General features: G+C 42.6%; 2 protein-coding genes across 6 annotated transcripts; both read left to right on the top strand.

Annotated features, from left to right (window-relative positions):
• The first annotated feature begins 2,770 nt into the window (after nt 1-2,770).
• On the top strand, nt 2,771-27,775 carry prdm10 (PR domain containing 10). Of its 4 annotated transcripts, none has more exons than XM_078245888.1 (23): nt 2,771-2,814; nt 3,986-4,130; nt 5,011-5,172; nt 6,319-6,378; nt 6,494-6,598; nt 7,365-7,542; nt 10,196-10,437; nt 11,766-11,966; nt 13,063-13,135; nt 14,243-14,360; nt 14,449-14,566; nt 16,170-16,427; nt 18,155-18,499; nt 19,536-19,691; nt 19,795-19,974; nt 20,055-20,165; nt 21,588-21,788; nt 21,935-22,078; nt 22,623-22,793; nt 23,797-23,934; nt 24,739-24,931; nt 25,642-25,739; nt 27,280-27,775. In XM_078245888.1, exons 2-23 carry the CDS (start codon nt 4,059-4,061, stop codon nt 27,466-27,468), a joined length of 3,513 nt encoding a protein of 1,170 aa, XP_078102014.1. In that variant the 5' UTR covers nt 2,771-2,814; nt 3,986-4,058; the 3' UTR covers nt 27,469-27,775. The 4 variants fall into 4 exon arrangements, with proteins under 4 accessions (XP_078102014.1, XP_078102017.1, XP_078102016.1 ...); XM_078245891.1 differs by lacking the exon at nt 2,771-2,814 and adding an exon at nt 2,819-2,845; XM_078245890.1 differs by lacking the exon at nt 2,771-2,814 and adding an exon at nt 2,994-3,083.
• Nucleotides 27,776-30,925: 3,150 nt separating this feature from the next.
• LOC144515237 (uncharacterized) lies at nt 30,926-40,111 on the top strand. 2 transcript variants are annotated; one of them, XM_078245893.1, is made up of 9 exons: nt 30,930-31,182; nt 33,131-33,407; nt 33,499-33,563; nt 34,333-34,471; nt 35,682-35,800; nt 36,226-36,406; nt 37,804-37,887; nt 37,963-38,058; nt 39,695-40,111. In XM_078245893.1, exons 1-9 carry the CDS (start codon nt 31,034-31,036, stop codon nt 40,022-40,024), a joined length of 1,440 nt encoding a protein of 479 aa, XP_078102019.1. In that variant the 5' UTR covers nt 30,930-31,033; the 3' UTR covers nt 40,025-40,111. The 2 variants fall into 2 exon arrangements, with proteins under 2 accessions (XP_078102020.1, XP_078102019.1); XM_078245894.1 differs by lacking the exon at nt 37,804-37,887 and having other exon boundaries at nt 30,926-31,182.
• The last annotated feature ends 31,978 nt before the right edge of the window (nt 40,112-72,089 follow it).

Below are 72,089 nucleotides of genomic sequence, written 5' to 3' on the forward strand. Positions count from 1 at the left end.
AGTAGCCAGATCCAGAGAGCAGAGTGACCCAGTGGTGTGGTAACAGCAACTATAACAGAGCAGAGCAGAACGTGTCTAGTGTGGGATGTAGAGTCAAATATCATATCAAATAATGTTACATGTAAGCTGTAGTTAGGCTACTACCAGTGGTGGAATGTAACTAAGTGCATTTACTCCAGTACTGTACTTAAGTACAAATGTTGAGGTACTTGTATTTTACTTGAGTCTTTTCTTTTCATGCCACTTTCTACTTGTACTCCGCTACATTTCTGAGAGAAATATTGTACTTTTTACTCCACTACATTCATCTGACAGCTTTAGTTACTAGTTACTTTACACATTAGGATTTCTGCACACAAAACACATCACATCTGATGTTTTATTATAAATGAAACCAGCCAACAATATAACTGCCTACAAGTCCAGCTGAAATGATTAGAACATTAAACACACAACTGTTTGGATCCCTTACACTTTCTAAAATGGGAGGATTTTTCTGCATTGAGTACTTTTACTTTGAATACTTGAAGTAGATTTTCCTGATGATACTTACAGACTTTTACTTAAATAACATTTTCAATGCAGGACTTCTACTTGTAACAGAGTATTTTAACAGTGTGGTATTAGTACTTTTACTGTAGTAAAGGATCTGAATACGTCTTCCACCATTGGCTACTACATACTTTGCGGCAAAGAAAGTAACAAGGCTACATGTAATCAAGTAGCGTACTTAAGTACAAGGTACTTGTACTTTACATAAATATTTCCATTTGATGCTACTAATTCGGGAGCAAATATTCATGTGTAATTAATAATATACCTTTTAGGACTCTTACATTTATCTGACAGCTGTATTTAGTTTGCAGAGTAAGATTTTACAAACAAAAGATACAATCAGCTTATATAATAAGAAACATAGTTATAAAGTAAACTAGGACTCAACTAATGAATACTGATTGTTTTGATTGCTTGATTGATCTATACAATAAAAAGTCAGTGAAAGAGAGTCCAAGGTGGCAAAAAAAATACAAAATTATATATATATATATATATATTCTGGACATTATACATTATGAGGAGAAAGATGAATAAAGACTGAGCAAATGATCCAAATAGAGGGAAGATTGTCTTTGTTTTGAAGATAATGTGATGGCCAAATATTTCATTTTCGTTCTTCAATTGGTTGTGATTGGGAAATCTCACACACACACACACACACACACACACACACACACACACACACACACACACACACACACACACACACACACACACACACACACACCTTCAGCCTTCAGTGATTTGATTATGTTGTCTCCAACTCATTTCTTTCTTCATGAATTGTCAGTTATTTCTCTCTGATGGCTTATTAAAAAAAGCATCATGGAAATTTGATCTTTGCTTCAGGCAGGGCACTCAGAGTGGTTATTAATGTTGGAAAACATCACCCAGTAGATGTGTTTCAACAAGCTGAATTTGCACATGTTACTGTAAGTCTGATCTCGGGACGTGTCAGTTTGATCCCAAGATCCCTCAGTTAAAAAGCCTCTGGAAAAAAACAGAGCAGAGAACTAGTTCTCCATTTTAGCTCCCCCAGGTAACAGAGGTCCAGTGAGAATATAGGCCAAACTCTATTTATGGAAGTGTTACTTTGCCTTTTTTTTGGCTATAGGAAACATTTACTTCATTACTTAACATTTACTTTATTCATTTAATGGTATCCAACACCACTTTTCACTCAATTTATCCTAAACAAACATAATGTAATGAGTGCAGTATACTAGTGCAATGCTGTCCACAACATTCATTGTATTGGTGTATTATAGAAACTTCCCTTAGTCATGTAGTTACGAGCACTTTACCGGAAGTCAATTTATACTATTGTGTCTAACTTGACGCCAGTAAAATGTAGCTAATTCTAGTTACTCACTGTAAATTGTAATCTCCAACTATGACCAATAGAGACTAAAATAAAACGACAATTTCCCTCATTTCTTGAGTTTGGTCTCATTTAATTTTTGTTATTTCACTGTATTTTGAAAATCCGGTTGGTGTTTTGAAAATACCAACCGGAAATGAAAGTATGCTATCATGGTACCAGCATAATTATTTGTCCTTATTGCGACGTCTGGATAAAAAATAAATAAATACATAATCAGTATTAAGATACACGATTACTTTTGTCTGGTTGCGTCAGTTTGGCAACTGTATTTTAAAAGTATTCATCGAAAGTATACTGTCATGTCTGCATTGACGCTAACTTGATAAATGTAATGGTGCAGTTCCTCTTAGTGGCCACCAGAGGGTAGTAAACACAGGTGATTTAGATTTCGGTTAACCGTCGTCTCCTGTCATCTCCACCTTTTTGTTTTTACAGAAAAAATGAGTTTAAGATATAGAAAGAAACATGTTTGAAGCATAAGTAACGTGAGCCTAAGATAGCAATGCTACCTTAAGTAGAATAATAAACTATAATTATAAAATAACAGTAGATCAAATACAATTATTGAACAACAGCTTACATTTCAATTGGGCGACTTGGGTGTTTCATTTTTCTGATTGGCTCCACTAAAATTGATCATTAAGTTATGATGACCACGATTAATAAACACGTTAGCGCTAACCTCTTCAATATATTATTATTAAATCCCGACGACTATATAGGCTTTTTGTTGAAGATAATGTTTTAAATTAACCTAAATTGTTTTTTCTCCAGAGTAAATAAACACCAATCAGAAGCCACGCTCCTGCGTGTTGCTAGGCAGATTATGTTAATATATGCAATGCAGCCGTCTCTGCAGCTACCATTCTGAGGTAAGAACAACTTGTACGCTTTCCACTAAATGTAAGAAAACTAGGATTTGCCTCACGACTACTTATGTAGCTCGACTGCTCGGTAGTCTTTCTGTTAATATACATTAAATGTGCGGGGTGTTTTGGCGCATTTGTACCGGTAGAAAATATATGTTTTTTCTTTGGGTCTCTTCGGATATGGTTGTTGTTGTTAGTCCCACCCAAAATGGAGCCCGTTCTTCCTTGTTAACAGACCCGAAGGGCTGGGCTCAACTAGAATGGGGGGACGGGTGGGTCTATCTAAATAATTCGGGCTTTTATCGGTTTAAAACCACTAGTGTAAAAAATCTTAGAATGCGGTCCGCTTCCTGCTGCCTGACAAGTTATGTTTAGCTCCAAGGTCGGCCTTACATTGGGACTATATGGCCGTAATGCTAATGTTGCGGTGCAGTAAATGCCCGGGTTTCTATAGCGCTGTTTTTTGTGGTATGGTCCAGTTGGGACTGAGAACCTGCGGGGTTAAAATAGGGGGGATTGAATTTATTATTGATTATACCAACTAGATTTCTGAATGAGTTTACAGAGTCGCGATTTTTCACGGTGGCTTTTGTACCGACATGCGGTTGTATTTAGACGCCGTTTCCCGGGCGGCCTCGTGAGCAAACGTTAACCGCGTTTTCCCTTGTACCCCCGCTGAGAGTCTGGTCCTGTGTGACAGCTCTGAACACGAAGAGACACGCTGCTTTATTTTGGCGTGCATGTTCTGCCAGCCGATTTTAGCTGTGTCCTGAGACCCAAAAATCTGTGTTGCAGATTGCACGTGGGGTTGAATTCAGTGCACCGTTGCTCAGAGATGGCTGCTGCAGTGCCTCAGTGTTGCAGTCAAACAGCTGTTCAGCGTCGAGTGCATAGTATGACTTTGATAAAGCTGTAACAGTAGAGGCTCCATCATCCATTCATGTGATTAATTCAAAACCATATGCATATTTCTACAGTAACCCCACATTTTCTTTTAAATCTCATAATGTTGCGCCAGGATTTCTGAGATGATACATCACCTGGCAGTCTTAAATGCATATTAAAACTCAGACATCCTTATTTTACTTTGTATCAACTGTTATCACCATGGTGCATTGTCATTATTTTTTTTTTAAAATCACCCCCGATCCTCTTGTCTGTGTTTGTATTACAGGCGTCCCTGGCTGCCTCAACAAGAGCAAAGTGATAGGTGACGTGGTTGGCAACAGACCTGGCACTGTGCTGCCATGGAGACCAAACAGGAACCATCCGCTGTGTGGAGTCAGACATCTAACAATGATTCAGGCAACAGCACACAGGTCTGAACTGTCCATGAAGTGCTATATTTAGAGTCATGAGCAATAGAGAAGGATGCAGTACATTTGCATACATCAGAGGACATTTTAAACATCTCAAAATGTGTCTTTCGAACACACTCGCCGGATACTCTCTTCTGTAAACTGACTGTAGTTGCTGCTAAACCTCAACAATTCACTATCTACTTTTATAGTTATAGCTAACAGAATATAGTGGGATTCATATTATGCTTTTTGGCTTTTTCCCTTTCCTTTACTGTGTCATATATCATTTTGTGCACGTTATAGGTTTACAAAGTGAAAAAGCCCAAAGGGACTTACCATCTCCAACAGAAACCACTGTTCACAAACTGCTCCAAACAGCTCTGTTGTAGTCCAGCCTTTACTTCAGGGACGAACGTGCGTCATTTTGTAACACACGTTATAATGCTCGCCTAGCTGCTAGCATGGCACGCCCTCATACTCTTCTGACTCCGCTTCTGACTGGCTAGCAGTACTTACTGAGCATGTGCGACTCCCAACAAAGATGGTACAGAAGTGAGATGCCTCACTCTGTAGCTAAAACAGAGAGCTCAACACACAGGGTGAAAAGAGGAGCTGCAGCAATGTGCAGTACAACAAAAATATAGTGTTTTCTGAAAATTAAATCACATAAACCTATTCCGGTACAACCTCTAAATACAATTATGAACCTGAAAATGAGCATGATATGAGCTCTTTAAAAGGACTTGAGGAGGACAAAAATGCATATCCGTAAAAATCATTTCACTCACACATACTATGTTAATGTAGGATTCATGGGGGGGGGAGTCCCAGTCAGAGAATGTGATGATGATGCTGCAGGTGGCTCAAAGCATGTTTGTCTTGTGAACATTTATTGCAGGTGCATTTTGAAGGCGGCACAGTGGCCCAGATAGTGTACAGTGGCGATCAGGCGGAGCGAGGACAGCAGCAGGTGGTTTATACAGCAGACGGGAACTCCTATACCTCTGTAGAGTCTGCAGAGCACACACTGGTTTACATCCATCCTGCAGACGGCACTCAGGTAAGAACGGATCTTATTTAGAGCGGTGATATTTTTAGCTGATATTTTAAGAACTTCCATGATACAAGAACAACGTACATTGATGGGACGAACCATAGTGTTGTGTAGGGCTGCAACTAACGATTATTTTAATAATCGATTAATCTTTTGATTATTTTTTTTCGATGAATCGGATAAAAAAACAAATTTACATCAACTCAATACATACTTACATATATACTTGTTGTTTTAGTTAATAGCTGTGTAAAGGTAAGTAACCCAAAGAGCAGATACAGACAACACACACAAAATGCGAGTGAATAAAAACGTGTCTTTAGTCTTGCAAATTATACCACCCCTGCTTTACTACTGTTACTAACGAGCTAACGCTAGCTTGTCATGCTAGTCAAGCTGGATAACGAGTAAATACCACACCAGCACCAGAAGAGGGACGTTACGTTCCTCACTTCAAAACGGAACAAAAGTATGATTCTGTAGTGACTTTACCCTGCTGTTGAACTCCCTTCCTCCGCGTCAAGGACTCCAACATGTTTACGTTTTAGGAGGTGCTGAATCATCACCGTGGTGCGCCTGTGCCGCTTTTGCTTATCTTGCAATTAACACGTTTTCGATTTATGTAGTGTGAAATGCTCCCACACCTTGGATGACTTAGGTCGAACTGATTTCTCTGCCTCCGCCGTGTGTTTCAGAACAACGTTAGGGGTCTCTCCGGTCTCTCTCCGTATTTCCTCTACCCCCGCTCTGCTCTTTTTTTCTTTTCTTTCACTCCGCGCCGCTCCACACGGCACTCAACTCAATTGCTTTTATCTCCGCGACTGAGTGGAGTGGCGTGGCGTGTCGCGCGACACAACGAATCGATAATGAAATTCGTTGCCAACTTTTTTTAATAATCAAATTTTATCGATTCGTTGTTGCAGCCCTAGTGTTGTGTTGACCCTGGCTTTTATGGTACGGTCATCTTGGCCCCGTTTGTAATATTTGATTAAAACCATTTTGAAGAGTTTAAAACCCTTTTCAAGAGTTTAATATATTTTCACTTTCTTTCTTCAAATGTCCAAAGTACACGTGAATTAGAATGTACAATTCATAGCATGCACTTGGCCCTGCAAGGTTTGCTCACAGCTCTGTGTTAAACGTTTCTTTCAGACTGTATTTGCTGATCAGCCACAAGTGGCTTACATTCAGCAGGATGGTACAACGCAACAGGTACGTTTACCACGTAGGCTACTGTCATGTCATTACATACAGTAGCTGTGTACCACCTGTTTTTTTTATTTTTTTTTATTTTTTTTACCTTAAAGCAATGTAATCTCATTCGTAGGTCACAGTTTTGCTGCCCAGTGGACAGAACATGAATGCTGCCAATCTGCATGTTCTCAGTAATGTAGCAGAGGCTCCACAGGCCATCCTGGAGACAGTTTCCCAGGTGAGGACACTTTGTTTGTGTTGTTTACCTTACCAAACAAGTGAATAGCGTTTGTCTGTTCTCATTTTCAACACACAGTCATAGCAAACACATTGTTTCGTTATTCTCTTAGGTAAGTGGACTCTGTGCAGTTCATATGTAATTTACACTGAGGTATTTGTAGTGCAGATGCAGTATAACGGCATGTAGGGTTGCAACGGTATGAGCTTGTCACCGTACGATAACCGTACTCAGAATATACGGAAGTCCGTTTTACACAACTACTATCATTAGTATCAGTTACAATGACCCTTAAAGGAATGAAAAGAAAATGTTTTTTAGTTGAACAAACACTTTATTATAATTGAAACTTGAAACCATTTTTATAAAAATTGAAGTATGTGTAAAAAGTCTCCCTTTTGAAAATAAAGTAAATTTTTCAAAATACGGTAGATAAGCAAATGTAAACTGCACGATAACCGTCAATTTTCATATCATGCCGTGAAACTGGTATATTGCCGCAACCCTCATGGCATGTGATCTATGATGCACAACAATAATCTTCAGAAATATCACAGGTGTGCATTCTGAGATTTAGATTTTATTATTAGTCGCTCAGAAACAAAGAGTTGCACACATCTGGTTGTGCAAAACTATCCAAGGATACATTTATTTCCCCTTCACATACATTTTCCTTGCATTGTTACATGTGAACAAGCCTGAAGATGAGAACTTCAAGATAAACAGAACACTCTTAAACCTGTGCAATGATCAAACACACACACAGGAGCAGCTGTCTGTGTCCAATTCGCTCCCCTCCTCCATGGCTGACATGGCGGACCCCCCCAGCAGTCCCCTCGGGGCCACAGACTCCACAGACGATTCTGACGAAGATGAGGATGAAGACTCTGAGATGGATGACTGGGAACCTCGTCAGCCTCAGTCCTTCAACCCTCACAGCCTCTGTGAGTAGGGATGCTAATTTAGACTGATAGCTGACCCTTGTTAACGATCAACCAAACTGTTAACAATACAAACTTTATTCTTAATTTGTCACATACACACAGAGTACAATGTGATTGTGAAATTAAATTACTGCATTTTAACCCATCCTAAGTATTAGGATGAATATAATTGCTCGTTGCAATGTCTTCAACACATGCAGCCACTTTCCTGGAACCGCTTGCGCGACCGACGCAAGTCCACAGCGACCTGCGGCGTGTATGTCTGAGCCCGTCTCCACCGCATTCACCTGCTAGTTTGCCAGCTGTGTCTCTGCCTGTCGTACTCTGTGTAGGACGGCAGTTTTAACCCGCCTGTCCTAACCCTATCGATATAGTGGCATGTGTTGCGTAGCTCTCTGCTGTGAGCACCATCCAGCACAGAGCTACGAGCAAAAAAAAAAAAGAGAGCTTAAAACACAACTTGCTAGTGCATAGTTATCACTAGCATGTTTATTATAGTAGGGAAGTTTGGGGTCCCCTGCTGGAGCTGCTACCCCCGAAACCCGACCGGATAAGCGGATGAAGATGGATGGATGGATGGATGTTTATTATCAGTTAAGAAATATATTATATAGCTTAGTTTTCTTTTACAGTGCATTTTACAATTTTAATAATATTGTTTTAAACTGTTAACGAGTCTATATCCACGACATTCTACTTCCGGGATTGCTCCGGTGCCGCCGGAATTTCCGCCGCATGTCCTTCTTTTCAGCCGGATGTCCGTCACCTTCCTCTTTCTTTGTGTTGGCGTTCTAAACTGCAGTGGATTTATGAGGACTATGGTTAACTGCTCCTCAGATCTCTGCAGGGTAAATCCAGACAGCTAGCTAGACTATCCGTCCAATCTGAGTTTTCTGTTGCGCGACTAAAACAACTTTTGAACGTACACACGTTCCACCAAAACAAGTTCCTTCCTGAGGCTTAGCGCCGCCCAAAATGATTGATTGTTTTAAAGACATGCCAATAAACAGAGCACGTTTTTCTCCCATCCTGGAATGCTGTGTGGACTAGCCAGACCCTCCTCCGTTAATTATTGACATCCCTTTCTGTGAGTGACGTCGTCCACAGTGGTAACACTGCCGCCTGGTCTGTCCCGAGTCACTCATGTAGAGCAGACAGCAGAGGATCTTGAGTCTTGACTGTGAAATGATGGTCTATTTGATACACTCAGCTCACTGACTTGGCATAGACCTGCCAGTAGTTTTTTTGTTGTTGCTGCATTTCTAAATACATACAGTGGGGAGAACAAGTATTTGATACGCTGCCGATTTTGCAGGTTTTCCTACTTACAAAGCATGTAGAGGTCTGTAATTTTTATCATAGGTACACTTCCACTGTGAGAGATGGAATCTAAAACAAAAATCCAGACAATCACATTGTATGATTTTTAAATAATTAATTTGCATTTTATTGCATGACATAACTATTTGATCACCTACCAACCAGTAAGAATTCCGGCTCTCACAAACCTGTTAGTTTTTCTTTAAGAAGCTCTCCTGTTCTCCACTCATTACCTATATTAACTGCACCTTGTTACCTGTATAAAAGACACCTGTCCACACACTCAATCAAACAGACTCCAACCTCTCCACAATGGCCAAGACCAGAGAGCTGTGCAAGGACATCAGGGGTAAAATTGTAGACCTGCACAAGGATGGGATGGGCTACAGGACAATAGGCAAGCAGCTTGGTGAGAAGGCAACAACTGTTAGCGCAATTATTAGAAAATGGAAGAAGTTCAAGATGACGGTCAATCTCCCTCGGTCTGGGGCTCCATGCAAGATCTCACCTCGTGGGGCATCAATGATCATGAGGAAGGTGAGGGATCAGCCCAGAACTACACGGCAGGACCTGGTCAATGACCTGAAGAGAGCTGGGACCACAGTCTCAAAGAAACCCATTAGTAACACACTACGCCATCATGGTCAAGCCAGCGCATATCCAGGCCCGTCTGAAGTTAGCTAATGACCATCTGGATGATCCAGAGGAGGAATGGGAGAAGGTCACGTGGTCTGATGAGACACAAATAGAGCTTTTGCAGACCTGAACCCAATAGAAAATCTTTGGAGGGAGCTGGAATGTCCAGCCCAGCGACCACCCCGAAACCTGAAGGATCTGGAGAAGGTCTGTATGGAGGAGTGAGCCAAAATCCCTGCTGCAGTGTGTGCAAAACTGGTCAAGAACTACAGGAAACGTATGATCTCTGTAATTGCAAACAAAGGTTTCTATACCAAATATTAAGTTCTGCTTTTCTGATGTCATGCAATAAAATGCAAATTAATTACTTAAAAATCATACATTGTGATTTTCTGGATTTTTGTTTGTAAGTGGGAAAACCTGCAAAATCTGCAGTGTATCAAATACTTGTTCTCCCAATTGTACATGTTTTTCTTGATAAGCAATTTGTGTTCTAATTTGTTTTCAATTCAAGTCACAAATCTGCCAAATTAAAAATTCATGCAGAACAGGGGAAATGATTGTAGCTCATTAAAACCACAGATGTCATGTCCTGTGGCTGTGGACACTGTTTGAGTTGAACAACAAATGAACAATTAGACCTCATTTATTTTATATCTAGTATCTTTGGTGGTGATTTGTCTCTTATTGATCTTAGGGTGTGAGGAGTGTAATATTGCCAACCCGTCTGTGTGTCTGAAGCACGGCCCTCTGCACCCCATCCCCAACCGGCCCGTCATGTCCAAGGCCCGGGCCAGTCTGCCTCTGGTCCTCTACATCGATCGCTTCCTGGGCGGGGTGTTCTCCAAGAGACGCATCCCAAAGCGCACACAGTTTGGTCCTGTGGAGGGACCCCTGGTTCCTCAGAGTGAACTGCAGGACCACTACATTCATCTCAAAGTAAATTGGCCATTTGATTGCTATTGGGTTAGGGTTATGTGTTACGCTGCACTGAGTGGAATGTAACTAAGTACATATACTCAAGTACTGTACTTAAGTACAAATGTTGAGGTACTTGAGTCTTTTCTTTCATGCCACTTTCTACTTCGCTACATTTCAGAGAGAAATATTGTACTTTTTACTCCACTACATTCATCTGACAGCTTTAGTTACTTTACACATTAAGATTTCTGCACACACAACACATGTAGTTTATAAAATCTGATGTTTTATTATAAATGAAACTAGCCAACAATATAACGGCCTACAAGTCCAGCTGAGATGATTAGACCATTAAACACACAACTGTTTGAATCCTTTCCACTTTCTAAACTGGGAGGATTTTTCCTCTAGTACCTTTACCGTGAATACTTGAAGTACATTTTCCTGATGATACTTTCAAACTTTTGCTTCAGTAACATTTTTAATGCAGGACTTTTACTTGTAACAGAGTATTTTTACAGTGTGGTATTAGTACTTTTACTGAAGTAAAGGATCTGAATACCACTGAGTAAAATGTTCATGTAAAAACAAACACCCATCTTCTCTATTAAGAGAAGCCCTGCTTGTTAAATGTGACATTCTGATACTGGGTAGGGATACCTCTTGGCTGCAGGAAGTGACACAACTTCCAAAACTGTCTTTGTCTCCCTTCTCATTAAGTAATCACAGAGTTGTGAAATAATTGCAAAAGCAGCAGTTGCAGCAAAAACTGTTCTGTCCTGTTAGTAGAGTCCTGAGGAGTGTCCCGGGACAGTCAGACACTGTCCTGTACACTGTCCTGTGACTCCCAGACACTGTCCTGTGACTCCCGTGACTGTCCCGGCACAGTCAGACACTGTCCTGTACACTGTCCTGTGACTCCCAGACACTGTCCTGTGACTCCCGTGACTGTCCCGGCACAGTCAGACACTGTCCTGTACACTGTCCTGTGACTCCCAGACACTGTCCTATAACTCCCGTGGCTGTACCGGCACAGTCAGACACTGTCCTGTGACTCCCATGACTGACACTCCTCAGGACACTACTAACAGGACAGGACAGTTTTTGCTGCCACTGCTTCTCATCATTGCTTTACAAACAGCCAGATGCAAAGAGGGCAACATTTGTAATTCTAGTGTCCTAACAAAGAAACAAAAAAAGGAGTTTATAGTTTTAGCTAAGTTGTATAGTAAAGTGTTGGGTGAAGGGAGAACTAAGGGAAGCGTTTTTGCGTGGACAAGCATGTGCAGTCTAAGGTTGCACTCTCCCAGTCTGATCTCTAACCAGATGTCTGCTGGTTGTCTTAGCTGTGCATGCTGGATGCAGAGAAAGATGGAGAGAAGTCTGATGACACATGGCTGGACCTTTCCGACGAGGACAGCTGTAACTGGATGATGTTTGTGCGACCGGCTCAGAACCACCTGGAGCAGAACCTGGTGGCCTACCAGTACGGCTCGGAGATATTTTACACGTCCATCAAGAACATCCAACCCAAACAAGAGCTCAAGGTCTGCGTTGGTCATTTCTCCTGCTTCATATGTAGTACTAAACACTTCCCCCCTGTGTGAACAAAGTAATGAAACAAAGTTTGAACTCCTGTATTGTACCTGCACAGCAGACAGGCAAAGTAAGCGACTAGCTGGTGAGGAAGCTCAGTTCAGTCAAACTCAAATATCTTACTCAATATTACAGAAACTTCCTGTCTTAAGTCTTAAGTTGACATAGGAAGAGTCTAAGATAGGATTATACCCAATCTGGTATTACAGAAGCAAATCTTAAACTTTAGGAATCCTACCTGTTGTTTTTCTCATTGAAACATACATTGAAACTATGGATGCTTATTTAGATTTAGATTTCTGTCCGACTCTCGTTAACCGATCATTAACTGGTGTCCAACAAGCGGCTAACAGAGTCCGGGAACCTCTGTTAGCAGCATGTTGGTCCCAGGCTCGGACACACTTTCTGCATTTTGGTCTGCGGACAGCTGTGGACTTGTATGGGTCGCGCAGCCATGATGTTGTATGCATGCATTGTCGCGGACACATGCAGCCATTTTTCGACCGGTGCATGTCCGTGTGCGTTTTGGACAGATGCGTATGAAAACGTACTTGCCCACACCATATTATGTTAAATAAGGATAACTTAAGCTGTAATATAATGTTAAGAAACATTAATTGTGTACAAGGGATTTATTGACCTTATTGCAGTCGGTTGTGAGAGCCACAAACTTAGCAGAAAAAAAGAGTTTGGACAGCTCGACGGTTGTCCTAAAGTTAGTAGAGTTTAGTTAAGATTTTGGGAAGTTAGGATGCTTGTGTAATACACTTTTCCTATCTTAATTAAGGATGGCAACATTGACGTGTTCATCTGTAATGGCTTTTTTTTTTCTTCCTAAATCATGGCCTAACCCTAATTACCATGGTTACCAAAAACAGTTAAGATAAGATCTTTCTGTAAGACGGCCCAGATATTCTTCTCAGGAGGTGGCGGAGATGAGCCACAGCTGAAAAGGGAAAGTGAATCAGTCCCAGTAAATAAAGGACATCTGAGTAGGCTGTAGTAAGTGGTGTATTTTATTTTTATTTTTTATATTTCCCTCTGCAGGTGTGGTATGCGGCATCATATGCAGAGTTTGTCAATCAGAAGATCCACGATGTTACAGAAGAAGAGAAAAAAGGTTAGTCCTGTACTTGTCACGCGTTTTTTAGGCTACAACATTTTTTGTCACATCAAACGGCAAACATGTCCTCACTATCCACTAGCTGCCTGTCCCCTGAACACACTGTAAAAAGACACGGTCTCTGTAGACAGCCCAGGCTCCCCAAACGGCAACAAGAACAAACTGCACCAACCTGCACCACCAAACATAACAAACAGCGTTCCAGCCAATAACCAACAAGAAGGATTTTGGGGTGAGGGTTGGGGGGGTTAGAACATGGAAGGGAGGGGACGGGATCCAGGGGGTAAGCCTCTCTCCACAACGGGTACCTCCTATGGCGCCATTTTGATGCTACATAGCCCTCACCCGCCATTAACATTCCATTGACTACCATTCATTTTGACGTCACTTTGACAGCGAATAACTTTACATCTGAAGCGTTTAAAGACTTTGTCCATTGTTTATTTCTAAAGAAACACGACAATGTATAAAAGGCTCCATTGCCTTGTATCTCACGTTATGGCTCTGTAGCAGACGTTTTTGTAAAAATAGGCTAACTATTGTGTCATAACCACGGGACTTACTGTCGCATAGTAGAGGAATTACCGTATAGTACAGGAGAAGCTCTCAGGCAGTTTAGACTTATATTAGCTGTTCAAGTTTAATTACTAATGTTAACTAGCATTTTAGTTAGCAATAATTAGCCTGTGCCTATGTTATCTCCTTACATATACCTACGCTCTCCGTCTCTGCAAGATTGGGAATGATTCAGATTTCTCTTGGCACAGCTACCAGAAGACTTACCACTTTCAGACAGTTTGCTCACGTCACATCTACGTCATCTCTGTGGAAATCTATGGGATCGCTTGGTCCATTTATTTAACAGTCTATGGACGGGATGAGGAGGGAGGGAGGAGCGGGCTAGCCTCGTTTTGTTTGACAATACTTCGAACGTCAACAAGAAGTGACATCACCCAACATCGCTTAGAGCACCTTTAATATCAACACATGTCTCAGCCCTGCTGTGATGTGACATGTCCCATTACGAATCCCAACAGTAGTAGGTCCTCATCCTCACTTTCTATTGTTCCTTCTTAAAAGCTTTTCTGATTGTGATTCCCTCAGTGCTCCGGGAGCAGGAGAAGAACTGGCCTTGTTATGAGTGTAACCGCCGCTTTGTGAGCTCTGAACAACTGCAGCAACATCTCAACATGCACGACGACAAAGTAAACTCTGTTACCAGGTAAAAAAAACTTACCTTATTTTACATTTTCTCTTTCCTTTTTCTTATCACATTAAAGTCCAAATGACCCGTCCACCGTGTCTTTCAGATCCAGAGGCCGGGGCCGAGGCAGAGGCAGGAGGAGATTTGGGACAGGAAGAAGACCAGGGCGGCCCCCTAAATTTATACGCTTGGATGCACCTGTAGACGCTGGTGGGGACAAGACAGTAAGGGACACATTAATTTATGCTTCTGCGTTAAATCAACGCCGTGGCTACGTACGCAGGTACGTGGAGACACCGACCCTATGGCGTAGCCTGCAGGCTAAAATTTGTAACTTCACGTTCGCGGCGACGCACGTCACTCAGCCGTGGCTTGGTAGCGTTGCATTTCCCCCAAATCATTACCTGGCTCTCCTTCTCCATAAACAACATGAAATCAAGGAGAGGGTTAACTTTTCCTGCTACAGATTCCCCACCTTGGTCAGAAAGCACAGGGGAGACACTTTGTTTCTCTCGCTAAGACTTTAGAGTCGCTACTCACTCCGAAGCTAATCACCATCTCTCTCTAACTCGCTCTACCAAACACTCCCCACACACACACACAGGCCGGCCCTGCTATTCTCTTAAAGAGATCGTTGCACACACCAACGCACAAGTATAAACATCCGGCCACTTACGTAGGCTACGGAGAAAGCTCTCCGCACAACCATAAATCAAGCTTAATATGTGCTGTGTTGTTTAATCCACTGGTTCCCAACCTTTTTGGTCTGAGGCCAGGTCATGTTAATATGAAAATATAGCCTGATGTCGTCATACTCAGATTCTAGTCAGAATATGAGTCTGGTACTGCTCCACTGGGCTGTGATTATGGGGCGTGTTTGAACTGAACCAGCAAAGAAAATGCCTCTGCACTCAATTGGATAGACCTCCAACCAATCAGAGCAATGGAGACAGATGTCACAGAAGCTGCAAGTCAAAGGCAGGCTTCGTCAGAGCAAAGGCTAGAGGCGGCAGTTTCCGTGTCGTGCGGACGGGTGTGGCAACGTGTATACATACGTGTAACAGACGCGATGGCGGAATCTACACATCTCAATTCTCCAGCGGCAGCCATCTTTGTTGTAAACAAATTCAACCCAAATGCTCTTTGGTGACGTGGTTGATTACGTTACTGTTGATCATCTGTCCGTCATCGTATAAATCCCGCCCTGACAATTTGATTGGTCCGAACAGCTCTGGTTCGAGCATAGTTGCAGGACTGACTGTGCCGGGACAGTCATGGGAGTCACAGGACAGTGTCTGGGAGTCACAGGACAGTGTCTGACTGTTCCGGGACAGTCATGGGAGTCACAGAACAGTGTACAGGACAGTGTCTGACTGTCCCGGGACACTCCTCAGGACACTACTAACAGGACAGAACAGTTTTTGCTGCAACTGCTGCTTTTGCAATTATTTCACAACTCTGTGATTACTTTATTTCTAACAATACTAAAATGAGAAGGGAGACAAAGACAGTTTTGGAAGTTTTATCACTTCCTGCAGCAAGATTTATCCCTACCCAGTATCAGAATGTCACATTTAACAAGTCCAGAGCGAACTTCGGCTAAGTTCGGCTGGCATCCAGGCTAATGTGGATATATTCTTCCAATCAAATCATAATTTCTATTTTTTTGTGATTTTTAGTTGAGCTAAGATCTTTCTGTGTACCCTCTGGCCACTGCAGAAGTATCCCCTGGGGTACACTTACCCAACCAGGGGTATCACTGGCTTAAGCGATTTTGTTGACCGGCTTTGAAACATTGTAATTGACCCTTTTTTTTTTTTGAATCAGGAGATGATGGAACTGACAGAGAAGGCGCTGGAGGAGCGAGTGGAGGGAGCTCAGAACGGGCTGAAGGTGGTGGAGATGGAGTCGGAGGCCGAGGCCGAGTGCCAGCTTCTACCTCCCGCAGGAGAACCAGAGCCAGAGTCGGCCACCCCGTCCTCCAACACTGCCCTGTCAGTCCCACTAAAGGAGGACCCTGCACACAGCAGCCAATCAGACAGCCACCTCACATCTCAGGACATGCGCCGCGCCAAGAGGATCCGGGTAAGACTGCTGCGGTCGCTGAGATGTAGGGGTGTGACGAGACGCTCTGCTCACGAGACCACACCCCAGATTGGGTTACACGAGAACGAGACAAGACAAGATTTTAACACTATTTCTTTGGGATATAAAATTTTTTATAATATAAAATATGTGTGTGTATATGTGTGTGTGTGTGTGTGTATGTATGTATATGTATGTATATGTATTGTATATATATGTGTATATATATATATATATATATATATATATATATATATATATATATATGTGTGATGTATATATATGTGTGTATATATATATATATATATATATATATATATATATATATGTATATATATATATGTATGTATGTGTATATATATATATGTATATATATATATATATATATATATATATATATATATATATATATATATATACTATATATATGTATATATGTATGTATATATATATATATATATGTGTGTATATATATATATATATGTGTATGTATATATATATATATATGTATGTGTATATATATATATGTATATATATATATATATATGTGTGTGTGTATATATATATGTGTGTGTATATATATATATATATATATATGTGTGCATGTATGTGTATATATATATATATGTATATATATATGTATATGATGTATGTATGATATGTAGAGTATATATATATATATATATATATATATATATATATATATATATATATATACATATATCATATATATATATATATATGTATGTGTGTGTATATATATATATGTATGTATGTGTGTAGTGTGTGTATATATATATAATATGTGTATGTGTGTGCATGTATGCGTGTATATGTGTATGATATGTGTATATATATATATATGTGTGTGTATATTCGTTTGTGCTCGAATGAAGATAATAACCTCTTCTGAAGAGTCTTTCATGTTTTTCTAATCAACAGTGTTGTTGTCATTACTTAGAATTCCTCATGGGGGCGGCAGAAACTACACACTATAGCTTTAATAGTAAAGTTAGGCTTTACTGTCGGCCTCCTGACTCATTTTGAGAAAAAGACCGATAAAACAAAAGATAAACAAAAGAGAGCGATTTGCGCGAGTCAGATCCACACTGAGCTGTGTCTCAGGCGAGAGAGGAGGCGGTACCCTCTAACGTTCTTTTTACAGGCAGCTTTTTTCCAACTGCAACTCCGCTGCCGCTCTGCAAAAGTTCGGAGTCAACTTTGGAGAACGGGCGGGGGGGGGATCTTCTCTTTCGAGGTCAAAGCCAGACTGTGTCATGCTGGCTGCTGCTCTGTACTTTGTGTACTGATATCGCCACCAGACAACTTTTCACAGAGAAATATCATCACATTTTAACAATTTAAATTGTTAATATCGTCACACCTCTACTGAAATGCAACAGTGTTTGAGATAGTTTTGTTATTTGGTGTCATAGTGGCCATGATTTTGCTTTACAACAGTGTGTGTGTCTCTCTTCCTCAACGCGTGCTCCCCTCACAGATGGATGTGCAGGTAGGTAGGACCTGGAGGATGGAAGAATATTCCTTTTTGTCATTTTCCATGGTGTTAATGTTCATGTGACATTTCAGGACATGCCCCCCTCCTGCACACTCCCTTGCATCCATCAGCCTGTCCCCATGTCTCAGCAGATCCATGTCAGTCAACACTGTTGGGGGGGGTTTTCTGACCGCAGTTTATCTCTCTCTCTCTCTCTTTTCCATGGCAGAATGCAGCGCTGCAGCACCTTTTCATCAGGAAGAGCTTCCGTCCTTTTAAATGCACCCACTGCGGCAAGGCCTTCCGGGACAAAGACAAGCTGGAGCAGCACCTGCGGGTCCACGGCCGCGACGCCTACGCCTTTTCCTGCCACATTTGCAGCAAGAGCTTCATGAGTGACTCAGCCCTAGAGGACCACCTACTGGTGCACACGGAGAACCGCTCCTACTCTTGTCTCTTGTGCCCAGAAACCTTTGAAAGGCTGGACCTGCTCAAAGACCACGTAGGGGTGCATGCTGTGGAGGGCTGCTTCACCTGTCCTTCCTGCAAGAAGACATTTACTGACTTCATCCAGGTTAGTGATGAATGTCTCATAATCCCTGTTCACATGGGATTAGTATTACCTGGTGACGTTTAGTCATTTGTAATAATTATGGAGGTTGTCTGTGATCTTAATCCCATGCTTATTGGCCATGTCTGTAAATTATCAAGTAAAAATCCCCCGCAAATGACCTACCGTATTTCACCGAACACACTGAGGTCCTGTGATATCATTTTTTTTCAAGGTTTTTGTTTCCTGTGCACCTTTTTATCCCTCTCGCAAAAGACGGATGCTGCCTTTCACGGCCAACCTAGTCTGGACCACTGTCTGACTGGAGAACTCTGTCCCCGAGTCGACGCGCTCCCCGCTGATGATAGGCTATGCGACCCAAGTGCGGACGCGGAGGCCTCGCCCTGGCCGCCCTCCTTGCGCCTTCGAGGCAGCCAACTCTCGGGGTTCAGATATGTCAGTAAATACGCTTATCCGGTGCGAATGCGCCACAGGAAACTCCGATGTGGGGGGTTAATTTCTAAATCGCACAAAGTCCCTAGATGATACTAATCCCCTGCGAATAGGGCTTTACAGTGATTTGGCCAGTTAGAATTAAGCAAAGGAAGAGTCCGGGTTAAAGCGTAACTCTCGCCAAAATGCAACCTAGGGTCTTTATGTGAATGTACCCGAGTCAAACTTTCGTTTAAAAGCATATTTAGGATGGAATCGCCACTTTTAAGATGTGCCGTATTTTCGGTCAAATGGCCTTTTGAATGGGAGTGCTAGGGGCACTTTTATGCTAGCCTCAAAATAGCTATTTTTAAAACCCTAAGAAGGCTCGACACATGAGACTTTGCTCCAAGTATCACCAAAAGTCTGAAATTTGACTTGTATATGCGGCAGTGAGTACACTCACTGATCTTTAGACGATTTAGTTACTAGAGCGATAACAATGTATAGATGTTTTTCCCCATCGACCAATCGATTGGTTGTAGAGTAGGTCGAATTTCAGTCGAGAGAAGGTTTTCCTTGGTTGTATCACTCGGTTTTTCAGACTGCAAAATGTTCTCTTCCTTAGGTAAAGAAGCATATACGCTGCTTCCATTCAGAGAAGATCTTTCAGTGCCCAGACTGTGAAAAGGCCTTCTGCCGGCCAGACAAGCTGCGTTTGCACATGTTGCGCCACTCTGACCGCAAGGACTTCCTGTGCTCAACATGTGGCAAACAATTCAAGGTGAGATGAAAAGATGGAGGATTGAAAGATACCAGTTGGCAGTGTTAGTTAATAGATATGTGAGTTCTTATGTGACCGTTTTTTCCCCCCCTGTGACATTAAGAGGAAGGATAAGCTGCGGGAGCACATGCAGCGCATGCACAATCCCGACAGAGAGGCCAAGAAGGCTGACCGAATCCACCGCTCCAAATCCCTGAAGCAGAAGGTGCCCACCACCGACTTCGAGAGCTTCATGTTCAAATGCCGAGTGTGCATGATGGGGTTCAGGCGCAGAGGAATGCTGGTGAGCAACAACTCGCAGAAAGCTTTTTATTTTGTTCCTATCGAATTCCAATACACGTAGCTTTGTTTTCCTGGTTCCAGGTCAATCATTTGTCCAAGCGCCATCCAGAGATGCGTATTGATGACGTGCCTGAGCTCACGCTGCCAATTATCAAGCCCAACAGGGACTACTTCTGCCAGTACTGTGACAAGGTTTGTTTTCCCCAACCTGTCATGTGTACAGTGAGGTTTGGAGACGGCTTGGCATGCTGTTATTTTATTATTTACAGGGTTCATACGTTTTTGAAAAAAACCTGGAAAAGTTTTGGAATTTGAAAAATGCAAATTCCAGGCCTGGAAAGGTTTTGGAAACATAAAAAGACCCAGAAAGTTTTGGAAAAGTCATGGAATTTTAACACAGCATAATAATATGTGATTAATAAATGTATTTCACGTCGTCTTAACCTCAACATTCTATTAGGGGCGCGATGTTACGAATCCCACTATGAACCACATAAATTGTCATTGATTTTATTGTTAAACCTCTGAGGGTAAACTTTAACACAGATTTTTATTCTTATTGTATAATGTCGACTGACATTTTCCAGAATACATAGTCATGGGAATTTGCCAAAAAGTCATGAAAAAGTATTGTTTAAAATGCGTATGAACCATGTATTTATTTATGTGATGATTTCAGAGTGCAATCCTGGGTTCTGCATGGATGTTTATGCTTTGAATCAAACATGCATACTTCTGTGGCCGGGTTGGCTCGGTGGGTTGAGCAGGCGCACATGTGCTTCGGGGCTTGTGCCTCGATGAGGAGGTCCGGGGGTTCGGGGTCCGATCTGGGACGGGTTCCTGCATGTCTTCCCCCTCTCTCTCTCCCCTTTCTCACCTAGCTGTCCTGTCAATGGGGGCGGAGAAGCCCCAAAAAATAATCTTTAAAAAAAACAAACATGCAAACTTCTGCTTCACCTCAAACTCTGAACCTGAGCTTTCAGTATGATGTTAAAGGTTAACTTCAGGTTGTTGTGTTTTTTTTTAACCTGGACCCTGTTTTCCTATGTTTTTGTGTCTTAAGTGACTGATTGAAAACAACAATCTTTGAAATTGGTCCAGTATTAAGCAAGACAGCGGTGAAACAAGCTGCGGTGTAACTGCTTCAACAATCATCACTCTGGTTTGGTTGAAATTAACTTTTAATTCGCCCATTTACATGTGAAGATATGCAGGCTCTATACACGCTAAAAGTACTGTTTATTTAAATGGAGTCTGGTGAGTTAGGCTACGGTGAAACAAAAAGGATCTTACTCTTTAACAAAAAAGCTCGATCGGGATCCTTTCCATAATGTTGTCAGACACTTAGAATAATAATCAGAGCCTGTCAGCGGCAAAACAAACACTTTTAGTGGAGGGAAACTGACAATGCTCATTTGTCCTATAGGGTTACATTGCCGCCTGGTTCACGATTGCCGGTTACAGTGTTCTTGTTCTTTATCAGACCAATTTCAAAGATGTTTGTTCACATCAGTCACTTAGACACCAATGCATGGGGGGAAAAAAGGATCTAGGTTGAAAAATACCGAAATGACCCTGTAATAAATAAAACCATCTGATTTCATCTCTGTGCAGGTGTACAAGAGTGCCAGTAAGAGGAAAGCACACATACTGAAGAACCATCCCGGGGCAGAGTTGCCTCCCAGCATCCGTAAGTTGCGTCCGGCTGCTCCCGGTGAGCCAGACCCCATGTTGAGCACGCACACACAGCTGACTGGCACCATCGCCACTGCACCCGTCTGTTGCCCACACTGTGCCAAACAGTACAGCAGCAAGGTTGGTATAAAGCTCTGTCTAAATATTTTCTAAATATCCATACAGCGAATGACTCTCTGTGTTTGCAGTAATTCACAAGTCTATGGCGCGTCTTCCTGGACAGTCCCAGACCCCAACTGATAACTTTCTGTGTGCTCGTATCTCAGACTAAGATGGTTCAGCACATCAGGAAGAAGCATCCAGAGTTTGCCCAACTGGCCAACACCATCCAGGCCCCTCTGACGACAGCTGTGATCAGCAGCGCTCCTGCAGTCATCAGCGCAGACGGCACTACAGCCGAGGCCGTCGTGGTAAGAAAGGGCTACAATCCTGTTCAGTGGGTGTTAATCGCTAAGTGGATTTCTGAAAATTAGTATTACATAAACCAAAAAGTGGGCGGGGGAAAAAATCAATACAGCATAGTAGTGGCAATACTGTATCGACACACAGAGGCCAAGTATTGATCTTTTTTATGTAAATGGCACATGAGTATATCACTTTTTGACACTAGAATAATGAAGTGATTTGCTTTTTCGGTCCACAAGATGGTGCAGTTGAGTTTTTTTTTTTTTTTTCTTTCTGGATAAAACACATGTTGACAAAGTTTTCCTTTTGGAGAAATAATTTGGGAAAAATAGTAATATATTGCAATATATCAGAATATTCAACAGAATATGTTTAATATCACAATAATATATCGAAGGGCCTCAGGTGATTCCCAAGAACAAAGCACGTAAATGTTAATATTATAGAAAACTGGACTCAGTGCAGGAGAAGTAAGAAAGAAATAAAGAAAGAAGAAAGAGTCAACGAATATACACCAGATATAACAGCTTTGATTAATTTTCTCCACAGACCACAGATTTGCTGACCCAGGCCATGACGGAGCTTTCTCAAACACTGACCACAGACTACCGCACAGCGCAGGGAGACTACCAGAGGATCCAGTACATCCCCGTCTCTCAGGCGGGAGGCAGCCTGTCCCAGCCGCAACACATCCAGCTGCAGGTGGTGCAGGTGGCCGCGGTAAGATCCAGGATCTGATCTAGGACCCAGATTAGTTCTTTGTTTTTAAACTTCTTTTTATAAGCTGTGATAAGCTGACTGAACATTTCAATAACTTCCTGCTGGACAGTCACAGTTCTACACCTTGACAGCTGCGAGCTGCCTGGTATGAACTCCACACACTCAAATGAATAGGTTTTATATATATATATATATATATATATATATATATAGAGCTAAATTAGACAATGAGTCGATTGCCAGAAAATGAATCGGCAACTATTTTGATAATAGATTAATTCTTCTAAGTCGAGTTGTTCAGCATAAATGCCATCGGTTCTCTAGTTCCAGCTGCTCAAATTGATATTGTTGTAAACTTAATATCTTTTAGTTTGGGGACTCCTGTTGGACAAAAAAATTTGACTGAGCCGCCACTGGCTCAGGGAATTTGTGATGAGGTTTTTTCCCCCTTTTATTTCTTTGATGTTTTATATGTATAAGTAGGATTTAAAATAACCCGCCAGCCACTATGAAAATTCTGGAAAATTACAGCTTTAGCATGTAGATTTTAAACATTTAAACCTTTTTATTTCCTGCTATTTTTTTTATTTAGTATGCAGGTAAAATAGTTTATGTATTTTGTTATGGAGAAAAACAAATATCACAATATTTTTGAACAAATACTTCCAATGTCGATATTGCGGTGATATTGTAGGGTTGACAATTGGTCCTTTCACAAAATATTTACACAATGAGATTTTAGATAAATAATCATCAGAAATGTGGATACAATGACTAAGTCGGTAAAGGCAAATAACAGAACAGCTAGAACAGTCTGGTAAGTTCAGAAAATGACATCACTTTTCTGTAACGCAGCCTTTAAAAGCAGGAAAAGACATATTACGATATCCAAAATCTAAGGCGATATCTAGTTTCACATCATGATATTAATAAAATTGTCAACATATTGCCCAGCCCTAAGAAACCGTAACACATAGTTTTTTTTTTCCTCTGTGCTTCCCAGGCTTCCTCCCCACATTCCCAGCACCCGACAGTAGACGTGAGCCAGCTGCATGACCCTCATGGCTACAGCCAGCACTCCATCCAGGTCCAACACATCCAGGTCAATGAGGCCTCAGGCACTGGACAGGGTGCCACTCAGGTAAACCCTCAATGCTCTTAAAGGACAAATCCGGCGCAGAATGAACCTATGGGTTCATAACACATGTGTACCGAGTCGACCATTCTCTGGGATCTGTTTTCATGCTAATCGAATGTGACCAGTTTTAGCGCAAACCGCTGATTAGCTTATAACGCTACTCGTCGGGGCACTGGTAAAGTAAAAAGAAATCGCTATTTCTACACCACTAACAAGGCTCAAAATGGCACCACACTTCCACGGTAGCATAATGAGGGTCCCTACATGTAAACCGAAGCATTGAGAACTTTGTAAGTGTACAGACAGTTTATTAAAAAGGTAGTTTATAAAGATGGTACCGTTTACTATACAGGCGGGCGCCATCTTGGGAAAACAGTCACGACCAGTCGAACACTGAACGCTGTGCTTGAGCTAGGTTACTGGTTACTGGTTAAATGGCGTTCGTCGTTCAACTGTGGAAGTGTGGTGCTATTTTGAGCGTTGTTAGTGGTATAGAAATAGCGACTTCTTTTTACTTTATCCGTGCCCTGACGACTAGGGTTATAAGCTAATTAGCGGTTTGCGCTAAAACTGGTCACATTCGATTAGCATGTAAACATATCCCAGAGAACGGTCGACTCGGTACCCGTGTTATTAACCCCTAGGTTCATTTTGCACCGGATTTGTCCTTTAATGAATTGATGAATAATCACACAATACAACACACATAATAACATGTAATACCACATGTTGTGGGCCCCATAATGTTAAGCTTGATGATAACAGAATACTTGTATCTCTTGACTCTGTTTGTGGTCACCGGCCCAGCCTCTAAGCCCCTCCTCCCAGCAGCCCAGTCAGGAGCTGAGCCCCACCCAGCTGACCCCCGTGACATTAGCTCAGAACCACAGCCTGCAGAGCAGCAGCACCCAGCAGCAGCAGCAGCAGCAGCAGCAGCAGCAGCAGCAGGGGGCGGTGCAGCACGCATACATACCCGGGAACTGGAACTACCGCGGATACTGTGAGTCACACACATGCTCCCATATCCACCAGTCAGATTCCGTATGTTCTGATGGTTAAGGGTTAGGCATCGTTTGGATTTGAACAATTCTTATTCCAATCCCGATTCTTCCTTTCGATCCCGGTTCCTATCAATTCTCGATCCCGGTTCTTTGTGGTGTGAAGTTGAAACGGGTCACATGCTTATTTCTTTTTTTTCTCCCCCCTTCTTTTTTAAGATAATTCTTTGGGCATTTTCGGCCTTTATTTTAATAGGACAACTGAAGGCATGAAAGGGGAGAGAGAGAGGGGGGAATGACACGCAGCAAAGGACCGCAGGTCAGAGTCTAACCCGGGCTCGCTGTGTCGAGAAGTAAACCTCTATATATGGGCGCCCGCTCTACTAGCTGAGCTATCCGGGCGCCCAGACATTTTTATTTATTAAGATAAGAGGAACATTTGATTTTGATTCAATGGTGGTTAACAGTGTCACCGGGCTTTTTCAACGTACAAAAAAAGCCACACTTTAGAGCGCCGCTTACACAAGAAGCGCCTGGAAATTGTCGCGGAAAATTTGCCCATGTTAAATTTGGAAACGATGATCGGATTCAAAGCCAAAATTTTCCAATCGATTCCAAGTTGGAGCAGCTTCTCGATTCCCAATCTTATTGCTGGTTCTGTACCGGATGACTGGCTCTCAGGTTAACATGTGAACCTTTTTTACTGTGGCAGCGTCTGAGATCCAGATGATGGCTCTACCTCACACGCAGTATGTGATCGCTGAGGCCAGCACACCTGTATCTGGAGTCAACAGCAACCAGGTGAAAACGGTGAGTGAATGCTGTCTGGTACACGTTGGATGAAAGTGTGACGTACAGTTGGCTGTGGTTTAGGAAATCCCTGTTTTTTTTTTTTTTACAGCCACGTTAAAGGGAAGCCTTATAGATAGGGCAGCTGAAAGTGTCACACATCCTGACAAAAGATCTAAAGGTTTAAAAAATGAAAAGTGAATACCTATCAATGGCTACATGCCACATGGGTATGTAGTAAAAAAAAATATAAGATCCTGAAACATAAGACTTGGATGGGACACCCCTGTTACAACAAATATATCTTAGGTTGAAGAATCTACAACTGTGAAAGGGTTTTGCTGCACACCAGAAACTTCTTTCGTTTTTGGTTTTTGTTTATATCAGCATTCTGTATTCCGTGTTTTCATCTAAACTACATACTGTAACTCTTAAGTTAAATAAGTTGCATAAAGCTTGTGGCTCCTTTATGTCACATCTGTGTCCTTATTGATGAGTGAGCCTGATGAAGTAATTGTTGCTCTGCATACACATCTTTTAGAAACTTTATTGTTAGGGCTGAACGCTTTGGGGGGGAAGAGTCTAATTGTGATTTTCCTGCCAGATATTGCGATTATGATCGGAATTTTTTGTTGTTGTTGTTGCTAAACATTGCACCTTTTACGATCATGTTAAATAAAGTAAAAACAGATAAAGGAAGATCCACTGAAAATAGGACATTTCTGTAAACATTCTGTGATATGTAACATTATTCCATCATTCATCTTCTGAAAAAACAGTAGATATAATAATGAAAAGAGGAATAAAAAAATGTTACACCAAATGTTACACCAAACATTCAACTAAACATTGCACATTCGATGAATCGCGGTCTTCACGGTTAGCTAATCGCATTCTTTCCAGTCGCCATCTGAAAACGATTCATCGTAACTTAGTATGGTGCCAGATGGGAGTTACATCCTTAGCAATAACACACAGGAAATGAGCAGAGATTCTCAATTGAACATGTTGGCTTGCTAGTCTGATGTCGTCATACTCAGATTCTAGTCAGAATATGAGTCTGGTACTGCTCCACTGGGCTGTGATTATGGGGCGTGTCTCAACCGAACCAGGAAAGAAAATGCCTCTGCACTCAATTGGATAGACCTCCAACCAATCAGATGCGTTGATCGCGGCTCTCTGCTCCGCTTTTAAAATGAATGCGCTGTCGATATCTTCTAGAACAGACGCGATGGCGGACTCTACACATTTCAATTCTCCAGCGGCAGCCATCTTTGTTGTAAACGAATTCAACCCAAGTGCTCTTTGGCGACGTGGTTGATTACGTTACCGTTGATCATCTGTCCGTCATCGTATGCAGCCCACCCTGACAATTTGATTGGTCCGAACAGCTCTGGTTGGAGCATAGTTGCTCCACAACGAATCAAGTCCAGACCGAACTTCCCGACCTCAAATGTTGTGGGCGGGGCTAAGTTCGGCTGGCATCCAGGCTAGTGGCTTGCGGTCATGAACTGAACCTCCTGTTTGTGGAACTAAAGGCCTTCTCATTCCCGTCCCGCAGACACACTACGTAATCTCCGAGGGTCAGACTGAGCTGGATACCAAGCCGACCGGTCCCCAGAGCACCACCCAGGCCCACGCTGAACACTTGGAGCAGCAACCGGCCAATCAGCAAGCCACCACGCAGTACATCATCACCACAACCACCAACGGCAGCGGCGCTAGTGAAGTTCACATCACAAAACCCTGAGGTGTGTAGTGATAAGCTCTGCGGACCCAGCACAGACCCGCGCACTGACCCTGCATGTTTACCTCAACAGCTTGTATGCACATTCATGAACAAAGCCAGTCACATGCACACGGACACAGACTTGTGTACATACAGAGCTGGAACTGGGATGAGTTGAAGACCAGCACAGTTTTATGTGTCTGTAAAGTGTTAAGATGTTGAATGAGCTGTTGAGTTTCAAGCTGCCAGAACTTTGTGAGAAAATGAAGTTAGTAGAGAGAAAAATGCAAAGTTTTGATTTTGAACAGAATATATATATATAAATAAATATATATATATATATATATATATATATATATATATATATATATATATATATATACACCACGAAAAGCTGAACACTTGTTTTAAATACACAGCACTGATAAAGATTTTCATTGAAGCTGCTAAAAACGGGGACAATATATCAAATACAGGGTTCCTGTGAGTGTTTGGAAAGTATGGACGACGGCATACATTTTAAGGTCTTACTGTGTGAGCTAATGGAGCGGTGGAAAAGTTGTTTTTGCTCAGTCCTCATACAGGTTTGAATGCCCATTTTACGTATTTGTAAAGTTAAACATTTCTTAAAGTATAGTATTTGTTTATGGAATTCTGGAATAAAATACAGAACTAAAAAAAAAAATGGAAAAAATACTGTATTAAAACAGTCTCGTGGTTGGCGTTCCATAACAGGTGTGTGTTTTTTCCCAGCACCAACTGTTGTGTTGTTTGTTACCATATTGTTGCTGATATCTGATGTGATTTGTTGCCGTTAATTTCCTTTTGGGAATGTCTCAGACATGTGTTTTTTTTTTATTTTTTATTTACATGCTGGATTGTCTTAATTTCCACCAAATCTTTTTTCATTGTCTTTGTCATTGTCACACCTACAACACCTGTTTGTTTTTGTTTTTTTAGTTTTTTTTAGTAAAGTTCAGAAAAGCAAACCTAATCAGTTGCACTCTTCTAAGACTCACTGAATGCTACCAAGGGCTCTGGCTGTCAGTTATGAATTATTTGCTTTTTATTTAGTTTTTTAAAGGATTGCGCAGCGTTCTCAGGGATACAGTCAACCTGAAACTGTGGGATAATTTGGTTTTTGACATATCTAGAAGATAATCATCATAGATTGAATGGCACCTTGGACGCTGGGTGTGGTTGGGTGGGGTCAGAAATGTGTTTTGTTCCACCTGTAACCACACCCAGCAGTGATGTCACTGGGACCTGGAGTACACCTGTACATCACTGCAGCAAGACGAGAAGCTAAACCACCGGAGGCCAGGAAAAAAACAAGATTCTCAGAGGGTGTTAAGTTACTCTAAAAGGGAGAACATGCATTTTCAGTTTGCTTTTGTCTTTAGTTTCCTGACACTAGAAACATGTTCAGTTTTCCTAAAACATTTTTGTTTTGTATTTTTTTTAGTAGCCAGCAGACCGATGGTAAGCTCTGTCCTAACAGGTGAAGAAACCTTACACATAGTTTTATAGAAGCTTGACGCCAAACAAAGTACGTTCTCCTCAATAACACAGAACTAGAGAAATTAAAAAATTAAGAGCTCAACATGATACAATGTTTAAGGGTGGTATGGGCTTATTCCATTGTGTTAATCTGTTTATTAACGTACACAAAATATTACAAGTGCTTAATTTGGGGTTGGTGCTTAAAGGTATAATATGCAGTATTTTCCAAAAAAAAAACAACTATGTATAGACTAATACAAAAGCAATCCCTCTCAATGATCATTTCCGACCCATTAGAAGTGTGTGGTGGTGTCTGTATCTGCAGAGACCCTGCACTCTGCCTGGATTCTCTCTTCTTATTTTTCTGTGTGGGACGTTTATGGGCGTCAGCAAAGAGCCTGCGTTTGGGCCCTACGCGGGTGTGTTACCCACAGCCAGTTTGTGCAGCCTGTTCTTATTCCCAGGTACCCCCGCTTTGTCACGCCCCTCGTAGGGCTGCACGATATTAGGAAAATATCTAATTGTGATTATTTTGACTGATATTGCGATATGATTCACGATATTGGAGGGAATGATCATTTTTTTTGTATCATTATTGTCATTTTCATTTTTTTTGCGAGGATCTGTACCAAACAAAGATGTTTTCTTTAGTCTGTAGGATATGATTTGTAGGCCGGGACATCTCTGCAGAACCACAATACTTAATATTATAATGGTTTGACACATATTTTGCCTTTAACAAATATTGCGCCCCCCCCTGCGATTTGGATATTGCGCTAGTCCATATTGCGATTTCGATAAAATTGCGATTAATTGTGCAGCCCTAGCCCCTCTGTGTCATACCGACACACACTTGGAGCACAGCAGCTCCGAGAGAGACTAGGAGAAGGGGAAACGTTGAAGCACAAAAAAAACACAGCAATGTGTTGTGCGGAGATGTGCGTTTTTTTTTTTTTTTAAATCGTGTTTTTTAAAACGTAACAGCCCTGAAACAATCAGAAAATGTTTTGTTCCTCAGAGTCACAGCTTTGTTCTCTCTTTTCCGCTCTCTCTCAGTAACATACAGTATACCTTTAAAGAACAGCATATATCTTAGGGTTATAACCATTAAGGGATATTGTCACGTGTCCCACATATCTCTTCACAGTAAAGTGAGAAAGGAGAATGTAATTCAGAAGGAAGAGCTCAAACCTTGTGATAGCAATCACCCGTGCTACTGAAATGCTCATGAGCAAGGCATGTCTGGTGCTGGAACTCATCTCCTAAGTACCTAAGTAAGTTCAAGCTAACACACAAAATGAAGGCCATTATGAAATGCCGTTAATGTGCCCATTACATAGCTCTATGAAAAAATAAACATGTACAAGGTGGAATATTAGAATATTATGAGAGTTTGATCATATTAAGCGATGATACTGTCCATGTGTTGAGAAATTAAATTATTTTATATCTGAACTTTATGTTTTCTGTTCACTTCATTATGAATGTGTTGAACTTGGAAGCATGCGCTGCCCAAACAATGTTATAGTACCCAACATTTCAGGTTCATTGGTTTGTCTGGATGCTATTCTTGCTCTTACTGCTAGATGGCAGCATGGCCTCAGAAAACACGTTTTACAGCATCTTACATTAAAACTGATTGATGAGACAAACCGACAGAGTCAACCTCAGTTATGCCTGAGTGTTGACGATTTAAAATGGGCTCCCTTCCATTTGTAAACTTCTCTCTCGTAAGTAGTGTAAGTGGAATGCTGTTCAGCTCCAACAGCTTGTTCACAAGGTGTGATCTAATAATAGCCCATGTCAGTGTGTGACGCTGATTCAGAGCTGTTGGAGGGGGTTGTTGTTGACTTCCCGGTGTACCTGGGCGAAGCAGGGCTTGTCTTTCACACACAATTGTGATCATGTGTTTAAACACATTCCTTCATGTATGGAAGGATAGGAGAAGGAAAAAGCAACTACCTAGATAAAACAAATCTTTCAGTAGGACCAGTTTAACAAGCTTCACAGAACTAGTCACATACCGGGCAGCCAATTGTTCTGGTGAAGCTTCAGGCAGCATGTGTGTGTTTGTGTTGCTCCCATGCCTCAGTTGACAGTTGCCTGCCCCAAAGGTCCAGCAGGTACGGGACTGGGACGGGGAGTGGGCCGGGAGCAGGCCTGTAAATGGATGGAGGAGGTAAAGGAGGACGAGGAGGGAGAACCTGCTGACAGGAGCCAAAAACAGCACAGGTAGGTAGGTAGACCTGCGTGTCCAGTAGAGTCAAGTTTATTTTTATTTCTTGCTTGCTTTTTAGTTTGAAGCACATTTCATACCACAGGCATGAACTCAACGCAAGCCAGAAGAAATAGGCAGAAATCATGCATGAGAAGAAGAAAGAAATTAAGATGACATAAGATAAGGAGGTATTACATCTATGGAAATATGTAAGAAATTGTCAAATTTGACCCATGAAATGTGGGTTTCTTTCAACCAAATTATCAAAATAAATAATGTGGATGGTTCCATAAAACGCTCTTCACAAGTGAAATATGTGATCAGTTCACTACTTTCATTGAATTTGGGCGTTTTATTCGATTTTTTTGCATTTAAAAAAAAAAAAAAAGTATGAAAGAAGTGCAGCAAAAATCAACAAAAACATCAGACAAAGTGACCAAAAAAAACTTTTAAAAAAGTGACAAAAAGGGCCCATATAGATGCTAGAAGGAATAGCTGTGGATGCGCGGAGGGGCCCATAGAAAATGCCTTTCTACAAGGCCCAGAATTTTGTGCTACGCTCCTGGCTAAAAAACCTCAAGTGACTATCAATTGTACAGGACAGTACTGTGACCCAGCTGGACCAAACAGCTGCTCCATCATTATAAATGCATGTTGTGTTGCAAAGTATTGTTCAGAACTTTAAAAACGTCATTCTAAATGACAGTCTGGATACCAAGATTTACCAAATTGTGTGACACGTGAAGCAAGGACTCTGTTAACTTTCCACCTCATGTCATGTGTTGCTAAAAACTTATTAGACCTACTTAAAACTTCTTAGATTTGATTCCTGTAAGTGGTGGAATGTTTTCTCAAGTACTGTACTCAAGTAGAAATGTTGAGGTACTTGTACTCTACTTGCGTCTTCTCTTTTCATGCCACGTTCTACTTCTACTCCGCTACAGTTCAGAGAGAAATGTTGTACTTTTTACTCCTCTACATTCATCTGACAGCTTTACTTACTAGTTACTTTACACATTAAGATTTTTGCACACAAAACACATGTAGTTTATAAAATCTGATGTTTTATTATTAATGAAACTAGCCAACAATATAAGGGCCTACAAGTCCAGCTGAGATGATTAAACCATTAAACACACAACTGTTTGGATCATTTACTCTTTCTAAAATGGGAGGATGTTTCTTCGAGTACTTTTACTTTTAATACTTTAAGTACATTTTCCTGATGATACTTAAGTAACATTTTGAATGCAGGACTTTTACTTGAAACAGAGTATCTTCACACTGGTATTAGTAGTTTTACTTAAGTAAAGGCTCTGAATACTTCAAATCTTAATGTGTAAAGTAACTTGCACATTAAGATCGGTGCACACAAAACACACATAGTTTATTTAAACTAGCCAACAATATAACGGCCTACAAGTCCAGCTGAAATGATTAGACCATTAAACACTTAACAGAACTGTTTTGATCGTTTCCACTAAAATGGGAGGATTTTTCTGCATTGAATAGTTTTACTTTCAGCACTTTAAGTACATTTTCCTGATGATACATACTTTTACTTGTGACAGAGTATTTTTACAGTCGGGTATTAGTACTTATCTTAAGTAAAGGATCTAAATACTTCTTCCACCACTTAGTAAAATGTATAGTCTAACTTTAATGCAAATTAAGAGGACATTACATTGACAAACTTTCACCACAACAGGACCCATATGAGTTTATTTAAGTAATACTACATTGAAATGACCCTATCTTAGGGCTGCGCTTATTTTAGTTTTAAGTGTCTGTGTCTTAAATCTGTATTTGCATCACAAGTTATCCCTGTTTCCATTCCAACTAAAAGGGCTCCCTTTCATTTTTAATAACCCAGTTGTCACTCTCTGTGTTGCTTTTTAACGGCTTGCTGTGTGTCTCTCTCTCTCTCTCTCTCTCTCTCTCTCTGTTGCCCCGTTACTCCAGCGGTTCAAACAAAGCCCCAGTTGTTCGTCAGCCACAGCAAACATCTTGGTCACAGACTGTGAGGAACGGCTGGTACACCTTTGCTCCGGTGGGTGTAGTGTGGTCAGTGTGCCAGCTGGAGGCGCCGCTGCAGCAGCAGCAGCAGCAGCAGCAGCAGCAGCCCTCTCTGTTCCTGCTGGATGTGTGCTGGAGGCTGCTGTGGCTGGGTTCATTGTGGATGGCTCTGGCAGCTTGTGTCCATGCCCTGAAGTGGCGCCTGCGGCCAGGACACAACCAGGTGAGCACAGCGGCATGAACTGAATCTCTCCTGACCCTGTTGTTGGATTTAATTGTGTTATGTTTATTCAGTGAGTTTGCTTCAATTCAAGGGGGAGTCTCCACTGAGGACACAGCACGACGTTGTTACAGAAAACAGGAACAACCACTATTTATGGTGAGCAGGGGTGTCAGACTGGGGGTGGAAAGGGGATTGAGTACCCAGGGCCCTCATGTTAGGAGGGCCCAAAAAGATTGCTAGAATGAATAGCTGGGGATGTGGGGTAGCCCATAGAGAAGGCCTTTGTACAGGGCCCAGAATTGTGTGCTACGCCCCTGATGGTAAGACTTAATTTTACAGTCATTCCTACATTATATGATATTTAATTTTGGCATTTTTAACAGTAGAAATACACAATAAGACCCAAACCCTTATAGGCCAGGTTTAATTTAAGGATACTGCATGCATCAGGTATTTCCTTTGCCCGAGATGAGCTACAAGTTGCTCGATGGTGTTTTCAGCCCCCAACGTCGACTTCAAGGCAGCGCTGCAACCGTCGACTTCAAGGCACCTAACCCTAACCTTAGCGCTGCCTGGAACACGACGTTGGGGGTTTAAAACACCAAAGACCCTACAAGTTGCCCAACACCTCACACCATGAAGCAGCTTCTACAGATGTCCATTTCGAAATCGGCTATAGCCATATTTTTGGGGAAAACGTGTCATTTCAAATCACCAAAAGGAACCAAGTGTCTTAATCATCACACCTGTTTGTGATCAAATATACTAGGCCATGTGTTGCTGTGAGGGATGGCATTTCTTTATTTTGCCATTTATAGACACAACCTATTGTTGTTGTTTAAAAACGTAAATTTTTATAGACTCCAAAAAAATCATGGTTATTCTTCTCAAACGCATTCTCACAGTGGTCTCATTATTTCTCCAGGATGTCCCGGTCGAGGAGCCCGGGCCACGACGTTCCTCTGGCCCATGCCCTGGCCGACAGCCTGCTGCTGTGTGTGCTTCAGGAGCCCCTGCCAGACCCCAGGGGGCCCCACATCAAGGCTCTCCTCTCCAGAGTGGAGGTAGGAGGGAGAAAACCACACACACACGCATGCACGCACGCAGGAACAAACACACACACACACACACACACACACTAACACTAACACGCATACACACACGCACGCACGCACGGACGCAAACACTAACACGCATACACGCACGCACGCACGCACGCACGCACGCACGCAAACACTAACACGCATGCACGCACGTGCGCACACACACACACACACACACACACTAACATGCATACACACACACACACACACACACACACACACACACACACACACACACACACACACACACAGCCTCCAGCTATACCTGTCATCTCCTGTGTTTTCAGTCACTCTGTGCATGTAGATCGGCGTGGAGTCTTTGTCTGTTATATTAGATCAGACTTTGCACTCAGGCATACACAGATATTCTAGCCCGGAGCAACACACTTTGCTGCTGTCATCGGCACTCTGAATCAGCCCTAAATTGGCAGAGGAGAGACATTTGAATGTTCTGTCTCTTTCTGTACTTCCTTTTTTTGTTTTAGCACTTACTCTGGCTGTGGCTCTCCTGCACCAGCAGCTAAGCATTTCTAGTGGTACAAAACTGTAGTTTATCACAAAATATGTCACTGCTTACAAATGTGCTGACAAGCTGGAGGTATTACCAGCCTCAAGCTAGGCATTTTTTGCCATGAGCATTACAGCATTACAGTAAAAGACCACTAGCGATGCGATGCTTTAAATCATTGTCTTTAAATAATTTCTCCTTCTAATGTTTCTGTTGCAAGGCCATGCATTTTAACTGTCCTGTTTTATAGTTTATCATAGATTTTTTTGGTTTCCTTCTGCTTCTTTTTTTTATTTATTTTTTTATAGATTTATATCGATATAGATTTATAGTTCCCAAAATGTATTTTTAAAAAGCTCAATTGCAGAACCAGTATAGTTTTGTATGTGTTTTGTCATTTTTAAACTGTATGAAGATATATGTTCGGACAATTGCATGTGTAGAACAGATGTATGGATGTAAAATGCAACAAGTAGATTCCTGCACACTGTGTTCATCTCCTAAAGTTTTTATGTGACAGCATTATGCACAAATAAATTAACATATGACTTTTGGTGCTGTACAGCCACATGTGCATATATTTTGCAGAGGTAGTAAAAGTACCTCTACCCAACAAACCCACAAAAGTAAACCCAGCCCTCTCAATCCTCTTTCCCCCTGTAGTCCGTGTCTCACACACTTGAGAAGGCTGATGTTGGGTCAGAGGAGACACTGGAGGAAGTGGGCCGAGAGTCTGTACTGATAGACAAAGTGAATCTCATCCGCACATACCTGCAGCAGAGGTGAGGTTCAACATCTAGAGTATACATGCCATCTGCTTTCTTGGGTGCGGAAAAGGATTAGGGCCACATGTGAAAAAATGTATTGAGTTCTGAGTTTAAAGTCAGAATTCAGACTTTTTTAGTAGCATTGTAACAATGATACAAAATTAATATATATTATTCTTCAAAAAGTTCACCGTACAATATGACAGTTTTGTTACTTTTTGTGTCTATAAGTTGAGGGACTTAACATTTTCCTTGAATTCACATAAAAAAGCAGTGAAATTGGGGGTAACATTTGTTGTTTTGCATTTATGTAAGTACAACTTGCCAGGTAAAACCAATCAGATGACAACAAATTCAATGTTCAAATTCTCATGTTCAAAAATAAAAACAGATATTTTTTTACATTCAATATTGAAACTTCACACACTCCCTTGTGGTAGGATGAGGTCCCTGTGTAGACTGGTCCAGGTGCAGGGGGATTTTGACGCCAGTGTGAAGGACATGCTAGAGGGCCTGGAAGGCCTCTGGGCCCAGCTGGAGGAGCTGCACACTGGGGTCACGCTCACCAAAGAGGGGGGCCGAGGCCACGGAGACCTGGTCTCCGCCCAGGCAGATGCAGAGGTAGGCGGATGTGAAGGTCTCTAGTTTTACCAAAGTGAAGTGTTCTCTACAACGATAACGGCTGGCGTCTTAGTTTCTTTTAAAAACCCAATCTTGTGCAATTACATGAATATTTGCCTCGTCATTGCCTTTGAGTGTTTGTAATACACAATCTCGCATTGCCAGACCTATCTACACAGTGCTGTGGAGTAAGGTCTGGCTCCACCACACATACATTCTGGGACAGGAGGAAAAAACGCTCTGGGTAGTTTGCATTTCTTTAAACCAATCACAGTCGTCTTGGGCGGCGCTAAGCTCTGGACGCAGCAATGGTGGCTCTGCTAGATAGTCTCGGGAAGGAACTTGTTTTGGTGGAACATTTGCACCCCGAAAAAGAAAACGCCACATACAATATTCGATGACGTTAACTGTTCACACAATACAGTAACGAGCTATTTAAATTAGCTATTTATTAGCTATTTATTTAGCTGGATACATGGTTAAACCTCATTTATCTTCGGTATCTCCGTGTGTACTTTGTCCACAGCAATCCCACCAAATGGTCCCAAAGCGTCCCAGTTAGAGAAGTGCTGTAAACATATTCTTTGTAAATCAAGGCCTGCCTTGTTGCACCAACCATTATTTTTTTTCACAACATGCCATTTTCAGCGTGTTGCTTGGTAGCTCGAAGTTTGCTGTCGTTTCCGTAGCGAAGAGATTTTAAGAATGGCAACACACAGAGAGCGGAAGGTGAGGGGCAAAGCTAGACTGGGTAAACCCAGCCCGATCTGCCGGCAATTTGATTTCTCCCTGCAGCTCAGGCTGGAAACCTGTACATTATTCTATCCTGCTTCCGTTACAAATCTGCGGGGACCAATCACAAACTGACGTTAGAGAAGCGACGGCTAGCAGCTTTTTGTTTACATTCAACAATGGCGCCCACCGAAGCGCAGCAACCCGTTGATGCCGCTGTCGCTGCTGTTTTAAAAGATTTCAAAGGCAAGTTTTCTCTGAAAACGGAACAGAAACTTGCCCTGGAACAATTCCTACAAAAGAAGGATGTGTTTGCCTTATTACCAACCGGCTTTGGTAAAAGCCTAATTTACCAGCTAGCCCCGCTGGTGGCCAAAAGAATGGAGCTCTGCAAAGGACGTCACCCGGATCGTTGGTCTGATTGGTTGAAGGACTATTCAATTGCGTACAGAGTCATTTGAACTATGCCCGTTGATCACGCCTCTTGTGCAGTAGAAAATACAGAGCAGACTCCCCAGACTAATGTTCAATCTTAAAAGGTTGAGCTTGGTCTGGTGATAGCCAGACTAGGGCAAAGCCTGACATGTGCCAGATGTCAGGCTTTATCCTGGAAATGTACGTACTTCCACTGATCCAGACTAGTAACTCTTATGTCTTTGACAAAGACTTTGTTCGCAGTCTTGGGTCACTACAGGAACAGCCTTCAGTGCTGCCAGGCTCATCTGAGGGACAGCACACAGCTACTGCAGGTAAAGTTCTCCTCATGCAATAAAAATCCACTTCTGGTATTTTGTGCTACAGAGTCCCTGTGCCTTGTCCCACAGGAGTTAACCTGGAGTCACACTCACATGAGCAACAGTGTGAGCAGCAGCAGTGAGTCAGTCTGGCCAGAGCTGTTGCTTCAGTCCAACATCGAGCAGGTACACTAACCTCCAACATTGTTCATGGGCTCAAAGTTTTAGAAACCCACCAGGACTGGGTGGATGTTTGTTGGGTATTGAGCCCCAAGGCATCAATTGTGAATCAGCGCAAACAACTATCACACTAAACTGCCTCGCAACAAACCGCTTAATCCTTATGAACTGGAAAGTTAGAAAGGCTAATGCATAATTGGCAGTGGTGGAAGAAGTATTCAGATCCTTTACTTAAGTAAAACTACTAATACCACACTGTAAAGATACTCTGTTACAAGTAAAAGTCCTGCATTCAAAATGTTACTTAAGTAAAAGTATGGAAGTATCATCAGGAAAATGTACTTAAAGTACTCAATGCAGAAAAATCCTCCCATTTTAGAAAGTGTAAAGGATCCAAACAGTTAATGGTCTAATCATTTCAGCTGGACTAGTTTCATTTATAATAAAACATCAGATTTTATAAACTACATTTGTTTTGTGTGCAAAAATATAAATGTGTAAAGTAACTAGTAACTAAAGCTGTCAGATGAATGTAGTGGAGTAAAAAGTACAATATTTCTCTCTGAAATGTAGCGGAGTAGAAGTAGAAAGTGGCATGAAAAGAAAAGACTCAAGTAAAGTACAAGTACCTCAACATTTAGTACAGTACTTGCGTAAATGTACTTAGTTTACATTCCACCAGTGATAATTGGCTTAAGGAAATCCTGAACCTTATAAGTATGAAAAAAGCATCTTCCTTATTGGTGTATCCAGACAGGGGTGGGAATGGCTTATAGGCCACAGTAAGGTCATTCCTTGACTCACAACCCACCTTCCTCCCTTCATAATTCTAAAAATGTCTTTGCTGGACATAGTACTCCAGTCTTGGTTCCATTATATCCCTTTCCGTTTAAGAATATTCTATTTAGAAAGAAGAATGTATCTACGTTGGAACAATACATGTGTGTGAGTGTTGATATCAAACCACCTCCATGTACATGTACAGTATGTGTTCCCATGGTCACACTTTGTGTCAGACGGAAACACGGGCATGAACTCACTTACAGTTTTTCTCAATCGATTTGGCACATTTGCTGAATCATACTTATAACTGTCAAAACTCTAATCCTCATACACATCATACATTCAGCACACCCCACTCTATGTGACCTGCAAAAGGGGATTACTCAATCAAAAAGAATGAACCCCTGTTTCAAATGTAAATAAATCTATCAATTAATAAATCATTGCCATCAAAACAAAAGGTTCCTTTATCATCGCTTAGACCAAGACAGTCAAAATGCAAATACATCTTGTCTAATGACAGCATACTCTGAAAGTGTGATAGTTACTCTCTGTAATATCGCCCAGTTACTAACGTTGTATATTTAGGCAGCTAAAAAGTATTGATGTCAGCCATGGCACACCCTTTACTTTACAGCAAAATTATCAGGAACTGTTATCTGAAGAAAAAAGACAATATGCTGCAAATGTATCAATGTCAAGGTCTGGCCACAACATTTTGACATCACACCTGATATCCTCCCTTGCAATGCAATGGGGGAAAAACCTCCCTCACCAATTTGTAGTTATGTTGTTACATGTTTGTACTGTGTGTTTGCCCTTTCTGTTTATTTCTTTGTCATGGATAATTTCTCCACAGTTTGACAAGGTGCAGGAGAGTTTCCTCTCCGTGGAACAACAGACCTCTACGTTCCAGGCCCACCTGGAGGGACTTGGGAAGGGGGATCAGGAGGGACATGCAGGGCCCCCCGCTCACGCTAACGGGGCCCGTTCACACTCAGCCTCTCCACAGACTTCCCTACATCTCCACGGTGATGTGCAGCGCCGTGACTCCACCTCTGCATCCACGTCCGTCTCCTCGACGGAAGTCGACGCGGACATAGACGGTCCTCTCTCGCTGTGTGAGAGGTCGGCTCTGCAGTTCACCTCCACTATCGAGCGCCTGCGTAAATCTGGAAGGCGGAAGTGACTTTCGTCGGACCATGCTCGGAACAGAGCTTTCATGAACAGAAAGGTTTAAATTAACAAGGGTTGCAATATTTTCAAATATGGATCGTTTGCCCACAAATTACAAACGATTATTTATTTGATTTCTGTGTTTACATTACTGTGGCTTTTGTGTGTGTTTTTACTACTCAAAAATGTCATTTTTATTTTTAAATTGCTTTTGTATTTTGCTTTCATTTTTCATTTCAAACACTGGGGTCGATAAGAGCGGGCAAGAGCGGCTTTCAAATGGCACGGAATATTTCAAACACAAGGGGGCACACTGTCACCAGTTATCACAAACATAAATCACATCACCCATTCAACATTTCAACTTTATTATACTATCAAACCATCCATGTACTGTATAGTCATCTTAGGTCTCGGTCTGCAATGAGGGACCATTGCCCAGACCTTTCCCTTCCAATCGACTTTATAGCCAAAACGTGTTGGACAGGCTTCTCAAACATATGGCCCATAAATGTGTTTCTCTAAGATCAGAACAGTCGGCCATAACTCGTGTTATAACACAAAATAACATTACTCTCATAATGTGATGAATGAGATTCAGGCGTATATTTCAGGTGTAACTGAATTCCATGCACTGATTTAATTTCTCGTCCATCCGAATAATGGATTATTAGATTTGATGATGCATTTTCTCATTATTGTGCCTCTTGCTTTGAAGCCTTATCCAAAGTCCGTTACAACTCTTTTAACCAATGCTGTTAAATAAAAAAAAAAGAAAAGAAAAAAAAACGGAGTTTTTATACGCATCTATGATTTAAAGATGTTCTTCTAATGTGCAGGAGGAACAAGTTACAGTTAAGAAATCCCAGATTTTTATTTTTATTTTCCAGAACTATTTTTTCTATCAGGCTGAGCGGCCGCGGTGACTTCAACCCTTTAAAGCAGGGGTTTCAGGATGAGAGGGGGGGGGGTAGAAGGGGGCAGTGGAGGTCAACTCCCGGAAGAGTTTCTGTTATTACTAAAAAACTCAGCAGCCCTCTAGACCTTTTTGAAAGACATGAATGTCTTTGATCCAAATTCAATTACCCTGCAGCTCCGCCACCGATGGCATATAAGTCGACATAGTTTTCTTCCACCAGATTCCTGAACTTCTCTGGCCGGGCCAGACGGGATTTCTGATGAGAATCAATTCATTGCATGGCTGCCGTTAACCCTCGTGTTGTCTTCCCGTTATCCATGAACTCGTTGTCCTTCCAGGTCAAAATTGAAAATGAACTTTTTTTGCCGCTTTTTCCGATGCTTTTAAAGAAAAACAATTTGGTCAATTCTATGCACCACTAACACCAACTTGTGTTGGTTTAATAATAAGTTTTACACTTATGCTTGACATTGGTCAACAAACCTCCTTTATGTGACTCTGATGAAGATGTAACTTTTACGAAATCGAAACGTTAGTCACTGTTATGCACCTTCAAAAAAAATAAAAAATAAACTATAAAGTAAGAAGACATCTGTGTTGCACCGGTGATTCTTTTTTACTCCACAGTGTTTTGTCCTGCCCTGGTTGCACCGGATTGTTTTGCGGATTGCAGAAGCGCAGAGAACCCTCTCTTTTTCACTCGTTTATGTGACATTATACCTAATTGTTTTTGTTAAAAAAAAGCAGAAATTATGATTTCTTTTTTTTTTTTTTGCCTAATAGTTAAGATCAGAGGATGTTGAGTGGATCACAGACTGATTTATGTCAAAGTTTAGTCAGGACACTGTTTTGAAACCATTTAATCCATGTTATTTTTTGGCAATTTGGTTGAAAGAAACCCATATTTCTGATTAAAAAAAACCACAACTGTAGGGAGTGTGTACAGCATGCATGATGGATGTCATTCGAACATGAACTTGCCTACCATCTGCCAGATCCTGCATCTGTCTGATTCCCTCACACTGGGGCAGTGATTGGGAGAGGTGGGGCCGACCCCCGGGGGGATCTGGGATGAGAGGAATGCACACTGAACGCTGCAGGATCAGAGCTGTCACAACACCAAAAGACACAAACACACCATGTCTGGATGGATGGTCATTTGAAGTTAGTGACAAGAGCTTTGAATTAAAAAAAATAAGAAAAAGAAATGTAATGACACGCCACATGAATATATGTAACATGTTTCCAGAAATCAGTCATGAATACACAGAACATGGACGGTCTTTGATGCTCTTACAATAACAATGACCACATTTGCTTTGAGTTCAACAGTCGAAAGACAACAACAAAAGTTTCAGAATTGATTTATGAATTGCTTTAATAATTGACTAGAAAGGGGAAAGCGTTGATTCTATTAAATGTAAATGAAAAACAAGTGCGTCAAATAGAAAACAAGGCGTGCTTTACGAGCTGGCGGGGAACGTCCCGGGCCTGTCCAGATGAGCTCATGCTTCACATTGCTGGCATGTAATGTCATGGCCAGCAGAGGGATGGCATCTGGGAGAGCAGAGGGCACAAGCTATCTGCTCTGTTCTGCTGAGAATGTAAGAGTGAGCTAATGAAATTACCACAGGCTTTGTTTAGCTACACTCAAAAAGTTGATGACTAGCTTCCTCACGGGCCACTCCAGTCCTGGAAGAGAGGCTATTTCAAAGCTAGCTCAAGTGTGTGTTGTTTCAGAAAATATGGTTCATGGCAGAGGTCAATCCCTCGCCTTATCCTGACAATTACTCACGATCGGGTTTCACTGGCACACACATAGCACACATTGGTGCTGATCCCTCCTCTGATGGCACTGCAGGACAGCAGACAGTAGTGTTATTGGAGAGCTTGTCACAGAGACTTTGATCAGAGCACAGTTAAATAAACCACCTTACATGTAAACTCCCATTGAGGGCACAATGTCAACGTGCAAAACAAAATGGTGAGTAGGAAGTTATTACGTGGACAAATACAGGAAACGTAACACAGTGCCGCCAAATGAAGGCAAGAACAACTAAGCAGGCTGTCTCTGTGTGTGTGTGGTGGGGCTCCTGTTAACCTTTTCACTTAATAGCAGTGACGTTTCCCAGGTTGGGAAAAGGCATCAGTCCCTGTGTGTCTTCATCCAGTGACCTGCAACCCCCTACAACATACTGTACAATACAACAGTTTAAGGTAAGGCTGCTGACCTACAATCCTCAAAATGATATTTTTTATGAAAAAATCCTACATTGGATGAGATTATTTCTAATCTAAGCTTTTTCTGAGACAATTTAACTTGTTATACAGATTTTATGTCAACATACTGACGTGTTTTGAATAAATACACGTAACAAGTTGGTTTGTATTAGGAAAGGGCTTATACAAGTTCACCAGGTACTTTACAAAGAAGATTCATGTTTGTTTCAATGATTGCCTTTGAGATTTTTTGACTCGATTTTTACGACACCATTTTCCACCATGTCGTTAAACATGCTTGTGTTGAACCTGAACAAACGTTTGTGTTAGCAAGTGTCCGCTTGGCTTTATAGTTTACATAAAACCATTGAATGGCTGGAGGCTTAATGTGTATATTCCTTCAATTTTGATTATAGCCAAGAACTTAGCTGTACTGGCCTGTAAGTCAAATGTAAGGCTTTGTACGAAAAAGAAAAGTCCTCCTGGTGAATCACAAACCACACGCACAGCTTCTATTTAAGGGCTGGACACAGATAACGGAGGGCCATGCCACTTTTAACCAGAGGCGGTTGGAAACGGAATGGACAGCTGCACATTGAGACAAAACATCAAAACACCAGCCACAGATGTACGCAATTAGCAACATGGTAGACATTTGGGGAGCAAAGGTCCATAAACTCGCAAGTTATTATGGTTGATCCAACATTGCTGGAGGGGAGCCTAAATTCAGCAACATTAATGGGTTTTCAGTTTGGGCTGCAACATTCCACCATCCATAATGCAATGTCAAAGAAGGTTTACCTCCCAAAATCTTTCTCAAACCTTTAACGTTTCCTATTCTGATTAATCATATTCCATTCAGTGCATCTGTATAAGTGTGTATGTGTGTGTGTGTGTGTGTGTGTGTGTGTGTGTGTGTTGGTGAACGTAAATCAGAGAGCGACAGAGATAGGCTCAATGTGTTTCCAATCATTAGGAAATTCTAAGCTTCCTGTTTGTGTAAATATTTTCTTATTTTGTTTTCCAAGAGAACAGGGTAGAATAACCCAGCTGACCTCTCTGCCCTCCTGTTTCCTACCCATCACATGGACTCTCCTTCTGCGTCCACACGCCTGAGACCTGAGGTAGAGCCTGTTGTTACCCGCAGTGGTGGAGGAAGTACTGAATCTCAGTACTTAAGTAAAAATACAAATAACCCAGAGACATATTTACTTTAGTAAAAGTAGAAGTACCACAATGACAACCCTACTAGTACTAGTACAAGTAAAATGTACCTGATTTTAAATGTACTTTAAGTATTAAAAGTAAAAGTAATTGCATAATGATTTATTCTCTTAATGTCTATATATATATATATATATATGAAAAATAAACAAAAAACTAAACTCTGGTCTGTCCTCCATGTAATGAACCACCTTCTCTTTACGGAGTCGCTTTTTGAGACGAACATTCAGAAAATGACAACCAGGCTGTAAACCATCCATAAAGCCTCAGAGCAGCTGAGCTCTCATCTCCGCCCGTAGTAGCAGCAGTCAGGGCGCCGCCAGCGGGTTCGGCAGCTACTACCCCACGGAGAGCTACGGGTATAACCGCCACTTGCCATCCCTGACCTGCTCACCCACTCCCACTTTGGGCTTCGGGCCGGCTAGTGCCGTACGTGACGGTCAGGAAGACGTTTTGGCAGGGGGAAAAACTGATCAGAAAATGTAACCAAAATGTAATGGAACTGTAGAAATGTAGTGGAGTAGAAAGTATAGATAATTGCTGCAAACGCATTACATTGCAAATGTTACGAAGTAAAATTCAAAAGTATGCACTATTGCACTATTCTACTTAGTAAGTACAGATACGTGAAAATGTACTTAAGTACAGCAACAAAGTATTTGTACTTCGTTACATTCCACCACTGGTTACCCGTCACAAAAGCTAATCAAAAGCAGGATCGGCGATTCCCCCCAGTATATTTATTTCTCTCCACCCGTGTAATTGCACTCATCCGAAGAAAACAACAGACACAGAGTAACTTACCGGCTGGTAGCATGCAGCTAAAGACACATAGTAACGTTAGCTAAGCAGTAGCCTGCAGCTCCATTTTTCCAGACACCATGGCCACTGCCGGAGTCTGAGATAACGGAGAACAGAAAATCAGCCAGTTTCCCTGAAGTCAATGATGTCGCAACATTTTGCCTAAAATCCAAAGGTAAAGCATGTGGGTTCCGACGGGACTTCATGGTGTGTTCATGTGCACCTTGTTAAACTAAAAGTGCATTCAACTGCACTTTGTTAATTTTGAGAAGCTCAAACTGTTGTTGTAAAATACCCTTCTGCCATCTAGTGGCTTTTATTGTGGCATTGCTTTCACTGCAGAAAAGAAAATGTGTAAATCGAAAACTGAATCGAAGCGTGACCTTTAAATCAAAAGTCAAATCGAAATTCGAATTTGGAGAATTGTGATAACCCCAAAAGTTTGGACACAACCTTCTCATTCAATGGTCTTTGTACTGTCCTGAACTGTAATGAACGTATTCTCTGCAGCTGGTTCTTACAGTATTACTACAGCAGTCAAATAGGGCTTTTGGTCTCAAATGTATTAGGAAGGCAAGAAATTGCACAACTTAACTTTTGACAGGACTTTGAAAAGCATTCCAGGTGACTACCTCATGAAGCTGGTTGAGAGAATGACAAGCGTGTTAAAGCTGTCATCAAGACCATGGCAACTTTGAATAATCTAAAATAAAATATATATAAACATATATGTGTTATTTAATAGTTTTAATGTATTCAGTATTGATCTACTGTGCAAAATAATAAAAATAAAACCACTGAATGACAAGGTCTATCCAAACCTTTTTGTCTCTACAAACCTTTTCCTGATATACAGTAGCTGTCTGCAACTACAGGCCAGTATGTTTCTTAGCTTTTTGGGATGTTGCCCCAAAAATCTTTACCTGGCTTTCATCTTTTATTTATGCTTTCTCTGTGTTACCAAAAGTGCACTGACAAAGCGTCAAAGTATTCCTTCTATAAGAAATAACTCTATCATCATCAGGAATCATTCTGAGGCATTTGTGACCACCATGCTGTGGCTCTGAACTCTGTATTTCTTGCTTTGGTTGCTTGAAAGGTTTGTTATCATTATCCTGCACTAACCCTTACTCTAAAGTTACTCTAAAAAAGGGGGTTTCAACATTTCTTTTGGGCCAAGAACCTCTTAGCTGAAAAAGAATCCCTTTACTACAGTACATATATTGTATAATATGTATTGAGTTGCATATTAAACTGGCCTTACAATAACATGTAGGGTGTCCTAAAGTCTTTACACATACCTTTTTTATGGTGCATACAATACTAAGCTTTTAAACTAAAACTTATCAACATATTCATATATGTATACATCATGTTTTAATGTTAAAATGTGGCACAGTGAAAGCCTTACCTTATGGCTGCCTTAGCTATAGGCCAGTAAGCCTATAATCAAGTTGTGTACATTTAAAAAAAAAGATTTATCTTTAGATTCAGACACCTACATCAAAACAACTGAACATTGCTAGCAATGTCTCTACTGTACGGAAATGGATCTGCTGTTTAAACAGCTTCTCAAACACAATCTTTTTGCCTTGTCTCATTCTCTCCCCTCACGTCTCAAAGCTTGAGCTTGTCTCTTCGGTCCCCTGTATGAGACACCAATGTGTGAAGCAGCTCTCTGAGGAAAAGGCTAAACAAACAGGCTGGCCCAGGCACAAAGAGTCTGCCACTCAGAGACATGTGGCAGCAAAACCCTCTCAATCCACGTTCCCAACCCCCCCCAGCCACAACTCTGAACCCCTCACACTCCTACCAGAGCCACACATACCCTGAGCATGGAGCTGAGAGAAGGAAAGATGGAGGAGGAGGGGGAGCAAATTCTGATTTCCATTCACTGAATGTCACCACCTGACAAAGGGGACCGCATGACACTGCCACTAAATCAGAGTTAATGGACTCCTTTCTCAGTCCTGCAAACATGACAGGGGGCGTGTGTGAGAGTAAGGGGGTGTGGGAGAGGGACGGGGGCTGGCGAGGGTTCCTGTTTGCCCCATTGAAGGGGCACATGGGCCAATGAGCCTTGTGTGATAGAGTGAGAGCAGAGTGAAGTGTGTTTTCCACGGGCATTACCAATTCGCCCAATGGAAAGCCCCCCTGTCTCATTCAACACCTATTTATTTTGAGCAGTCCATAATTCAGAGGATATACTGACTTGGTGCTTTCTTTAAATTGTTAGTGATTTAAAAAAAAGCTGAATGTTAAGCATGTGGTGTGTTTGACTCTTCTGTCACGACTCTTTCGGCACAGCTGATTTGTGTGTAAAAAGCCTAACAACATAACATCAATCACAGGCCACTTTAACAGTAAGTACAGTGCTACACAAACCATGTTGGTAGGTAGGCAATCCATCAAGCTCCCAAAGTGAAGGTATGGGGAACACCATCCACGGGGCTTGTGGGGCGATTGTTGATTTGCATGTGAACACTTAGTTCACAATGAGGAGCCAGACTGGGGGACAGCAATTTCGGAGCCGTTTGTTATCTTCCCAACAGGGCAGAACCTAATACGAGTAACCCCTCCCACCCGGGAACCCATCCCACAATCAAAGACGCCGAGCGGAGATGAGTGAAGATGGCATTGGTGTCACTTGGCAGGCATTCATAGCCACTGCTCCCCCCGCCTTCGACTGTGCAGGGGAGATGTGGGGAGAGACAGAGGTGGAGAGACACGCAGCCCCAGGTACCGACCTCATTAGCAGATAAAAGCAACCTTTCCCCGTGACCCCTGACCCTGGAGGTTGCCATGGAGCCTTCCAGTCGAGGCATAGATGGAGCATGCTGGGATTGTTCCCAGCAGGGTAGTGAATATGGGCGGCTTTGAGAATTATTAAGGCCCCCCCCCCTCCGCTCACATACACAAATCCATATTGGTCCACTTCATGCTCTTCTGAACTGAAGTTGTGCTGGGGCTCATGTGCTGCTCTCACTCGCTTCCTGCTTTATTTCTGTTCAGTGGTCTTAATACCAGTCAAACCGTTAAGCTCATTACAAACACTGAGCTCACCTTTGATGTGCAGGGAGGAAAAATTGTGATAGTTTACATAGGGACGAAATAAAAAGACTTAACGCGCGATTTTCTCTACTTGTTTCTTCTAAGTGAAGTGGCCATGTAAGGCGTTTTGTTCTCAAGCTTTAATGTTTGTTCTTGTTAGTTGTTGAGGTGCAGAAATAGTTTACATTTTGTTGGGTAGATAACCTTGTATCTCCATTTTTTTTTTTTTTTTTTTACATACATTAATGCCATTGGTCACCCTTTAAGTTTGTCTGTGGGTTTTACAAATATTTAAACAGTGACGAGGTGATTTTGTCTGACTTCATCTGAGGTAAAATAAAATGTTTTAAAAATTTGATTTTTTAAATTTCCTTTAGAACAGTGATCTTCAACGTTTTTTTTAAGCCAAGTACCCCTTAGCTAAAAGAGAGGCGGAGCAGGAACCATCTACATATTGTATGAAATTGAGTTGCATAGTAAACTAGTCCTACAATAACGTGTAGAGCGGCCTAAAGCCTTTATAAAATACTTTTTTATGGTGCATACAATACTAGGCTATTAAAATAAAAAATAATATTGACATATTCATATATTTATACATCATGTCTTAATGTTAAACATACATGTGACACAGTAATTCCTTATGGTTAACTGTATCTGTGGATGGCTACCTTAAAAGGCCAGTAAGCCTATCATCAATGGGTACATTTAAAAAGAAATCACAAATAGGCTGATTTATCTTTGCTAATAATATGTTGGACTCATGTTTACGTATATTTTCATACATACAAAAAAAAAAAAGATTAAACAATAACTTGGGGCTCCCCTGCAGTAACTCTGAGGACCCCCTAAGGGTCCCAGACCCCCTGTTGAAGATCTCTGCTTAGAAGCAATAGTTTTGGACATACAAGGTTTTCACCCGACAGCGACGATATTCTGTATTTAGTCCTGAACCTAAAGGAGATTGTACATCAGATGCCAGAGCCTCCCTGTTGAAATGTATTTTTCTACATCGAGGAAAAAAAATGTGCATTTCCGAACTTCTCTGTAAAAAAGTGCTATACAAACCAAGTTATTAGTATTATATTCTAATTATTATTGCATTGCAACGTCTTCATACAGTGCATAAAACCAAAGAGGTTTCAGATTGAGTGGTCATACTTTGCGCTGTTAAAGGTAAAACCTACACTATGGGAGAAAGTGTATCAGTGTGTTACAGCGCGTGTGTTCATGTATGTATCTGTGTGCGCATGAGTGTGTATGTGTGTGCATGTGTGGTTGTTGGAGAAGGGGGGGGGGGGGGGGGGTTATATCTTGGTCATGCTGACTGAGTTTTATAAGCTGTGGCTAACCCCACTCCCCACAGCTGACTGAATATTAAATAAACAGAGCCAAGTGGATGAATTCAGCAGAGTGAGTGCTCAGGCTGGAGAAGCACTGCTTCACCAGCGCGGGGCCTCCCCCATGGGGCCCCCACATCAGCCTGTCTTATTCTTGGCAACTGCAGTGGAGAGAGGCAGCCTATGGGCTGGATGGGGAGTGTTTGGGGTTGTGTACAAGGGGGAAGTCACCTAAAGACAAGGGGGGGGAGGTGGATGGAAGGGAAAGTTGGAAGGAGTGAGGAAAAAGGGATGTGGGCAAAAGAAAACTTGGGGGCTGGTGTTTGTTGCTGCGCAGCTGTGGGAAGAAATCAGTACCAGCAGCAGAAGAAAACTGAGCGTTGTGTCGTCGCCGGCTAATTTTTCTTGCGGTTTTGTGGAGAGTTGGTGGAATCTATGAAAGTAAGGCAGTGTGTCAATGTCAGTCATGAACAAACCTCAATCCAGGAACACCACAGGCCTTCACGTTTAATCCCAAACGGCTTCTCATCTCTGATGTTTTCAGACGTGATATCTAATATTTGGGGATGTATCTGATACCAACATGAATAGACAGCACTGGAAGAAGTATTCAGATCCTTTACTTACGTAAAAGTACTAATACCACACTGTAAAGATACTCTGTTACGAGTGAAAGTCCTGCATTGAAAGTGTAACTGAAGTAAAAGTATGTAAGTATCATCAGGAAAATGTACTTAAAGTATTAATAGTGAAAGTACTCAATGCAAGAAAATCCTCCCATTTTAGAAAGTGTAAAGGATCCAAACAGTTGTGTGTTTAATGGTCTAATCATTTCAGCTGGACTTGTAGGCCCTTATATTGTTGGCTAGTTTCATTTATAATAAAACATCAGATTTTATAAACTACATGTGTTTGGTGTACAAAAATCTTAATTTGTGAAGTAACTAGTAAGTACAGCTGTCAGATGAATGTAGTGGAGAAAAAGCACAACATTTCTCTTTGAAATGTAGAGGAGTAGAAGTGGAGAGAAGCATGAAAAGTAAAGACTAAAGAAGTAAAGTGCAGGTACCTCAAAATGTGTACTTAGTTACATTCCACCACCGATAGACAGTGATGCTGGAAAGAAACGAGCAGAGCAACAACAACAAAAAGACATCATATCTGTATTTGCACCTCCAATTCTCATGATTGTTTCACATACATGTGATGTTAAAGAATGTGTTGTGCTGACCCTCTGGCCTGTTTGGTTGTGCCTTGTTTGCTCTTCTCTTGCAGGGACATGTAATATAAGTGGGGTCGAACACTTGGGCTCCCAGTACACGGTGTCACCTAAAGGCCGATTTATGCTTCTGCGTCGAATCGACGGCGTACCCCCGCAGACCCCTCTGCGTCACCGCGAACCCCACTCTGCGCCCTCCGCCGTAGCTTGACGTGCACCTCAAAAAATGTGTAACTTCGCGTCGAGGCGACGCAGACCGCAAGGACTGTGATTGGTCAACTGGTCCTGTGTGTTGATAGTCGGTGTTTCAAGCAGCCTAGTGCGGGGAGTAGCAACATGCTAGTTCACAGACATAAGCTTTGCAAATAAACTCTATATTTTGGTTACAATGACGGGGTTATCCGTTTGTAAAGTGTCTGTCAGTAACGTTTTGAAATTAGAACTTCACCAGCAAGCAGTACTTTGTGGGCAGTTGTGCTAAAGTTTGCTTGCTAACATAACATAAACTGGCTGGCAGACACCTCGCAAATAACCTCAGACTTATTTTCTGGTTACAGTAACTAGGTCAATGGCTTTTAACTTGTGTGTGTCTATTTCTCAATACTTTTTACAAAATCTAAGCAAGAAAAGGCCAAACAAATAAGATTAATATTTTAGCACGACAGTCTATGGGGTTTGCCATTCTGAGTACCGTTTTGGTGGTGAGTGACACAGACACAGGCGACACCCCCCTAGCGTTATGGCGGTGAAATGCACCGCGATGCAAAGCAACCCCGACGCAGAACTCCAAAAGGGTCACGACGGCGTAGGTGCTACGGTGTGGAGTTGACGCAGAAGCATAAAACAGCCTTAAGTCCTCTCAGGGACACTCTCTCCACACACTGTTTTGTTCCTTTAGCAATACCCCTATCAACACCCTCACACCATACTGCCACCCACATCTCATCTCTTTTGCACGTTTTTTGTAAATGAATCAATACATTTAAATAAATCTATGGTCTCTCACATTATATTTGCCATGGCCCTCCAAGTCGGTAATACAAGTGTTGGGTTTTGACTCGACTGGAACATCACCCCCATGTAAGCTATTTCTATTTTTGGTATTTCTGTCAATCAAAATCAGACGATAGAAGACAAGCACAGGTGTAATTAATAACATAAACGATGGCTCTTCTAAAGTCATTCCAAATCAGCAGCATGGACAACATCAGGGAACATCTAATAATTCATATTATTAATTACACCTGGGAGAAGGCGAAGCACTGCAACTTCTGCTACTTGGGCGGAGTGATTTGCTCGCACCTGAGAAGCCCCGTGGTGAGGAGCAGAGAGTAACAACGGTGCTTTTCAGTAGCAGTGCTTCGCCTTTCTGAGAATATAGTTCCCAGTATGTATACGGTTAGAAGACGGCTGTGTCTCATGTGACCTTGTTATTTGTACACGCTGTCACTATACAAATCACAACACGTAAGTAGGAAAATGTTGGTGTTATTTTGTCACTTATTGGGAGCAGTAGGCTAGTTGGAGCCTGTTACCTCCAGGATCTGTGCTAAGCTAGGCTAGCGGTGGGGCCGTCAGACAGAGTTACGACACGCACGGAGATGAGAAGGGTATGTATGGACTTATCTAACTCTGGGGGATACGGTGAATAAGACAAAGTCCCAATAAGTCGGCGTGTTCCTTTAAACACAGTAGGCCTATTTAACATTTTGAGAAATGGCAGGTGTAAATAATACAATTATAGATTTCAATTTGCTGCTTCAGTTTCAGGGACCTGGTATTGTGCATGCTGGCCCACTGTTACACATGGCTTACAAAACGGAGCCATCGTTAATGTGATTAGTAACACCTGTGCTTTTCCTGGTTTGACGTCAACATGTCTGCTTTGAAAAAGGGCTTAATCAGGCTGCCACAGGTGTACAAACTATGACTAATTTCTCAGGTGCAGATTTACTTTTGCATTATGTATTTTGGTCTCTAAAATGTAAAACATGTGGTGTCCTGTGACCTTTATTTTATTTTATTAGGAAACACCAGATCTCTGCCACATACAGACATATTATTACAGTACAAAATGATAATTGGTGCTCCCTCTGCTGCAGTGTGAACACAGCCAGTCTCATCCTCTCTGCCAGGTCATGCCTAGGTATACACACACACACACACACACACACACACACACACACACACACACACACACACACACACGCACGCACGCACGCACACACACATACACACACAGTGCTCTCCATACGCACACATACTGTACATTGTCTGTCCTTTGGGAACCGAATACTGACCATCCCAGACTGTGAGTTTAGTCATTCCAGAGAGTTAATAAAAAGCATTTGATCATCAAGCTCCTGCTTGAGTTATAAGCCGCTCCCACATGAATGCTATCGAGTCGCAGCGAGCATCTGGACAGGTCATGGGAGACATTTTCTTGATGGAGTGAATCCGTAGCCTCCCACACCCTGCTCTATAAACACAGCTGTCAGTCTCGTGTCTCCTGTCATTGCCAGCTCTTGTGTTTAATTCTCTCCTCTTTCACATAATTTGAGCTTTAGGGCTGAGCAGGCAGAGCGCGCCCTGTCAGCATCTTCCTCTGTTGTTGGTGGAAGTGGGAGAGTTTAGCTTACTTGCTGACTGAACTGATTACATAGCAATGAAATATATTTGGGATGCCTCCCCGTGTTGACAGAGCAATCTTCGCCAGGAACCGAGACTGCTGCAAAACGCTGGCCGTCTCTAATGACTCACACCAAAACACTAGCACATAGTGAGAGTTCAGCTAATTGAAGCCAGCGTCAGTGTTGTTTCTTGATGAATTGTAGTACCCTTCATATCCCTCCCTAAGCGTCCTCCCTAAGCGTCCTCCCACACTGTGCGTTAGACCTCCCACAGAACACTACAAACATACATTCACATGCCACTTGCAGACACACACATTCATACACATACACTCAGCAGGGCAGGTAGAGGCTGTAGTCAGGGATATGGCGTTTCATCTTGACCCCAAGGAAAGCAGAGGCACGAGTGCAGCTCATTGGTTTTCAAAGGGTGAATGAAAAAGGAAACACAACGATTGAGAGTGATAGACAAAGAGAGAATTTGGGTGTGCAGTGGAGGAAGAAGGAGAAGGGAGGAAACAGCAAGAGGTAGTATAGGGAGCTTGCTGAAACCTCTCTGTGGACCCCCTCCTGTGCTTCCCTCTCCGGCAGCCCCACGTAGGTCGGCGTTCTCCCTCGCTCTCCTTGTGTGGTCCGGAGCTCCAAATCATTCCCAAACAATCGACATTAATCCAGGGAGCGGGGGGGGGGGGCCTGGAGCACCGCGCTGCCAGAGCACCCTCACCCTGGCATGTACTGACGCATGCTACACTACACCCACTGTACAGACACACTAATAGACTCATGCAGCCTTTAATCAGGCCTGTTGGTGTGTTGTATCGGACAGCAGACTTTGATTTAGCATGAGCAACATCACACAGCACGCCATCACAAATCTTCATAAGCAAATTGCAAGTCGAGAACCAAGTCTTTGATTCGTGGTGACTGATTACATAGTTTGTTCACTGTTTTTCTAAACTAAGTAATGGCATTGCCGTCCCAATGCACTCCTTTCAACAGTAAGTGAACGCATCAAAGGTTCGTATACGTTCGGTCTGGTGCTAGTTCAAGGTCTGTACAAAACTCGACATATATAAGCAAGCACTGTTTTTTACGGTTTATAGCTCAGCAGCCAATTACTGTAATAAACTGGAATTATCCTTTAATTTGTTTAAATGCATTGGTAACTATTTCCAATATAGACTTTTTTATATATTGTCTGAAATGGTCTTTACACCCGGACAGCAATAAATAAGTTTTGGGCTCGGAAAAAGGAGCGAAAAAGATAAGTCATCTGTAGCTGCTGTAATCCTGTAAAAAGGGCCACCAATCACTGTCTCGCTGTCTGCTTGGAAAGAACCAATGAAATGCCTCCTTGCCCCGCTGCGCGTACTCTACCCCTCCCGTGTACGAGCCTTAGCTCAATGTGCGTCGTCGCCGCCAGAGTTACTGCAAGTCTGCTGGAGAATGGGGGAGAAACGTAGTAAAAATTGCCGCCGCCACGGTTGATGAGTTTTGATGAGTGATATTGCGGCCCCTTCGGCTAATTAAGTATTATTTATTGAATGACTTTATTTTATTTTTTATTTTATTTTTCATTCCCTTCACAGTCCTGCATTATTCAGTCAACACCTATGCTCTTTGCAGGTGCACTTGACCAGTTTCCTTTCATGGATCATTTTTTTTCTATTCCCACAGCTCTATTCTGGCACTTTGCATTAAGCCAAGGGTTTTAAGGTTGGTTGTGCACTCAGCCTCTGTGAAGGGCTCACATTGACCAGAACCTGGACCACTCCCATCCCACCCCTTCCCTCTGCAGGCCCAGGCATCTGGGATTAGCCAGCATCGTGTGCTGCGGCCTGGAATGTACTGTATATTCCTGGCAGTGCTCAGGGTAAATTGCTGTAATCAGCCATTACTCTAATTCAGTCATTTACCTGACTTTACACATTCATCACTTTCATATAATTCTAGGCACACAGATGATGGAGTGTTTGTGCACCCCTCCCCCCATCCCCTGCTGTAACAGCCCAGAAAACATGTCTTGCCAGGGGACCAAACTGGACTCCCCCCTGCAGCCTCTTGTAGCCTAATCACCAGCTCCGACCAGCCATTAGTCAGTCAGTTCAGACACCCTGACACCGCGTCCGGTACCCCAACCCCACCGCACCATGCACACAGGCCAGAAGGTGGGCGTGCTGCTGGGAGGTTGGCTGGATGGAGCCGCGGCGAGGAACCAGGTCACTAGCTCCCATACGGCCATTACTGTAATTATAGTTGACGTTGTTAATTGTTTTTTGTTGGGCCTAATGAGGGTGGGGGGCTGGAGCAATGCAATTGCCAAAAGGCCGAAGGAGGCGGCGTTGTGGGAAGTGAGGGAGTTTTGGGTGAGACAGAGGGTGAGTGGGGAAGCCGGAATGGGAGGAGGGAGCAGGCAAGGGAGTGCAGAATTGAATTGTCAGTCCAGGTTATGATTAGGAGACGCAGATGCGGCCATGTGAGAAATGAATTTCATGCCTGTTGATTCTGCGATTTCTCCTGGAATGTAGAGGTTTCAGTGCAGAGAGAGGGAGAGAGAGGCAGAGAGAGAGAGAGAGAGAGAGAGAGAGAGAGAGAGGCAGAGAGAGAGAGAGGCAGAGAGAGAGAGAGAGAGAGAGAGAGAGAGAGAGAGAGGCAGAGAGACAGAGAGTGAAAGAGAGAGAGAGAGAGGGAGAGAGAGAGAGAGAGAGAGAGGGGGAGAGAGAGAGAGAGAGAGAGAGAGAGAGAGAGAGAGAGAGAGAGAGAGAGAGAGAGAGAGAGAGAGAGAGAGAGAGAGAGAGAGAGAGAGAGGCAGAGAGAGAGAGAGAGAGAGAGAGAGAGAGAGAGAGAGAGAGAGAGAGAGAGAGAGAGAGAGAGAGAGAGAGAGAGAGAGAGAGAGAGAGAGAGAGTGAGAGAGAGAGAGAGAGAGGGAGAGAGAGGGATCGAGAGAGAGAGAGAGAGACAGAGAGAGAGAGAGAGAGAGAGAGAGAGGGAGGAGAGAGAGAGTGAGAGAGGGAGAGAGAGAGAGAGAGAGGGGAGAGAGAGAGAGAGAGAGAGAGAGAGAGAGAGAGGGGAGAGAGAGAGGGAGAGAGAGGCAGAGAGAGAGATGAAAGAGAGAGAGAGCGAGAGAGAGGGAGAGAGAGTGAAAGTGAAAGAGAGAGAGAGAGCGCGAGAGAGAGAGTGAGAGAGAGAGAGAGAGAGGGAGAGAGACGGGAAAGAGAGAGAGAGAGAGAGACAGGGAGAGAGAGAGAGAGAGCGAGAGAGAGAGGGAAAGAGAGAGAGAGAGAGAGAGAGAGAGAGAGAGAGAGAGAGAGAGAGAGAGAGAGAGAGAGAGAGAGAGAGAGAGAGAGAGAGAGAGAGAGAGAGAGAGAGAGAGAGAGAGAGAGAGAGAGAGAGAGAGAGAGACAGAGAGAGAGAGAGAGAGAGAGAGAGAGAGAGAGAGAGAGCTAATGCAACTCTTTGTGCTCTGACACAGAAAGATAGGGGGATGAGATGCTGAGGCTTCTTAATGGGGAAGAAGTTGTGCATTAAGCTTCTCCTCAAATGTCTTCTTCATGTTAGAAGTCGTTATAAAGTGTGCAGAAAGAAAATTAAATATGTACAATTACGATTTTTATAATGATACAAATTATTTTAATGTATTCTAATATTTTACTATGTAATGCATTTTATTCCTTCCTTACTTGATTTATCTTTAAGTTATTTCAGATATTTATTATATATTGTAATATATACACGTTAAACTTGTGTTATGATTATCATTATTATTAATGTAATAGTCTTGCATTGCCAGACCTTCCTCCACAGCGCTGCGGAGGAGGGTCTGACTAGTCCACACAGCATTCCGGGATGGGAGAAAAACTTGCTCTGGTTTATTGGCATTTCCTTAAACCAATCACAATCGTCATGGGCGGTGCTAAGCGCCGGACAGAGCCACGGTGCCTCTGCAAAATAGCCTCAGGAAGGAACTTGTTTTGGTGGAAATGAGTAAATTCAAAAGTTGTTTTAGTCGTGCAACAGAAAACTCAGATTGGACAGATAGTCTAGCTAGCTGTCTGGATTTACCCTGCAGAGATCTGAGGAGCAGTTAACCATAGTCCTCACAAATCCACCGCAGTTTAGAACGCCAACACAAAGAAAGAGGAAGGTGACGGACATCCAAAAAATGGACATCCGAAAAGAGTGCCATCCGGTGGAATATCCGGCAGACCGAGAGCAATCCCGGAAGTTGAACATCGTGGATACAGACTATTAATGTAATAATTATCATGAACTGTAATAAGTTGTATGCACCAACTGAGTACATTACTTTAATGTTGCAGTCAAACATGCAGGGCTTCTTAGACACACAGGGGAAGAGAGGTTACACTACGAGCTTGACCAGTTTTGTGTCATTCAATCAGGGAACGTCAGACAAACATCCCCCGGTGTTTTTGCAGGGATGCGTCAGTTTGGATTTAAGGGCTGAAGAAAAGGTGGGAAGCGTTATGCATCCCTCGCTGTGGGAACTACAGAGCCCTATGTACACTTCTCTCCCCTCTTCTCTCCTCGTGTGAGCACGTTTTCCATTTCTGTTTGGAGTGTCAGCGCAATGTGTGACACAAGGAGGTAGCAGGGTGTCTGGGGTGGGTGTATGTGTGGAGATGGGCTGCCAGGCACTGTTTACTCTGGCCAGCACCAGCGGTGGATGGATCGCAGCCTTAAGCCTACTGCCAACCTGCCATCTCAACAGCAGCTTCCCAACCCTGCTCACTCTCCCGGGCCAGGGTTGGACATATATCAAGTACTAAGTAAGTCAAGCAATTCTTGAGTAGAAGTAAGTATCTTACCAGAAGTCAAAGTCACCTTTTAGAGCATTGCTTGAGTAAAAGTATTAAAGTATTTGATATTTACTCTACTTGAGTATCAAATTATATGTAATTTTATGATATTATATGTCCTTAATTAAAGAAAATATATATATTTTTACATTTATTATGAATGTTATTGTGGCTTCCTTATAGTGAAGCATAATATTCAGGGTTTCCACACCTCCTTAAACATCAAATTCAAATCATCAACAAAGAGAAAAACAGAAACAGAATTAAAAAATGTTGTTCACTCCAACATACAATAACATTTCTAGCAAGTAACGAGTAACGAAGACGCTGAGGGAAAATGCAGTGAAGTAAAAGTAAACATTTTATTTAGGATATGCGTACATATACGTGAAAATTCTTCTGAAGTACAGTAACAAAGTATTACTAGTAGACTGCAGGATTACTCGGACCAGACAAGCAGTGGAGATTCAGGGCACGTGGACTCCTTGTCATTAAAAAAGCATGCCTTAGGGTTCAGGTTAATTTGCCCTAGAAGTGAGCAATTATTGTTTTTCAGCATGAGAAGGAAACATCAAAAACGATCCGAATGAGAGATTCAGTTCATCATGGTTCAGTGAAAGTGATTAAGACAGTTACAGTTATTCCTAATTACACTGGATTTCCCGTTAGAGCAGAGTGGTGTTGGAATAAATGATGCTTGTAATTATTGGTCCTGACCAGAGGAACCAGAGCGTAGAGGCTGGAATTAACAGTGAAGAGTGAGAGTGCTTTGGTTGAACTTACTGACATGATTTTCCTCGTCTCAGCCTCTTTTTTTTCCCCCTGCAGCTCCTCTCCAGTGCACAAAAAACAAAAAACAATCAAAGATGAGCCAGCAACGTACTCCCCAAAACTGTCAAGGTTGGATTGGCCTTGTAATTAACAGCATTGGGTGACATAAAAAAAAATAAAAAACAAAATATAAAAACATTTAGCAGCAATGTTTTTCAGATATATGCTTCAAAGCTAAGCTAAATTTCCATTTGTCTTGTTCTGTACATAAAGATGGACGACACGTCTCCACTTCCTCCCACTGTACAGAGGTGAAGCCAAAATATCCCTGATACAAAGCGCTGCCATCTTGGAATTTTGCAGCCAGAGTCTTAGCGTGTTCCATTTGTACTCTGAACTCGGATTTTCCGAGGTCAAAGTCGGAAACACGCCCCCTGACCTCGGATTTCCGAGCTCGGAACTCGGGCAACCACAGAGTACCCCAAGCTAAAAATCCAACATGGCTACCCCGTGCATCAACAGTTGTGATAGCAGTAGTAACATACAGTTCTTCCTCTTCTTCCGTTTTATTTGTGTCTCAGCGCGGTCCATATTCTATCTGTGGACATGTTGTTACGCTGTTTGTATGCACAAAAAAACTGCGTAATGGGTTGTTATAAACTGGCATTGCTTACAATGGCTAACCTGGCTAGAGCTAATGAAAACAATGAAAATCCGACTTGTAAATGGAACGCAGTCAACTCGGGTGTGACGTCATTCCCAGCTTTGGCTTCCGAGTTCCGAGGTAAACGAAACGCACCATCTGCGCAGTAAAAATGAACACTTGAACAAACATCAGCAGTATAAGAACTACCAAAAAAAAACAAAAAAACAATCATGGGGAAAAATGCTTCAACCCCTGATTCAGACTTGTTCCGCTAGTGAGGGCATGTTTCGGTAAACGCCCACTTCTTTCAAACTGTACAACTGCAGTTTGTAAGGTGGGCTTTTCAATTCAAACTTGTTTACTTGGAGCCACAGAAGACGATCAAGTCTCCAATTTCAAATGTTACTGTAATATGTTGTCAATAAATGGGTTTTGGTGCGAATTGCCATTTACAAAACTTAACTGGTATAACTGGTCCACTGGAGACATCTTAGCAATGTAAAAAAAAAGTAAAAGGCTAACAAGCTAACGAGCCCTGCTGGAGGAGGATTTCCACTAGAAAAAAGGATTTTTTACAAACTAGCGACCCAAAAGTAATGACTTATCATTCATGTAGCCTATAAAAGAGTACCACATTTTGATAGAATTTAGAGTAACATACACAGCTTTTTTTCTATATGCCGCATTTACGTGGAGTATTCCTCTAGGCACTGTTCGCTCTAACCAACCTGTCATTCAGAGGGTGGTGAGAGTCTGAGCAGTGAGGTAGTGCACATGCTGTAATAGGGTGTCGTAGTGAGACATAGTGTTGTGTCTGTCCCCTGGGGACATCGCATCATGGAAAACCCGAGCACAGAGCTCAGCCTGTGCCGAGCTGGACATTTCGTAAAGTTTTCAGCAGCCTTGTCGGAAATGAGTCAACATACTTGCGACAGTGTTTGCCGCGCCCTCGGCCCTGTCTACACCTCACAGCGTGGGAGCATGCACAGGTGCAGATGGTATTGTGTGTGTGTACATGTTTTGGTGTGTGAGCATGTGGCTGTGCACCGGGCGTTGTTTGTACCTCTCCTGCTGGGTTTGTTAATGAATGAGTCTAATTGGATTTTTTGGGTTGGAGGTGGGATGTTCAGGAGAGGGCGGGGTTGGTCCAAACCCCCTGAAGAGAGAGGGGAGATGAAGGGGACAAACCTGCGGGCTGGAATACCACCGTGCCCTTTTCTCTCTTGCTCTGTCTTCCCAAGGTAGCGGATTATTGTCCATATGAGCAGGGAAGCTGGTGAGAGAGTAGTCTATGTCGACAATGTTCCAGGTGCCGCCAGAAATTCTTTCTTCTGAGGACTATGGTTAACTGCTCCTCAGATCTCTGCAGGGTAAATCCAGACAGCTAGCTAGACTATCTGTCCAATCTGAGTTTTCTGTTGCACCACTAAAACAACTTTTGAAAGTACACGTTTCCCCAAAACAAGTTCCTTCCAGAGACTATTTTGCAGTGGCACCGTCATTGTGCACCGCCCAAGACGATTGTGATTGGTTTATAGAAATGCCAATAAGCCAGAGTACGTTTTTCTCCCATCCCAGAATGCTGTGTGGACTAGCCAGACCCTCCTCCGCAGCGCTGTGGAGGAAGGTCTGGCAATGATATTAGAATAAATTAAAATAATTTGTATCATTATAAAAAACGTAATTGTACATATTTAATTTTCTTTCTGCACACTTTATAACGACTTCTAACATGAAGAAGACATTTGAGGAGAAGCTTAATGCACAACTTCTTCTAGAGCATTTCATGAGTTTAGCTTGTTAAGATAAAGGGCAGGTCATGTGAGGCTGCACAAGTTCGACTTTCAACGCCAATGGTAAATGGATAATCTAGTGTAGGTCAGCTGCTGCTATTCAAACCACAATATCCTTTACGTCCATGAACTTGTGCAAAGTTATTCTCAAAGGTAGGCATAAATTAACCCCAAGGACACTTTACAGAATTACAGTGGCTATACTACGGGAGGTCGTAGGCTGTGGTGAACAAGTGGTGTTTCAGGAGTTTTTTAAATATGTCCAGGGATGTAGCATTTTTGGATATCTGCAGGGAGGGTGTTCCAGAAGGATGGGGCTGCAACACTAAAGGCTCAGAGTCTGGTGTGGGGAATGGTGAGCAGGCCAGCGTCTGAGGACCGCAGGTTTCGGGGTGGGGTGTATGGATGGAGGAGGTCGGAGAGGTACAGTGGGGCCAGGGCATGTAGGGATTTGTAGGTGAGAAGGAGGATTTTATATTTGATGCAGGACTTAATTGGGAGCCAGTGAAAGTGGATGAGGGTTGGGGTGATGTGCTGCCATGTCTTGGTGTGGGTGAGGACCCCAGACCTGCGTGGCTAAAGTCCACTACAGATGAAAATGAACTTTACTTGGCTGGTTAATTTGCCAAGCTGTTCACTGCAATGCCCTTTTCCTGTTCAAATGAACTGACTATATAAAGAAAATGAAGGTTGAGTCTCTCAGATATGCCACGACAATGGTAAAGAGGAGAGGGAAGTTCTGCAGATTTTTTTTCCACCAACAAAAGCAGTGAAACAGTGGGAGAGGCGTGGGGTGAGGGTGAATACAGGTTCGCCATCCCTCACACTCTGTCCCACCCTCCCTCATCCCCTCTCCCTCCGCTGGGCTATTGTCCACTGTCCCCGCTCTGCCCCGTCTTCCGGCTGGGACTGGAGTAGTTCCCGATGGCCGCAAACAGGATTAGGAGCACCCATGGCTCCGCTCATTCTCTGTGGATTTGGGGGTGTTACTGCAGCTTGGCTGGCCTATGGTACTTTAATTACCCTGCCACCAGGGGGCCTCAGAGCGGCCCGGCGGGTAACAAACGGGGAGCGGGAGAAAAACTTCTGTCTTTACATGGGAATAATCCCTGAGCCCCTCTCGTCAGGTCAACTTGTACTTAGCACTGACAACCCTGTTGCCCTGACTGCTTGGCTTTAGTGGCAACTGCACGGTAACTAAAAACAAAATAATTTAAAAAGATTTAGATCAATGATATAAGGGAAATTAGATTTAGAAGCAATTGCATTCTTTATTTTGTTAGTTACAATCAGTGCATCGTAAGAAAGCTTTTTTTGCACACCTCTTCTGTCGGGCAGGTGCGTAGGATATGATCGAAAGTAGCAGATCAAAAGCTTAGAGAAAGTCCCGCACACTAGCCATTACGCAAGCAATAATTTATTTAGAAAAATACAACATTTCAACCTTCATCAGGTAAATTAGTTACAATCAAAAATAAAAACAGGCTACTCTTTGTCAGTAAATGAATTACCTAACCAATATCCTGATATCAATTTACATTGCAATTAAATGTACTTCAAAATGTAACTATCTAACCTTTCTGCTAATGAAGACAGTACAATATTTTAATTTATAATTATATATTAAATAATAAGTAAAAAATACACCCTAACTGGTATATTTAGCGAAGAACAATTTGGCGATTTTATACCAATGATGATCTGAGGGATTGTCAAATGGTAAAAAAAATCAACTCTTGTTGTCCCTATTACCTATTATACAGTCTAATGGTGTTAGTATTAGTCTGCAGGGCGACACGCAAATCTTTTCTCCACAAGATAAAAAGTGTCCCTTAGAGGCTTACACACAAACTGACCAGCAGGGTTGGAACTGAGCGACCACATGAGTGACATCTATTTTTACTATTATATTATTATCTCATTGGTCAAATAGAAGTCATGATTGAGCGATATTCAGATTTGAAATTTGTACAGTCTGTGTAAGCGTGTGTGTGTATTAACAAGGCAACCTTACCACAGTCATTTTGTTTGTCTGTTGTCTCAGGGACAAGATCTGGCTACATGCAGTGTGTGAGAGAGAGGAACATCTCTGTTTACTTACTACTACACAGGTTTATCTTCTTACATAAGTTTAGCTTCTTGTGCCTGTCATGTCCAGACCAGACCTGCTGCACTTGCTAATGATCCACAGACTTCGTATGAACAGAAAGAAGATTCTTGCCACAGCCGACCGACAGTGATCATGTCACAGCCGTAGGAGCACAGCAGTAAACATAAATGATTTTATGAATTTCCCCTCTAGCTTTTTTTTTTTTAATCATTCAGAAGATGCAGAGGTTTAATGACAGCGACGATGTTTTGCGTTTCATGGATGCGGTATACAGTTTGAGGCCAAATGGTTGAGAGAGGAATGAAAAATGACGGTACAGATTTAAAATGCCAACATCTGGACCTGGCTTAATGTCACTGTTTGCTACGTGTGTGAGTGTATTTGTGAGTCTGTGTGATGGATGGCACGTACTAGTGTGTGTATGTGTGTGTGTCTGTGTGCTTGCGAGAGACCAGGGTCTGCAGAGAAGGGGGCAGAGCGCGGGCACAGACAAAGGTAGGCCTGTGTGCCCTGTCCACTGTCGACCTGTGGAAAATTCCCCGTCATCGCTGTGCCAAGATGCCTGGCCCTGCGAGGCGGGACTCGGGAGGAATGAGAGAGGCAGATGTGACCGGGAGTGCCAGAATTTAACCGAAGCCAGAGAGGGTAGAGGGGGCACGTCCTAAAAGGGCGGCCAATTTAAATTCACAGATTTCTCTTTTTGATGAAAAAAAGCTATCTACCACCAACCTACCAGGGCAGAACGATTCATCGTTTTCAAATCGACATCGCCATTTGAAAGAATGCGATTAGCTAATCGTGAAGACAGCGATTAATCGAATGTGCAATATTTAGTTGAATGTTACTGTTTTTTTTCATAAGATAAATGCTGGAATGTTACAGAAATGAACTATTTTCAGTGGGTTTTTCTTTTCTTTTGTATAACTTTATTTAACATGATGGTAGAAGGTGCAATATGTAGACGCTGCTATTGAACTGAGGCAGATCAGACATTTTAGTTTACAGAAAAGTACTGATGCTTTTTATTGGAATTGTTTTTGTTTTATTAGAACTTTAGCTTTTGTGATCCATGTTCTGAGTTTGACTGTAAAATAAATATATATCGCAAATCAAATCACAATGGCAACATCTGGCAGAAAAATCTTTTTTCCCCCAAATGGTTCAGCCCTACTACCTACCTACCTGACCTGCATGTCAGCTAAATGACCGAAAATGTGAAGAAAAAGCTTTAGTAAGAAGCCAAATGTAAATATAACATTGTGTTTTGTCTTCAGTTGCAGATGGCTGGAAATACTGTGTTGTCTATTGTTGGCTGCATTCAGTGTGGTGTTTGTCTTGCTGTCCTGTGCCTGTGGTTTCTGGCAAACTATTCTAAAACCCATCTTTGTCGGCTCATTCAAACAGCTCTTTCTCTTGCTCTGCAGCCTCATTTTAGGCAGCTGTCCTCAGGCTGTTCACTTGGTTGCCTGGCCCCAAGGTGTCAATCTGGACCAGGTGTCCCTTTTCTTCCCATCACCCCTTCAGTGAGGCATGTGTGACCTACAGGAAGTTGCCAAAATATCACACCCCACCTGCGCTGGAGGCCTACGTTTCCTCCAATCTCCATCCCCTCCGCCGCTGACGGCTGGAAGATATGCTACAGTGACTGCAAACTTCCTGGAACAGAACTGTTTAAATGTGCAACTTCGTTAATGAGTGTGAATTATTGGATTGGATGGACATTAATAATGAACTTTGAACAATTATTAGGGCAGTGGGGTGGAATAATGATTAGAGAGCGTGTCTCTCAAGCAGAAAGGCCTGAATCCAATCACGTTTGACAGCAAGATCCCTTGGGGTGCCATTCTGTAGCTGATTCGGCGCTTTGATGGCTTTGTGGCGGTGAGGTAAGCAAAATGACGAGATTCTTCCTCTCCTAGAATGTCACAAAAAGTGTGTAGGTGTTACTCATATGTCCCTTTATGGTCTTCTAAGAGGTATTTCTATCATTTTTCATTTTATAGGACAGTGATCAGATGCTGTTGTTTTCATCATGTTTTAAGGGGTGCAGAGAGGAAATTGTCCCGTCGGCCAAGCCTCTGTGAATCCTGTCAGAGGCTCCGCTGGGGCTACCGAGACTCCCTCAATCAGGCCCAGAAGCCGCCAGGACCCTTGCATCTGGTCCTGCTTAGGGCAGGCCCCAGCCTCTCCCGAATAACATAACAATCATTTGATTTTGCCCCAGTTTTCTACCACAGCGAAGGTGTAGAGGGGCGCTAAGACAAACTGCTGGGTGTGCTCCTCTGCCGTGCAACTAAAGCATGTGTGAAAACAGTCAGGGTTTGGAGGAAACACATGCGCAAATACATAAATAAACACACATATGGAGACTCACATACACAATAGAGAGAGAAAAAGGTCAACTCTGCCTTGCCCCCTCCCTTGTAGACATTCCTGGAGCACCTGCACTCACTTAATATTTTGGCAGTAGTGGACAAAAATGCTCCTCTGCTCAGTGCCTGTCATGTTTGTTCACTGAAGGAAACAAGTTTGGTTTTAATTAGAGCCCCTGCCAAGAGTTGAGGTAATTGCCACTCTGTATGTCTTGCTTTCTTTTCAAAATGTCTTTTCTCTCTTGTTGCCTCATATACTTTAAAGCAGAGCTGAGTGGAGCTGGTGCTCGCAGAAAAAAAGTTTTGCTGAAAAAACATTTGTCTATGCATGTGTTATACAGTATGTGGTCAGTGGGTGCAGCCGTGCTGGAAATTGAAAAACAGAAGGTCTGCATCCCCTGGGTGTAGCCAGACCTGTATTGTCATTAGTAACACAGGACATACAGTATATGATGAGGAACACATCTAAAACCCACCTCCTCATATCTGTATGTCTAACTCTGGCTGTTTCTGGCCCAGACCAAGGTATTGTCCTCGAGGGGTCCGGGGGTTCCGCTTTTACTTAACCCTCCCCACAACCTTCCATACAGTGCCCCCCCACCTGTAACCCAGCTGTGGCCTTGTGCAGCTCATGAAAGTTCCCACCAAATTATTCTGACAAAACATCAACATCTGCTGCTGGGAGACACCCTCTTCCTTACACACACATGCAAACACGCTCATTTACATATAGAAGGTCAACTCTGTTTAGAGTCATTGGTGCACACAGGCTATTTATGTATCTACTGTACGGGGGCCAAGAAAGCTCAACTTTTGTGTTGGCAATAATTCACTTCCATCGTGCTGTGTTTGCAACCTTTGTGTATGTCTCTCTCTCTCTCTCTCTCTCTCTCGCTCTGTCTTTTTCTCTGACACCTTCTGCTTCTCTTGTGTTAATGCAACGATAATAATGCAAAACATGCAAAAATGTGACAGGCTCATCCTTCAGCCTGCTGCTCTGCTGTGTCTCATCACACCTTGTGCAACCAGTGACAGTGCTGAGATTGAGAGGGTGTGCTTGAGACAGGAAGACTTTTGATTTGTCTGTCTGTCAATATGTGGATGGGAATCAGGGATGCATTTTCTCGACAGGGCCTCAAATGACTTGAGCACATACAGAGCCTTTCAGAGGTGCTTCTATTTTGATTTGCACCAGCAGGGGATGGAACGGAGCCTGCTTGGTCTCTCTCCACCCGAGCCCCTGTGGACCCATCAGAGTCCAGTCCAGAGATGAGACGCCACAGTGCTGATTTACTATTAAGGGGTTATTCATCGCCTGTGGCTAAAAAGACAATTGAATGATGTTGAATGATGAGCAGCCAAGGCTGGGCCAGAGCAGCTCAGGACGGACGATCTGCATGAACCGAGTCAAAATGGAGACAAGAGACAAAGACAGATAGACAGAGATGTCTGATCCTTCTGATTGCTCCAGGTGACTTCCTGTTTCTCTGATCGGTTCTATGCGCCGATGAAAAACAGAGACGGGAAGGTCAAAGGTGAGATCTGAGCTTTGAGAACAGAACTGTGGTCAGGTGCATATTTCAAGTATAAAATTAGATGGACAACGTTTGAAACATGCAATGGAATACTTATATTATTATAATATGTCTTTTGAGGGTCCAATTAGTCTTGTATTGCCAGACCTATCTCCACAGCGCTGTGGAGTAAGGTCTGGCTACACCACAGATACACTCTGGGACAGGGTGAAAAAAACGGCATTCCTTTAAATGGCAACATCTGGAATGTATCCTTATGTACTGCCGTTGATCCAGACTAGGGTCCAATATTCACACTCGTAGTTTCTCCACAACATAGCTAAATACGCTACTTCTATGCCGTAACATCCCCTCTTCATGGCTCACATGCTATGTCAGTAGAATCGTACAGTACAGTATGTCGTCATTTACTGGCAAAGTGATGATTGTTTGGAACATGGTTTCTGTGGCCATTTTAGCATTGCTTTTGCCATAATTCTGGGATTTATTGCAACTTCTGTGAATCCAAGCTGACCACAGCTGCCATATTACACAAAGGAGCAATTGTTTGATCCTAAAAAAAGAAACATATAAAGTTTTTAAATATCTACAAGTGAAAAACTTTATTTCTTATATGCAAAACCGGTTGGGATTCCTGTACTCTGAGAGGGGTTTGATTTCATTAATATATAACTGGCTCGCATCTGGCTCTAAAGGAAAATCGATACATGGAGGGCAGACTTAAAAAAGGACATTCCATTGGAAGAAGACCTGTGACGCATCTCAGAAACAAACAGCAAACTCTAATTTAAAGCTACTCCAATATACTGTAATTGGCTGATGCAGACACAACCCCTGTCAAATTAAATAAATACAACAGTAATATACCAGACCTTTGTCTCAAATGCAATGAGGCTAAAGAAACATTTATGCACTGTGTCTGGGAGTGTGACAAATTAAAACATTCTGGAGGGAGGTGATCAGTAAAACCATGTTCATCTTATCTGTGAACATTCCACTTGACCCGAAGATGATTTTTTTTGCACATGTATCCAATAAAATCTAAATCTGAAACCCCAAGAATATAAATGTTGATTCTGTTGTTCTGCAGGCAAAAAAAGGACTATATCTCTCATCTGGAGGAAAATGGAGGCACCTACAATTGGCGCTTGGATCAAGAATATGGCGCAATGTATGACAGTGGAGAGATTAAAATATATATATATATATATAAAAACTAATTGGGGTGTGTATAAGGAAATCTGGAAACCATTTGACCAGTTTATAAAAAAGAAAAGAGAAATAGGGGAGCTTCAACAGAGGGCAAATACAGGACTGGATACCTACAATTAAACAAGTGGTGAAGCACAGAAGGGGAAAGGACTGAGGCAAGTCTTGGAGGGAGACAGCAAAGGTGCAATTCTTGTTTGTGTTTGTATTTGTGCGTAGCATGGCTTTGCTGGAGGTGCCATTGATCTGTACATGTGATACTGTCATATAACTGGCTGTTTTTTTAGCTGTTAGAGTAAAAGAAAAATGTTGTTGTGGGCTGGGACGCTGGGCTGTTAAAAGTTGTAATTGCAATGAAGAATCAATAAAAACATTAAAATATGAACAGCTCTGAACTTCTACATACATGCATTTTAGTGTTTTTGCTGTGGCTGATAGAGAGGCCTGTGTTTAGCCATGTAATGCTCCCTCTGTGCACATTAACTTCTTATTCAATGGACATCATGTCATGTCTGTAAGATGTCCAACATATGTACAGTTGTTGCTGCTGTAATGAAGCAAGAACGCAGTCAGGTCTGAAAACTCAAACATTGGTTCCAAGCCCAGAAGTAAAATAGTTTCTTGGATGTTCTACTTCCTTCTCCTCAATGACATCATGCTGTTAGTGTCGAGCTGCCGTCAGTACAGCGAAACCTTAAATATACAGCGGTGCATGGACAGTGGGACTGGCACACATTTTCTGCCATTTGTAAATGATTGAACCCTCAGTCATGTCTCAGGTAAAATAAACCACAAGAGACGCGTTCATTACGAAGCGCTCTGTGGCCACATTCTCCATGTTTCCTTTTAAATGACTTATTAATCACTGGTGCAGAAATGTCTATGCCAGATGCACTGAGGTGTTGGCAGGACATCCCTCGATTTTGAAGGACAGGGATGTTTTACCCATTTCCCATCCCCATGTGGACTCACTGATATTAAATTGAAAATACACATTGAAATCCCGGGACACACACGGATCGCAAAACATTTCAAAACATCAGCAAATGGGAAAAAAAACCAAAACATTTAACAGCACCAATCTCTGTATCCAGAAATTGAGTGCGTTGGGTGGCCTTTGCTCAAGGGGTGGCCCGCCGTGGCATGTTATGAGTGTTGATTGTATACAGTGTGAGTATCAATTGTAACACCCCCTCCTCTGTTCGCCAAGGGGAACATAGCTCCCTGTGCCCCTCACCTCCCAGGACACAGAAGGTGAGCTGGACACCGGCCCGGATAAATGTAGCGTCTGTTCCAGCTGGGGTTGTGTCAGGATCTCCCGGGCGGCGCGGACAGGCCCGTCTTTGTCCAACAGGAGCTGCGTGTGGTTCGGTATCTTAACAGAGTCATAATCACATCGGTGATCGGGGTGTTAACAAGCCCCCACAGCTGTCAGAAAGCGATGCACCCTGGGAATGCATGACGAAGGAACCGCTGGCACTCGGCGTGCGAGTTGCAGTATGTGTGTACAGCATGCATATGTCTGTTCATCTCTGTGAGGGTAATATGGGTGGATGCCTCATTTCTTGTCCAAACACACCAACAGCGATGGCAGCACATCCACAGCTTCATTCTGTAATTTAAGTGTCTTATGGAAAGCATCTGTCTGGGACGTTGAGTCGAGGCATTCTGAGCGTTGTCGTGATATATCTTTGAACAAATGCCGAAATACAGTAAATGACTGGATTCAAAAATAAACATAACAACATGAAACAACAACATAATTTCAGAACCAAAAAAACCCACAAGACATCATCTGCTTTAAATCAACACGAAGACATTCTCTCCTCGCCGTGGAGACATTTGGAGGCCTTTTGATGCGTGGAGTGTGACCCAAAAATAGCCTGGTGGTTAAGGCAATGGGATCTATAGGGCATTGCAGGGAACTCTGTTCATGACCCGCGTTCTAGTACCTCCTGTCCAGGGGCTGATTCATGAGCAGGGGGTCAGTATATATCAGGTTCTCAGTTTGTTGCTTTTAGCAGCTGTTATTGCATTCAAGAGACTGAGCTGCCCCCGCTGAATCACAGGCATGAGCGGAGGGAGGGGGGCTTTGCCCTCAAGGGGCCCCAGCGTGAGGGCAGAGCAGGAGGCAGGACCTTCGCGATGACGCCACGGCACTACGGGCCGGCCCAATGCAGGGATACGGTAACACCGGCCCATGCCAGGCTGTCTCCAGGCTGGCAGGCAAGGCAGCACAGGCTAGGTGGTCTGGTCCTGTTTACCCCTCCAGCCGCACGCACAGGCTTGTTTAAACAGAGTGGGTGCCTTGACAAGCTTTCCCTCAGCCCTTGGACGTCATTAGGCAGGCGCGTGTTGATGTGGCCTTTCCCTGGAGCACCCTGGACTGTGTCCTCCAGAGAGAGAGAGAGAGAGAGAGAGAGAGAGAGAGAGAGAGAGAGATGTTGCCAGCTGCAGGACTCAGACCACAGCAGCCCCCGTCCCAGTTGTTTGACCAGATGACTGTGTGCCAAAACGATGGTGAAACTGCATCAAAATCTTGGCTCCGTAGCAGCCCTGATTAACATTTCGATGCTAAAGTCCAACCACCCAGCCAACGATTCAACATTCTTCTGCTCCACAGTACTGCCAACTCTTTCCTGATCACTGAATAATCACTCCATCACCTGTTGCCTGCTTCTTACAGGTGATCCTGGCTGACCGGCAGTACAGTTAGCATAAAACATATCTTATAGAAGGAATTCAAGCATGTTGATCGTAATGATTTTTCTGAAGTTGTAATATGGTTCACGAAACCAACACAAACTAAAACCTGTAGATTCCTATAGACTCAGACTCACGGACTTTGGTGCGCATTCTCGCAAAATTCGTAAAGGCTTAGGGTTGTCCCAATGTCGAATTCCAAAAGGCGTGAGGGTTTGAGTACACACTTACCGAGCCCCTTCCGTGAGTCTACATCGATGCAGACTTCACCAAAGGGAATTACCCACAGTTCAAAGCGTTGTGACGTTTACCGCGGAGACCATAGGGGAAATCCGGAAATTACAAAGGTAAAAAACAGCACGACACACGACCACGGACCACAGACCAACCTGTTGTCCAGCTTGTAAAACAAGAGTTTGAAAAAATTTGGAATCAGGCAGCCGTCTCCTGTGCCTTGGCCGCGTGGAAAGCAACAAACTTAAAATGAAAATTCCCAAACCGGCAAGTGTCAGCAACATCTTTGTTATTAAACATCGCCAAGGTAACATGTGATCTCGTGAAGTGCTGTCCCAATCCCATTTATACCTATCTGAGCTCATGTGGCCTCACACACTCACTCACTTAGCACCTGAGATCAATTAAGTCTGTGAGTCTTTAGTCATTAGTCCTCAGGGCTCACTTTGGGATTGGGCCATTGTGTCAAAGAGACAAAAACATT

Source organism: Sander vitreus, chromosome 3, assembly GCF_031162955.1.
Source record: "Sander vitreus isolate 19-12246 chromosome 3, sanVit1, whole genome shotgun sequence".
Classification (NCBI taxonomy): Eukaryota; Metazoa; Chordata; class Actinopteri; order Perciformes; family Percidae; genus Sander; species Sander vitreus.

Excerpts from the sequence above, each read along its gene's own strand:
- LOC144515237 (XM_078245893.1), top strand. The coding sequence starts at position 31,034 with ATGCCTCAGTTGACAGTTGCCTGCCCCAAAGGTCCAGCAGGTACGGGA. Across the intron at positions 33,564-34,332 it reads AGGAACAACCACTATTTATG|GATGTCCCGGTCGAGGAGCC; the intron begins GTGAGCAGGGGT and ends TTATTTCTCCAG. Across the intron at positions 37,888-37,962 it reads ACAGCACACAGCTACTGCAG|GAGTTAACCTGGAGTCACAC; the intron begins GTAAAGTTCTCC and ends CTTGTCCCACAG.
- prdm10 (XM_078245888.1), top strand. The coding sequence starts at position 4,059 with ATGGAGACCAAACAGGAACCATCCGCTGTGTGGAGTCAGACATCTAAC. Across the intron at positions 19,692-19,794 it reads CATGTGGCAAACAATTCAAG|AGGAAGGATAAGCTGCGGGA; the intron begins GTGAGATGAAAA and ends TGTGACATTAAG. Across the intron at positions 21,789-21,934 it reads CCAAACAGTACAGCAGCAAG|ACTAAGATGGTTCAGCACAT; the intron begins GTTGGTATAAAG and ends CTCGTATCTCAG.